The following is a 72,089-nucleotide window of genomic DNA, read 5'->3' on the forward strand; positions in this document are numbered from 1 at the left end:
ATCGTGGAGGTTTTTCATCCTAAGTGGTTGGCTAACCTGGTGCTTGTGCTAAATAAAAATGGCACGTGTCTTATGTGTGTGGATTATACGGATCTTAATAAGGCTTGCCCAGCTGATCCCTTTTCCCTCCCATGTATTGACCGAATCTTGATGCAATAGCGGGTTGTGAGAGTCTGTGTTTCCTGGATGCATATTCTGGTTATCATCAAATAAAGATGGTGGTTGAGGACCAGGAAAAAAAAGCTTTTATCACGCCCTTTGGAGTATTCTACTATGTGTCTATGCTTTTTTGGGCTCACAAGTGCTCACGCAACTTACTAGCGTTGTGTGCAGAATTGCCTCCATGGAAAAATTGGGCGCAATGTTCATACTTATGTTGATGACATTGTGTAAAAATAAGGAAGATGGAGACCTTGTTTGAAGATCTGAAGGAAACCTTTGACAATCTATGGGTCTACAAAATGGTTCTTAACCCGGCCAAGTGTGTTTTTGGAGTACCTGCAGGAAAACTACTAGGTTTTCTGGTCTGAGAGAAGGGCACTGAAGCTAAATCAGAGAAGATTAAGGCTATTACTTCCTCATCTAAGCCGACCTGCATCAATGATGTGCAGCGCCTGGTGGGCCGCACTGCAGCTCTGAGCTGGTTTATAAGCCGCGTGGGCGAAAAGGCGATTCCACTTTACCAGATGATGAAAAAGACTAACAACTTCGTCTGGAGTAATGCTGCTGAAAGTGCGTTATATCGACTACAGGGCGGTGAATAGGAGTTTGCACAGTATGCAGGCACGGAGAAAACATATGAGGATTAACTCACGTGAAGTATTTGGGGTTGAGGAATTTCAGACAAAGTCTTCAGCAAATTCTTCAAACAGTGATAGTGAAAATCATCAACACACAATCTGAGGATTATAAAGAGTTGAAGAAATAGAACCCGTTTCACAGTGAAGACACTAGTTGATGACCCAGTTCCAACTGTTGTGACAGTTGTACATCTGGTTTGGAGTGGCTTGGTATTGAAACCAAAGGACACACAGTCTCGGGACACACAGTCCCTACCGTATTCTCCTTGGGCTAAGAACACACAGTCCTCGCCCAATACTCGTGGTAAGTCTTCAGGGCAGACTTCCAAACCCTCACAAACTTGGTCACCTGGCGATCCACAATTGACTGTTGGATTGCTCTAGACTATGACGCCTAACCATCTGGTGGATGCACAGTCCTCAAAGGTAAAAGGCTTCAGTCCCACAGAGGAACAACTTCTTCAGTCATGCTCAATCACTTGGTTTTGGTTTGTGGTTTGGTGTTTGGGGTATTTCCTCACTTATGAATTACTCTCGAAGACTCTGAGGAATTTTGGGTTGCTCTTATGACAAGCGTTAGTTTCTAACGGAGCATCCAACCAGCTAATGGTGTTGGGGGCGGCTATTTATAGCCTGGGAGCATCCCGACATGATTTGACATTAATTCCCTTAACTAATATGACCGTTGATGTGGATAAGACCAATTATGTGGCGCAACTTGCAGTAACGGTCGAGACCCTCAACTGTGAGAGTCCTCATGTCTTTCATATTCCTCACTTGAGGCTTTTGGTAGGATTAGGCTTGGGTTGAGCATCATGAGGAAATTCGTTCCAACGTGTTACTTTATCCCCTTTAACATTATGGTGTTCCTATGACTCAAAAGTGAAGAAAATAAAACAGACAGAATAAATCTTCATGCTTCAAAATCTTCGTATTGTTGTTCTTCAGGACACACTGAATTCCTCATCTTCAATTTCTTCATGAGGAATATCAATTTCATCGCAACTTCTTCGCAATTCAATTCTTCAGCTTCAGACCAATTTCTTGAGCCGAAGATATACATTTTTAGGGGTCGATATTCATCGAATATTTCAAACTCCTCAACGACTTATAGAGCATGTGTACACTTATGAACACATTAGATACTTCACCTATAAGTCTTCAAACTACCAAAATCACTAAGGGGCACTAGATGCACTTACAATCTCCCCCTTTTTGGTGGTTGATGACAATTAGGTTAAGTCTTCAACGGGGATAAAAATATGAATTGTAAATACTCATTTGAGGAATTTGAAATCAAGATTCAGAGAGACTCCCCCTGAAGATGTGCATATCTTGAGGATTTTGCTTTTCATAGAAAATGCACATTGATGATTTATATCATGGAGATCTCCCCCTGAGTCTTGGAAATCATGCATACATACGACTTATAGTATGAAGAAATTGAGGATGCATGATGACAAATGGTATCTGATGAATTCCAGCATGCGTGCATTAAAATTTTGAGGAATAAGCATGCGAAGAAAAACATTCAAAAGCGTCATAGTACCATCGGGCTTAAGTTACAACTCATTACATATAACACTTCAGAAGAGCCAAGAGTTTGTAACTTAAATGAAGTTCATAAGCCCCCAAAATAAATCCCGCGTGAAGACTAACTCTCAGATTTCTCCCCCTTTGTCATCAAGTGACAAAAAGGGACAAACTGAGGACTAACGCCCTTGAAAACTTTCACTTCTTGGCAGTTGAGGAAGACGCGTGAGGATTCTTGGGAGCTGATTTCCTCCTTGGACCAGTGGCAGTATCTTGTTGATCTTCATCTGATTCAACAGTGCGGAATGAAGAAAACGAACTGTCCGCAAGGTCTGGAACTGGAACTGGCCTGAATTTCTTCTTTGGTGGCCACGACCAGTCGAAGTCCTGTGCAAACTCCAATTCTTGAAGTTATGCTGGAGTCTTCAAATGAGCCAGTGTGGCCCAGGTGCGATCAATAACCTCATGAATATAATGATGGTTAAGCTGTTGGAAATATGCCCTAGAGGCAATAATAAATGGTTATTGTCATATTTCCTTGTTCATGATAATCGTCTATTGTTCATGCTATAATTGTATTAACAGGAAACAGTAATACATGTGTGAACAAATAGATCACAAAGTGTCCCTAGCAAGCCTCTAGTTGGCTAGCTCGTTAGTTAACACATGATCATGGTTTCCTGATCATGGGCATTAGTTCTCATTGATAACGGGATCACATCATTGGGAGAATGATGTGATGGACAAGACCCAATCCTAAGCATAGCACTAGATCGTATTGTTCGTATGCTAAAGCTTTTCTAATGTCAAGTATCTTTTCCTTCGACCGTGAGATTGTGCAACTCCCGGATACCGTTCGAGTGCTTTGGGTGTATCAAACGTCACAACGTAACTGGTGACTATAAAGGTGCGCTACGGGTACCTCTGAAAGTGTCTGTTGGGTTGGTACGAATCGAGATCGGGATTTGTCACTCCGTGTGACGGAGACGTATCTCTGGGCCCACTCGGTAGAACATCATCATGAGCTCAATGTGACTAAGGAGTTAGTCACACGATGACATGCTACGGAACGAGTAAAGAGACTTACCGGTAACGAGATTGAACAAGGTATAGGTATACCGACGATCGAATCTCGGGCAAGTTCTATACCGACAGACAAAGGGAATTGTATACGGGATTGATTGAATCCTTGACATCGTGGTTCATCCGATGAGATCATCGTGGAGCAAGTGGGAGCCACCATGGGTATCCAGACCCTGATGATGGTTATTGACCAGAGAGGTGTCTCGGTCATGTCTGCATGTCTCCCGAACCCGTAGGGTCTACACACTTAAGGTTCGATGACGCTAGGGTTATAGGGAATTGTTATATGAGGTTACCGAAAGTTATTCGGAGTCCCGGATGAGATCCCGGACGTCACGAGGAGCTCCGGAATGGTCCGGAGGTAAAGATTGATAAATAGGACGGATGGTTTCGGACACCGGAAGTGTTTCGGGCATCACCCGTAACATACTGGGACCACCGGAACCACCGGAGATGGCCCCGGGGGTCCACCGAAGGGGGGCAACGACCCCGGGAGGTAAGGTGGTCCAAGTGGGGGAGGGAACCAGCCCCTAGGTGGGCTGGTGCGCCTCCCCACTCATCCCAATGCGCACGGGAGAGGGAAGGGGGGCAAACCCTAGGCACGGGTGGGCCTTAGACCCACCAGGTGGTGCGCCACCCGCTCCCACCCTAGCCTCCACCTCCTTTCCCATCTGCTGGCTGCCGCACCACCTAGGGAGGGAAACCTAGGGGTGGCGCAGCCCCTCCCCCTCCTCCTATAAATAGAGAGGGGTTTTGGCCCTTGGGAGACAGACTTCTCCCTCTCCCTCGGCGCAGCCCTGCCCTTCTTTCTCCTCCTCTCTGTCGGTGCTTGGCAAAGCCCTGCCAGGAGACCTCGTCTCTCCATCGACACCACGCCGTCGTGCTGCTGAAGTTGTTCCCCAACCTCTCCCTCCTCCTTGTTGGATCAAGGTGCGGGAGACGTCACCGGGCTGCACGTGTGTTGAACGCGGAGGTGCCGTAGTTCGGCACTAGATCGGAATCGCTGCGAGTACGACTCCATCAACCGCGTTCTAGCAACGCTTCTGCTTAGCGATCTTCAAAGGTATGAAGATGCTCTTACCCCTCTCTCGTTGCTGGTCTCTCCATGGGAAGATCTGAATATGCGTAGGAAAATTTTGAATTTATGCTACGTTACCCAACAGTGGCATCCGAGCCAGGTTTTCTATGTGTAGATTCTACGTACGAGTAGAACACAAAAGTTGTGGGCGATGATTTGTCAATTTGCTTGCCGCTACTTGTCTTATTCTTTTCCGGCGGTATTGTGGGATGAAGCGGCCCGGACCGACTTTACATGTACGCTTATGTGAGACTGGTTCCACCGACAGACATGCACACCGTGCATAAAGGTGGCTAGCGGGTGTCTATCTCTCCTACTCTAGTCGGATTGGATTTGATGAAAAGGGTCCTTACGAAGGGTAAATAGCTTTGGCATATCATCATTGTGGCTGTCACGTAGGTAAGAAGGCATTCTTGCTAGAAACCCAAATCAGCCACGTAAAACTTGCAACAACAATTAGAGGACGTCTAACTTGTTTCTGCAGGGTTTGACATGTGATGTGATATGGCCAATGTTGTGATGTTGCATGTATGATGTATGAGATGATCATGTTATTGTAATAGGTTTCACGACTTGCATGTCGATGAGTATGACAACCGGCAGGAGCCATAGGAGTTGTCTTAATTTATTGTACGAGATGCAACGCCATGTGCTTACTACTTTTACTTCATTGCTAACGGTTAGCTATAGTAGTAGTGATAGTAGTAGTTGGCGTGACGACTTCACGGAGACACGATGATGGAGATCATGGAGTCACGCCGGTGACGATGATGATCATGCGATGCCTGAAGATGGAGATCCAAAAGGCAAAGATGATAATGGCCATATCATGTCACTATATGATTGCATTGTGATGTTTATCATGTTTTTCATCTTATTGCTTAGAAAGACGGTAGCATAATAAGATGATCCCTCTTAAAATTTCGAGAACGTATTCCCCTATGTGTGCACCGTTGCGAAGGTTCGTTGTCTCGAAGCACCACGTGATGATCGGGTGTGATAGATTCTAACGTTCGCATACAACGGGTGTAAGCCAGATTTACACACGCGAAACACCTAGGTTGACTAGACGAGCTTAGCATGTACAGACATGACCTCGAATACAAGAGACAGAAAGGTCGAACATGAGTCGTATGGTTGAATACGATCAGCATGAAGTTGCTCACCATGGTGACTAGTCCGTCTCACGTGATGATCGGACACGGGTTAGTCAACATGGATCATGTATCACTTAGATGACTAGAGCGATGTCGATTTAAGTGGGAGTTCATACTTAATTTGATTAAATGAACTTAATTGTCATGAACTTAGTTTAAAAGTTGTCTTTAAATATTGTAGATGGCCAACGCCAACCTCAATTTCAACGCATTCCTAGAGAAAAACAAGTTGAAAGATGATGGTAGAAACTATGCAGACTGGGTTCGCAACTTGAAGCTCATCCTTGAAGCAGCTAAAAAGGCTTATGTCCTTGATGCACCGCTAGGTGACCCTCCCGCTCCCACAGCAGCCCAGGACATTCTGAACGTCTGGCAAATGCGGAGTGATGACTACTCTCTGGTTAGGTGTGGCATGTTATACAGTTTAGAAACGGGGCTCCAAAGGCGTTTTGAGCAACACGGAGCATATGAGATGTTCCAGGAGCTGAAGCTAGTTTTTCAAGCTCATGCCCGTGTCGAGAGATATGAAGTCTCCGACAAGTTCGTTAGCTGTAAGATGGAGGAGAACAGTTCTGTCAGTGAGCACATACTCAAAATGTCTGGGTTACATGGTCGTCTGACTTCACTTGGAGTCGAACTTCCGGATGATGCTATAATTGACAGAATCCTCCAGTCTCTCCCAGCAAGCTACAAAGGCTTTGTGCTTAACTACAACATGCAAGGGATGGAGAAGACCATTCCCGAGTTGTACTCGATGCTCAAGTCTGCAGAAGTAGAAATCAAGAAAGAGCATCAAGTGTTGATGGTCAACAAGACCACTAGTTTCAAGAAAGGCAAGGGTAAGAAGAACTTCAAGAAATACGGCAAAGTTGTTGCCGCGCCCGGTAAGCCACATGCCGGGAAGAAGAAAAAGAATGGACCCAAGCCTGAGACTGAGTGCTTCTATTGCAAGGGAAAGGGTCACTGGAAGCGGAACTGCCCCAAATACTTAGCGGACAAGAAGGCCGGCAACGTCAAAGGTATATGTGATATACATGTTATTGATGTGTACCTTACCAGCGCTCGTAGTAGCTCCTGGGTATTTGATACCGGTGCTGTTGCTCACATTTGCAACTCAAAGCAGGAACTGCGGAATAAGCGGAGACTGGCCAAGGACGAGGTGACGATGCGCGTCGGGAATGGTTCAAAGGTCGATGTGATCGCCGTCGGCACGCTACCTCTACATCTACCATCGGGATTAGTTTTAAACCTTAAGAATTGTTATCTAGTACCAGCTTTAAGCATGAACATTGTATCAGTGTCTTGCTTAATGCGAGACGGCTACTCATTTAAGTCACAGAATAATGGTTGTTCTATTTATATGAGTGATATGTTTTATGGTCATGCTCCGCTGGTGAATGGTTTATTCTTGATGAATCTCGATCGTGATATTACACATATTCATAGTGTGAGTACCAAAAGATGTAAAGTTGATAATGATAGTCCCACATACCTGTGGCACTGCCGCCTTGGTCATATTGGCGTTAAGCGCATGAAGAAGCTCCATACTGATGGACTATTAGAGTCTCTTGACTTTGAATCATTTGACACATGCGAACCGTGCCTCATGGGCAAGATGACTAAGACTCCATTCTCAGGAATAATGGAGAGAGCAACCGACTTATTGGAAATAACACATACTGATGTGTGTGGTCCAATGAACGTTGAAGCTTGCGGTGGCTATCGTTATGTTCTCACTCTCACCGATGATTTGAGTAGGTATGGGTATATCTACTTGATGAACCACAAATCTGAGACTTTTGAAAAGTTCAAGGAATTTCAGAGTGAAGTCGAGAATCAACGTGATAGAAAAATTAAGTGTCTACGATCTGATCGTGGAGGAGAATATTTGAGTCACGAGTTTGGCACACACCTAAGGAAGTGTGGAATCGTTTCACAACTGACGCCGCCTGGCACACCGCAACGCAACGGAGTGTCTGAACGTCGTAATCGCACTTTATTAGATATGGTACGATCTATGATGTCTCTTACCGACTTACCGCTATCATTTTGGGGATACGCATTAGAAACTGCAGCATTCACTTTAAATAGGGCACCGTCTAAATCCGTTGAGACGACACCGTATGAACTATGGTTTGACAAGAAACCTAAGTTGTCGTTTCTTAAAGTTTGGGGCTGCGATGCTTATGTGAAGAAACTTCAACCAGAAAAGCTCGAACCCAAAGCGGAGAAATGCGTATTCATAGGGTACCCTAAGGAAACTATTGGGTATACCTTCTATCTTAGATCCGAAGGTAAAACCTTTGTTGCCAAGAATGGATCCTTTCTAGAGAAAGAGTTTCTCTCGAAAGAAGTAAGTGGGAGGAAAGTAGAACTTGATGAGGTAATTACACCCCCTCTCGAACAGGATAGTAGCGTAGCGCGGGAAGGTGTTCATGTGGCGCCTACACCAACTAAAGAGGAAGTTAATGATGATGATCATGAAGCTTCGGATCAAGTTACTACTGAACCACGAAGGTCCACAAGGGCACGCTCCGCACCAGAGTGGTACGGCAACCCTGTGATGGAAATCATGTTGTTAGACAACGGTGAACCTTCGAACTATAAGAAGCGATGGCGGGACCGGATTCCAACAAATGGCTTGAGGCTATGAAATCCAAGATAGGATCCATGTATGAGAACAAAGTATGGACTTTGGTGGACTTGCCCGATGACCGGCGAGCCATAGAAAATAAATCGATCTTCAAGAAGAAGACTGATCCAAACGGTAATGTAACCGTTTATAAAGCTCGACTTGTCGCAAAGGGTTTTTGAAAAATTCAAGGAGTTGACTACAAAGAGACTTTCTCTCCTGTAGCGAAGCTGAAATCAGTCTGAATCATCTTAGAAATTGCCGCCTTTTATGATTATGAAATTTGGCAAATGGACGTCAAAACAGTGTTCCTTAACGGGAACCTTAAGGAAGAGTTGTATATGATGCAACCAGAAGGTTTTGTCGACCCTAAGGGTGCTAACAAAGTGTGCAAGCTCCAGCGCTCCATCTATGGGTTGGTGCAAGCATCTCGGAGTTGGAACATTCGCTTTAATGAGGTGATTAAAGCGTTTGGGTTCATATAGGTTTACGGAGAAGCCTGTCTGTACAAGAAAGTGAGTGGGAGCTCTGTAGCCTTCCTCATACTGTATGTGGATGACATATTATTGATGGGGAATAATATAGAGATGTTGGAGAGCATAAAGGCCTATTTGAACAAAAGTTTTTCAATGAAGGACCCTGGAGAAGCTGCATACATATTAGGCATCAAGATCTATAGAGATAGATCAAGATGCCTCATAGGTCTTTCGCAAAGTACATATCTTGACAAGATATTGAAGAAGTTCAATATGGAAAACTCAAAGAAAGGGTTCTTGCCAGTTTTGCAAGGTATGAGATTGAGTAAGACTCAGTCGCCGACCATGGCAGCAGATAGAGAGAAGATGAGTTTTGTCCACTACGCTTCAGCCGTGGGCTCTCTAATGTATGCCATGTTGTGTACCAGACCTGATATAAACCTTGCCATAAGTTTGGTAGGGAGGTACCAAAGTGATCCCGGTATGGAACACTGGACAACGGTCAAGAATATCCTTAAGTACCTGAAAAGGACTAAGGAAATGTTTCTCGTTTATGGAGGTGACGAAGAGCTCGTCGTAAAGGGTTACGTCGATGCTAGCTTCGACACAGATCCGGATGACTCTAAGTCACAGACCGGATATGCATATGTGATGAATGGTGGGGCAGTGAGCTGGTGCAGCAGCAAGCAAGAAGTCGTGGCAGCATCTACATGTGAAGCGAAGTACATAGCTGCTTGAGAAGCGGCTCATGAAGGAATTTGGATGAAGGAGCTCATCACCGACCTTGGAGTGGTTCCAAGCGCGTCGGGTCCAATGACACTCTTCTGTGATAACACTGGGGCCATTGCCATAGCCGAGGATCCCAGGTTTCACCGGAAGACGAAGCACATCAAATGCCGCTACAACTCCATCCAGGACCATGTCCAGAGTGGAGAGATAGATATTTGTAAAGTACACACGGATCTGAATATTGCAGACCCGTTGACTAAACCTCTTCCACGAGCAAAACATGATCAACACCACAATGCTATGGGTGTTCGATACATCACAATGTAACTAGATTATTGGCTCTAGTGTAAGTGGGAGACTGTTGGAAATATGCCCTAGAGGCAATAATAAAATGGTTATTATCATATTTCCTTGTTCATGATAATCGTCTATTGTTCATGCTATAATTGTATTAACAGGAAACAGTAATACATGTGTGAATAAATAGATCACAAAGTGTCCCTAGCAAGCCTCTAGTTGGCTAGCTCGTTAGTCAATAGATGATCATGGTTTCCTTATCATGGGCATTAGTTGTCATTGATAACGGGATCACATCATTGGGAGAATGATGTGATGGACAAGACCCAATCCTAAGCATAGCACTAGATCGTATTGTTCGTATGCTAAAGCTTTTCTAATGTCAAGTATCTTTTCCTTCGAACGTGAGATTGTGCAACTCCCGGATACCGTTGGAGTGCTTTGGGTGTATCAAACGTCACAACGTAACTGGTGACTATAAAGGTGCGCTACGGGTACCTCCGAAAGTGTCTGTTGGGTTGGTACGAATCGAGATCGGGATTTGTCACTCTGTGTGACAGAGAGGTATCTCTGGGCCCACTCGGTAGAACATCATCATGAGCTCAATGTGACTAAGGAGTTAGTCACACGATGATGTGCTACGGAGCGAGTAAAGAGACTTACCGGTAACGAGATTGAACAAGGTATAGGTATACCGACGATCGAATCTCGGGCAAGTTCTATACCGACAGAAAAAGGGAATTGTATACGGGATTGATTGAATCCTTGACATCGTGGTTCATCCGATGAGATCATCGTGGAGCAAGTGGGAGCCACCATGGGTATCCAGACCCTGATGATGGTTATTGACCAGAGAGGTGTCTCGGTCATGTCTGCATGTCTCCCGAACCCGTAGGGTCTACACACTTAAGGTTCGATGACGCTAGGGTTATAGGGAATTGTTATATGAGGTTACCGAAAGTTATTCGGAGTCCCGGATGAGATCCCGGACGTCACGAGGAGCTCCGGAATGGTCCGGAGGTAAAGATTGATAAATAGGACGGATGGTTTCGGACACCGGAAGTGTTTCGGGCATCACCCGTAACGTACTGGGACCACCGGAACCACCGGAGATGGCCCCGGGGGTCCACCGAAGGGGGGCAATGACCCCGGGAGGTAAGGTGGTCCAAGTGGGGGAGGGAACCAGCCCCTAGGTGGGCTGGTGCGCCTCCCCACTCATCCCAATGCGCACGGGAGAGGGAAGGGGGGCAAACCCTAGGCACGGGTGGGCCTTAGACCCACCAGGTGGTGCGCCACCCGCTCCCACCCTAGCCGCCACCTCCTTTCCCATCTGCTGGCTGCCGCACCACCTAGGGAGGGAAACCTAGGGGTGGCGCAGCCCCTCCCCCTCCTCCTATAAATAGAGAGGGGTTTTGGCCCTTGGGAGACAGACTTCTCCCTCTCCCTCGGCGCAGCCCTGCCCTTCTTTCTCCTCCTCTCTGTCGGTGCTTGGCAAAGCCCTGCCGGGAGACCTCGTCTCTCCATCGACACCACGCCGTCGTGCTGGTGAAGTTCTTCCCCAACCTCTCCCTCCTCCTTGCTGGATCAAGGTGCGGGAGACGTCACCGGGCTGCACGTGTGTTGAACGCGGAGGTTCCGTAGTTCGGCACTAGATCGGAATCGCTGCGAGTACGACTCCATCAACCGCGTTCTAGCAACGCTTCCGCTTAGCGATCTTCAAAGGTATGAAGATGCTCTTACCCCTCTCTCGTTGCTGGTCTCTCCATGGGAAGATCTGAATATGCGTAGGAAAATTTTGAATTTATGCTACGTTACCCAACATAAGCTTCACAGCATTCTGCATTTCATTGAGGGTTTTCACAATGGCACCGAACTGGCGTTTGACCCACTTGTGATTCCGATCAACCTTTTGGTGAAGACTTAGAAGAAGCTCTCTGGTATTCATCACCCTTGGAGGAACAGGACTTGGAGGATGGGTTTCAGTGTCATCCCATGAGGAATATGCATCTGGCTCTCTGAACTGGCCATCAAGTGGCCGACTGCCTTCATCAATAACAGACTTGCCTTTTCCTTCAATAGGCTCGAAAGTCTTCTTGTTGACCCTTAGGGGAGGCTTATAACCTTCATGATTGTTGAAATCAGCGTGATAGTTGATGTCTGACCTGCGTATGATGAATCTCATGATCCATGGAGCGTAAATCTTCAGGTCAAAAGGGGACATAGCATTTTCCGCCAGAGTCCTCAAGAAGAAATCATGGATGTTGATGGGAATTCCATGGATGATGTTGAAGAGGATATTCTTCATGATGCCTACGACATCTTCTTCATCATCATGACCCTTGATAGGCGCAAGAACACTGCAGAGGATTCTGCAAACCGTCTTGGGTTTGTACTTCAGCTCATGGACCAGGAAGTTTGTTCTTGGTGGTTGCCCCTTGGCCAAAGGCTTCATGAGGACTTCCATCAGCTTGTAGCCAGCTCCCGTTCATCATACAACTTTACTGCCTGCTCTCAGGGAATTGACACGGGAAGTTCTTGCAGCAGCTCATTGGCAGGAGCCTTGAAGTGTGTGTGTTGCATTGGATGTCTGTTGGATCTCCAGAGATGTGCAGTGTTGCATAGAATTGAAGAACAATATCGATGTTCCAATTGCAGATATCAGAGCACATTGGGAGCAGTGCTGCTTCATGAAGAACGTTGAGGATTGGAGCAAAGCAAGGAATTTCTTCAACCTCAACATGAGGAATATGCATGTGCTGGAAAATCTTGTTTCTTCCACACAGCACATATGCATAGTAGTTGAGTTGTGTCCTGGTCCAAAACTTCAGATGCCTGATGCGAGGCTTGTCATAGGGATTTTCTCCGATGAAGTACATGTGTTCTTCAAAGAAGGATTCCTTTTGAAAATTTGGTCGCTTGGTGAACGGCTGACGCTGCATCGGCTAAAGATTTTGCTTCTTGCCTTGAGGAGAGACAATCATCACAGTTTCTGGATTGATGACAACAAGAGCATTCTCTGGACCTGGTGCATTTTCCTCGGCATGTTCCTCAGGATGAGGAATTTCATCTGCTTGTGCTTCAGGCTGAGGAGCTTGCTCTGGTTGAGGAATGTCATCAACGGGAGCTTCTGGTTGAGGATTTTGCTCTCGAGGAGGAATTGGTTCACCCTGAGCCTCAGGTTGAGGATTTTGCTCAGGAGGAGGAATTGGGTCATCCTAAGCCTCGGGTTGAGGATTTTGCTCAGGATTTTGAATTTCGTCAGGCTGAGGATTTTCGCTTTGTTTTCCTCACCTTGAGGAGCTTGCTTGGTGGAGGAGCCAGATTCATCAGCTGGTGCAGCTAATCCTTGAGCAGTTTGTTTAGGAGGAATGAAGGTCTGAGGACTGTCCTCAATTCGAATTTCCTCATCAGTGTGTTCTTCAGACGCAACATTCTTCATTTCCTCATCGGCCAAGTGCTCTTTGTCTTCGATGTCGAAGGGAGTCATCTCATAAGATGGAGCAACGTTGAGAGGCACAGGGTCCATAGGTGCATTTTCATCAAGAGATTTGAGGCGCTTGGCCTCAGTTGATTCTTCTGCACATAAAGCTTTTCTCTTCTTGGCTTCCTTTTCAGCAGCTCTGGTCTTCTTCACATATGATGCAGGCGGAGTCATTTTCTTCACCTTTGAAGCTTTTGGTGAAGGCGTTTTCTCAGCTGAAGCACTTTCATCAGCTGGAGCAGAGTCATCAGCTGGCTTAGAAGCATCAGCTAGAGCAGTTTCATCAGTTCTAGCACAGTCATCACGTGGAGTTTCCTTGGTAATTTCCTCAATAGCCGGTTCATCAGCACGGCTTTCTTGAGGGATTTCCTCAACATGAGCAGTTTCATCAGCTGGTTCCTCAATCAGAGTTGAGGTGTTGTTGCTGGAGGGGCAGCCTTCTTGTTGTAATCATCAACTGCGTCAGTGGCAAATTTGATGAAATTGTTTTTGAGACTTTGACGATCAGAGAGCTTAGTGTACTTGTCAGTCAAAGTCTTCAATTCAGCCTGTGTGGACACAAGTGCATCAGGCGTCAGGTTGAGGAGATTCTGTCTAAGGAATTTCTATTTTTGAGCTTTGCAACCTTAGCTTGTTTGGCTTGCTGCTCTTTCCACTTGGCCTCGTTGATGAATGTGGCCACCATGTGGCTGATGCCTGGGGGAAGCTTCAAATCATCGATTGGAGTGTTGGGGTCCTCATACCAGATGTTGATGTAATCCAGGAGGACTTTTGGGTCCATGGCCAGAGGAATGGAGCTGCCTGAAGCTTGTGCTACCCTCTCCTGCTTGTTTCTGATGATGGCTTGCAGAGTCTCATCATCATATTCATTACTACCTTCTGATGCAGAAGGGACTTTGATGATTTTGCTTGGGCTTGGTCTGGTTCCTCTCCCAGCAGTCACCTTAGTCTTCAGTGGAGTTGGTGAAGACTTTGTCTCGGAGCTTGTTGCAGATGGAACAGAGGAGCTGGAGACATTAGGCAGTTGCTTCACAATCTGCTTCTGTTCAGGCTTTGAAGCCTTTGGTGGTGCTGAGAGTTTTGGTGCTCATGCTGGTGCAGCTTTCTGAGCCATTTTATCCTGAGGCTTTGAAGCCTTTTGTTTTGGTGGCATAGACTTTATTTGAGGAATGGCCGTACAAGAAGTTTCAGCTGCAGAGGAGGTGGCGGCAGTTGCAGTACCAGCAGATTCTTCATTGAATTTCCTCACACAGGCTTCTACTTGCTTTTGAAGCTTTGACAAATGTTTTGACTTTTCTTCAAGATATTTATCAATTGTCTTGAGGCTTGAGGGGTGTGCATCCTGATAATCCTCAAGAGGAGGCTGTTTTCCAGGACGCTTCAGAGCGAATTTCTTCGCATACTTGGGAGTGACGAATCTGTATGATTTCCACTCCTTAGCCCATCAGCGTTCTATCTTTTGAAGCCTTATCTTTCTCTTGGGCATAGTCTCTTGCTCATCAGGAGTGCAGTATTCCAAGTATATATCCTCAGGGATATCTATGGCAGTGTTCTGCTCGAGCTTCTTGCCACCCTTTTGCTTCCTTTCATCTTCCATTTTCTTCAGCTGAGGCTTTTGCTGAGGAAATTGAACTCTTGAGAATTCTGATGAAACTTGCAGATTTTCTTCAAGAAACGCTGCAAATGAGTTAAGTTGATGAGAACCTAGAGACTCATCCACTGACCTTTTTGTACCTGTGAACAGAGTATAGTTGCGAGGAATTTGGAGAGGTCATATGCGTTCTCAAATTTGATGAAATGAAAAAATTTAAAGTTGATGAATTTTACCAGTGGATGAGGAATTCATCTAAGCACACTGTTCTTCGGTTCCAGAGTTGTACAAATTCGAAAATTTGCACAATTAAGGAATCTCGTGAAGATTTTAGATGCTTAGTGAAGTTCATCAATAGTTTAGGAATAAGCAGTGTATGAGGAAAAGAAAGTGTTGGATACTTGAGGAAAAACAGATTTCACATCTCTAAGGTAAAATAGTAGATCAAAAGAGCTGTAAAAATAGGGTTTTTATTTACCCTAGATAGCGCGCACGAAGAACACAGAAGGAAGTAGCAGTAGATGCTCTTCAGTGCGAGTCCACTGTGCCCTAACTCGGCAACAGAGGACAGCTACGGCGGTGGCGGACGAAGATGGTCTGGTTCTGGCGTGGTTTTGGCAATGGAGAGGTCGAGGTAGTCAAGCTTTTCCTTGCCGGCGTCGAGACTTCTAGTAGTGGCGCTAGGGCTTTTGAGCTTTGCTGTAGCGGGAGGGCGATAGGACGAAGAAGATTTTACCGAAGGGAGATGGGGACATATTTATTGCCAGGTGGTAACCGTTGGCGCGAAAGTATCGGACCAAATAGCCCATGTCTCTACGTCTCTGCAAGACACGTGTAGCCCACGACCTAAGCGGTGCAGATCGTGGTTATCCGAACGGAGAAAGTGGGGTTCAGTTACTATGTAACAGCAAAAAAAAATTGAAGATTTGAGGATTTTGTTACAAAATCATCAGCTGACAAGGACGCAGTGAGGATTTTGAACAAAGCTTCAAGTAGAATGCATATGAAGAATTGAATAGACTGGGTGAGAGTAGCATAGAGGGAAAGTAGGGTCCGATCACATTCACTTAGATGAAATATCAAATTGAAGAAATAGCTATAAGTGAATGTTGTTGAGGACTTTGAAATCACAGTCTATCGAGGTAAACGAAAATCATCAGGTGTTTTTTGAAGATTTTTTATTAACTTGAGGATTTTGTGACAATGCGTCATGATGATGAATTTCAGTTTTGAAGAAAAACAAATTTGAAGAACAACTGTTTTGAAGAAAATCAACTTTTGAAGAAATTTAGCTTTGAAGAAATTCAACTTGAGAAATTTCAAGTTGGGTGGTGGCCTGACCCACCATATAAGAATGTTGATTTCAGACGCCGCGTACAATTGTCGTAGGGCCCTGACAATCAATTTCTTTGTTAATTTCCTCACACTGAGAGTGATATTCTTCATTGTTTGAAGAAAATCGATTCATCGTGTGTTGCACATCTAAGTCACCAATTTTTCATAAGTGTTAGGATGTGTGCATGTTTTACAAAACATTTGAAGATTCTAAGATATTTAGCTCACACCGCAACTTGCAAAACCTTTTCTCATCCAAGGGCTTAGTGAAGATATCTGCCAGTTGATCATCAGTCTTCACATGGTCGATGAGGATATTGCCCTTGAGGACATGGTCGCAGTAGAGAGGCACATTCTTCATGTTGATGCCGTAGTCCATGAGGGTTTGCTTCATCCATAGCAATTGAGCATAGCATGAACCAGCAGCAATGTACTCAGCTTCGGCAGTGGAGAGTGAAACACAGTTCTGCTTCTTTGAGGACCAGCAGACTAATGATCTTCTGAGGAAATGACATGTGCCATAGGTTGACTTGCGATCCACACAGTCACCAGCATAGTCAGAATTAGAATATCCCAGAAGATGAAGATTTGAGCCCTTGGGGTACCATAATCCTAGTGTTGGTGTGTGAGCTAAGTATCGAAGAATATGCTTCACAGCCTTATGGTGTGATTCTTTCGGTTTTGCTTGAAAACGTGCACACGTGCAAACAATAAGCATTATATCTGGCCTAGATGCACAAAAGTACACTAAAGAGCCAATCATGGGGAGATATACCTGCTGATCGAATTCTTTACCATTTTCGTCAGTGCAGAGGTAGCCGTTGGTAGGCATTGGAGTCTTGGCACCTTTGCATTCATGCATGTCGAATTTCCTCAAAACATCCTTGAGGTATTTCTCCTGTGATATGAAGATTCCATTACGTTGTTCACGAATTTGAAGACCTAAGAAGAATTTCAGCTCCCCCATCATAGACATCTGATATTCTTCACTCATCATGTAAGCAAATTCATCACCGTAACGTTTGTCAGTACAGCCAAATATGATATCATCGACATATATCTGGCACACAAATAGTTCATTATCATAGGATTTAGTGAAAAGAGTTGGATCGAGTGAACCAGGTTTGAAGCCTTTCTTCATGAGGAATTCCTTCAATGTATCATACCATGCCCGAGGGGCTTGCTTGAGACCATAGAGCGCCTTTTTGAGTCTGAAGACTTTGTCTGGATTCTTTGGATCCTCAAAACCTGGGGGCTGAGCAACATATACTTCTTCCTCAAGCTTACCATTGAGGAATGCACTTTTCACATCCATTTGATTTAATATGATGTTATGATGATTAGCATAAGCAAGAAGTATTCGAATAGCTTCAAGTCTAGCAACAGGTGCAAAAGTTTCATCGAAATCTATTCCTTCAACCTATGTGTAGCCTTGGGCTACAAGTCGTGCCTTATTCCTCACCACTTGACCATCCTCATCTTGCTTGTTTCGGAAAATCCACTTGGTGCCGATGATATTGTGCTTGCGAGGATCTGGTCGTTTGACGAGCTCCCATACGTCAGTCAGCTTGAACTGAAAAAGTTCGTCTTGCATGGCTTGGATCCACTCCGGTTCCAAGAAAGCCTCAGCAACTTTTCAAGGTTCTGTGATAGACACAAAGGAGAAATGCCCACAAAAGTTAACTAAGTGTGAAGCTTTTGAGCGAGTGAGAGGACCTGGCGCGTTGACGTCATTGAGGATTTTGTCAAGTTCCACTTCATTTGCAATCCTCGGATGAGTTGGTTGAGGATTTTGTCTTTGTTGAGGAATTGGTTCTGGAGCAATTTCCTCAAGAGCATCTTCTTGATTTTCATCAGTGTTGGGAATGATTTCTTCATCAATTTCCTCAGTGGGAACAATTTCTTCAGTAGCTTTGAGCTTTATTGCTTCCTCGGGAGACAGCTTTTCTGGATCAGGAGGCAATTGCTCTCTTTGCGAGCCATTAGTTTCATCGAACCACACATCTACAGTCTCAACAACCTTGTTGTGATAGTTGTTGAAGAATCTGTAGGTGTGCGAGTCCTTTCCATAACCGAGCATAAAACCCTCATGTGCCTTAGGTGGAAACTTTGAGCTATGGTGAGGATCTCTAATCCAGCATTTTGCACCGAAGACTTTGAAATAACTTACATTGGGTTTCTTGTCTGTGAGGAGTTCATATGAGGTTTTCTTGAGGAATTTGTGAAGATATACCATGTTGATGATATGGCATGCAGTGTTGATTGCTTCAGGCCACGAGGAGTGTGATATTCTTCAATCATGGTTCTTGCCATCTCAGCCAGAGTCTTGTTCTTCCTTTCAACGACACCATTCTGTTGAGGAGTATAAGTAGCAGACAATTCGTGAGTAATACCAAGTTCATCAAGATAATTATCAAGACCAATGTTTTTGAACTCTGTTCCATTATCACTCCTGATGTGTTTGATCTTGACACCAAAGTTCGTCGAGGCCCTTGAGGAAAATCGTTTGAAGACTTCCTGCACTTCAGTTTTATATAAAATGATATGCACCCATGAGTATCTGGAATAATCATCAACTATGACAAAGCCATATAAAGATGATGCATTTGTTAGTGTGGCATAATGAGTAGGTCCAAATAGATCCATGTGAAGCAATTCAAATGGATGAATAGTAGTCATGATGGTCTTCGAGGGGTGCTTGCATCTGGTCATCTTCCTAGACTCACAAGCACCGCAGAGGTGGTCCTTGAGGAATTTCACTGATTCGATGCCGATGACATGCTTCTTATTTGCGAGCGTGTGCAAATTCCTCATACCTGCATGACCAAGTCTTCGATGCCATAGCCATCCTTCTGAGGTTTTTGCTAGTAGGAAAGTGGCTGGTTGACGACCTGTAGAGAAATCAACAATGTACAAATCCCCTCTTCTAACACCTTCGAAGACTTTGGATCTGTCAGATTCCATGATGACAACACATCTATATCTTCCAAAGATAACAATCATATCAAGATCACAAAGCATTGAGACTGACATGAGGTTAAATCCAAGATATTCAGCAAGCAATACTTTGTCCATGTGCCTATCCTTGGAAATAGCCACTTTGCCAAGTCCCAATACCTTGCTTTTACCTTTGTCAGCATATGTGATTTGCTTCACGGGTGATGGAGTTAGTGGCATATTCATCAGCAAGCTTTTGTCACCAGTCATGTGGTGTGTGCAGCCACTATCAAGAACCCACTCAGTACTCTTGGGTTTGTCATCCTGCAGAAGAATTAGTACAGCTTACCATCTCATATGCTTCAGACTTGAAGAATATGATATCAATTTCATCAGATAGGAATTTCATCATAAACAGAATTATAAGGACGTGTGAAATATTTCTATTTCATCAATATTAGCTTGCGTCCCATCAAGCATTTTCCTTAGGTCTCCAGCAAATTCTTCAGATGATGATTTTCATCTGGAGACCTGACCTACAGAAGTGATTAGTTCAATATCTTCACCACCCACATCTGAAGGGGTGGTAAAGCATTCATCCTCCTGCGAGCACCATATGGGAAGGGGGCATTGAAGCTAATGCACTTCTTTTAACAGTAGGGGGATTAAAGTACTCAAATGAATATGCACAGAACTTATTTGAGGATTTATGAACATAATGATTTGAAGAATAACGCTCATATTCATATTCCTTGTAATCTCCCTTCATGTTAGAAGCATTAGCACGGGTACGAGCATAGTTTTGACCAGTTGAGGATTTTGATCCTCTTGAAGACTTTGGTCCTCCTGAGGAATTTGATCTGGGATTCAAATTCTTCATAGGTGGTGTCATGAGGACATTCACCTGAAGATTTTCAAGGCAACTTTTGGGAACCCAGATTTTCCTCAGGGGAGGCCCATTCCTGCTGTTAGTTCCAACATATCGAGCAAATACTTCACGAGATTGATTTTTGAATAGTTTATAGTTGGAGTCAAATGAATCATCTGAGGAATAGGATAATTCACATAAAAAGCCTGTTATATTGGATGGATCAAAATGAGGCCCAGTAGCAGCAACCCATGAGGTTTTGGGATACTGCTCACATTTCCAATAAGATCCATCAGCATTCAATTTCCTCTCAAAGGCAATTCCTTCTTTCCTCGGGTTCCTATTCAAGATCTGCTTTTTGAATACATCACAAAGGGTTTGGTGTCCTTTGAGACTTTTTTATATGCCTCTCACATACAATTCCTTCAGCCCTGCATTTTCATCAGTGACATTTGTGTTTTCGTCAAGTGAGGAATTTGACACTACAGGAGCAGTTGAAGAATTTGTAGCAATAGAAGCATTTGATGATTCTGGTGAAGACTTAGCAGTTTCACGTTCGATGCATTTAAGACATGGATGAATGAATTCAGCTTGAGCGGTACTGATCTGTTGAGCTAGTAATGAACCATTTTCCATATGAAGATCATCATGAGAAATCCTCAGCTTCTCAAGATCAAGCTTCCTTTGAAGAAATTCGTAGGAAAGTTTCTCATGATCAGCGAGGAGTGTAACATGACTATCTTGAAGATTATCAAATCTGGACTGAAGACTTTTCATATCTTCAGTGAGGATCGATTTGGGTAAGATTCATTTCATCATTCAACATATCATCACTTCTATCTAGCAGTTTTTTAAGATTTTCCAGGGCAGTTTGTTGTTTAGTGGCAATGATAGCAAGTTTACTGTAACTTGGATTTTTATAATCATCAGGTTCACAGTCACTTGAATCAGAGGAGGAAGCATCATTCCGTACCTTTGAACCTTTTGCCATGAAGCAATAGGTTGGAGCGAAGTCATCAGCATAGTCATCAGTGTGGATGGTGTTATCATTTTCTTCAAGGTTGAAGATAGACTTGCTGACGAATGTGGTTGCAAGTGCAAGGCTAGCCTGTCCAGATTCTGAGTCTTCATCAGAACCCTCCTCTTCATCACATTCCTCGGATTCTGCCTCGGAATCCATTTCCTTGCCAATAAGTGCCCGAGCCTTTCTGAAACTAGTCTTCTTGTGCGATGAGGATTTTGAAGATTTCTTCTTTTTCTTCGAGTCATCAGAACTTTCATCCTTGTATTTCTTCTTCTTTGATTCCTTTCCCCAACGAGGACAATCAGCAATGTAGTGACCTGATTTCTTGCATTTGTGGCAGGTTCTTTTCTTGTAGTCCTCAGATGAAGATTCTGATTTCCTCATATCTCTTCTTGAAGATTTACCAAACTGGCCACGTCGTGTAAACTTCTGGAATTTCCTCACGAGTATTGCAAGCTCTTGTTCAAATTCTTCAGGATCACCAATGCTACCATCCGAGTCTTCTTCTTCAGATGAGGAAATTGTTTTGGCCTTCAGTGCACGTGGTCTAGAATAGCTTGGTCCATAAAGATCTCTCTTTTCTTCTTGTTGGAATTCATGAGTATTGAGTCTTTCGAGTATATCAGCTGGATCGAGCATCTTGTAGTCTGGTCTTTCTTGAATCATCAGAACTAAAGTATCAAATGAAGAATCCAAAGATCTTAGCAGTTTCTTCACAACTTCGTGATCGGTAATGTCTCGAGCTCCCAGTGCTTGCAGTTCGTTTGATATGTCAGTGAGGCGATCAAAGGTATCTTGGCATCTTTCATTATCAAGCCTCTTGAAGCGATTGAAGAGATTGCAAAGAACATCAACACGAGAATCACGTTGGGTTGATACTCCTTCATTAATTATGGACAGCCTTTCCCAGATAAGTTTGGATGAGCTCAAAGCACTCACTCTGCCATACTGACCTTTGCTCAGATGGCCACAGATGATATTCTTCGCTTGAGAGTCAAGTTGCTTGAATTTCTTCACATCAGCAGCAGAGACAGTAGCAGTGATGATAGGGACGCCATGTTCCACAATATACCAGAGATCGTTGTCAATAGCTTGTAGATGCATCTGCATCTTGGTCTTCTAGAAGGGAAAGTCCTTTCCTTCGAAAGTAGGACATGTTGCAGTAACCTTGATCATGCCTGCAGTCGACATAACTAAAACTCATGGTGGTTAAACCAAAATCACACAGAACAAGGGAGTACCTAGCTCTGATACCAATTGAAAGTGTGTTATATCGACTAGAGGGGGTGAATAGGAGATTTTTGGAATTTCATGACTGAGGAAATTCATTTTGAGGAAATTCCTCACTGATGACTAACTTGTTGTGGAAACAGCAAAGGATCAGGAGTGCAAAGTATCACTACAGCAGTTTTTCAGGATGAAGAATATGAAAAACAGTATCTAGGCATGGAGAAAACAGATGAGGATTAACTCGCCTGAAGAATATGGGGTTGAGGAATTTCAGAGAAAGTCTTCAACAAATTCTTCAAACAGTGACAGCGAAAATCATCAACACACAATCTGAGGAATATAAAGAGTTGAAGAAATAGAACCCGTTTCACTGTGAAGATGGTGGTTGATGACCCAGTTCCAACTGTTGTGACAGTTGTACATGTGGTTTGGAGCGGCTTGGTATTGAAACCAAAGGACACACAGTCCCGGGACACACAGTCCCTACCGTATTCTCCTTGGGCTAAGAACACACAGTCCTCGCACAACACTCTTGGTAAGTCTTTAGGGCAGACTTCCAAACCCTCACAAACTTGGTCACCCGGCGATCCACAATTGACTGCTGGATTGCTCTAGACCATGACGCCTAACCGTCTGGAGGATGCACAGTCTTCAAAGGTAAAAGGATTCAGTCCCACACAGGAACAACTTCTTCAGTGATGCTCAATCACTTGGTTTTGGATTGTGGTTTGGTCTTTGGGGTATTTCCCCACTGATGAATTACTCTCGAAGACTCTGAGGAATTTTGGGTTGCTCTTATGACAAGTGATAGTTTCTAACGGAGCAGCCAACCAGCTAATGGTTGTGGGGGCGGCTATTTATAGACTCGGAGCCTCCCGGCATGATTTGAGATTAATGCCCTTAACTAATATGACCGTTGGTGTGGATAAGACCAATGATGTGGCGCGACTTGCGGTAACGGTCGGGACCCTCAACTGTGAGAGTCCTCATGTCTCTCATATTCCTCACTTGAGGCTTTTGGTAGAATTAGGCTTGGGTTGAGCATCATGAGGAAATTCATTCCAACGTGTTACTTTGACCCCCTTTAACAGTACGGTGTTCCTATGACTCAAAATGAAGAAAATAAAACAGACAGAATAAATCATCATGCTTCAAAATCTTTAGATTGTTTTTCTTCAGGACACACCGAATTCCTCATCTTCAATTTCTTCATGAGGAATATCAATTTCATCGCAACTTCTTCGCGATTCAATTCTTCAGCTTCAAACCAATTTCTTCAGCCAAAGATATACATTTTTAGGGGTTGATATTCATCGAATATTTCAAACTCCTCAGCGACTTATAGATCATGTGTACACTTATGAACACATTAGATACTTAACCTATAAGTCTTCGAACCACCAAAATCACTAAGGGGCACTAGATGCACTACAGCTGCTAATGAGGCTTTCAAAGAGCTTAAGAGGTAGTTGGATGAGCTACTGATCTTGGTGGCTCCAACCAACAAAGAGCCTATGCTCCTGTACGTGATGCCTAATAATTGGGTCGTCAGCATGCAAGTTGTCGTGGAATGCAAGGAGGTGGGAAAGGAGCATCCAAACAAATGGCCAGTTTATTACGTGAGCGAAGTTTCATCCCAGTCAAGCAAAGGTGCCCACATTGGCAGAAATTAGTGTTTGGAGTGTTCATTGCTAGTCGCAAGTTGAAACAATACTTCCTTGGGCATCCAATCATGGTGGTCAGTTCGGCTCCTCTGGGTGATATCATCCGGAACAGAGAAGCTACACGCGAGATTGCTAAGTGGGCAATTGAGCTTGAGCCTCATCATTCGAAACATGTGCCTCGGGCTGCTATCAAATCTCAAGCATTCGTTGATTTCATCAATGACTGGATAGAGTTACAAGCAACTGAAGAGAGACCAGATAATACATATTGTACAATACACTTTGATGGATCCAGGCAATTGGAAGGCTCGGGGGCTGGGGTTATTTTATCTTCCCCATGAGGTGACACATTTTTCTATGTCCTATGGCTTATGTTTCCTTGTACTAACAATCCATCTGAGTATGAGAATTTATTACATGGGCTCCGCATGGCTAAGGAAATGAACTTAAGCCGAGTCAGATGTCTGGGTGACTCAGACCTTGTTGCACGGCAAGTTTAGGGGACGTGGCATTCTAAAGACCTGCTCATGGCGGCTTATCAACAAGCGGTGACTAATATTGCTCGTCACTTTAAAGGATATCAAGTGGATCACATTGACCAGTGGCTTAATGAGGCGGCGGGCACATTGTCCCGGCTATGTTCACATCGTAAGCCGGTTCCTCCCAGTGTGTTCCTCGATGTGTTGCATCATCCTACTGTCGAGATTCCTTCAGAAGAGGATCTAGCTATCCCAAATCCAGAATGGCAGTTGGTGATGGCTCTATGAGCAACTCCAGATTGGACATTGCCTGATCTGGCATATTTAACCCCGGGTGAGCTCCCACAGGAAGAGCTACTGGCCCGACAGATCATTCGGCAGTCTAAATCCATGACTATCATCAATGGCGAGTTAAATCGGTGCAATGTAAATGTTGTGTTTCAATGCTATGTTTCCCATGACGAGGGTAGGGATATTTTGCATGAAATTCATGCAGGAGATTGTGGTCATCATGTTGGGTCAAGATCTTTGGTGGCCAAGGCTTTTCGACATGGTTTCTACTGGTTGTTGGCTCATTGTTCGCAAGTGCGGGTTGTCAGAAATTTGCACGACAAGCTCATGTGTCGGCTCAAGAGTTATGGATGATTCCAATAACTTGGCAGTTTGTGGTCTGGTGGCTTGATATGGTTGGGTTGTTCTAGAGGTCCAAAGATAAAAAGACTCACCTTCTGGTAGCAGTTGATAAATTTACCAAGTGGGTTAAGGTAGAACCAGTAAGCAACTGTGAGGCGGCAACAACGGTTCAGTTTGTGAAAAATATGATCTTTCGTTTTGGTTATCCTCATAGTATTATCACTGATAATGACACAAATCTGTCTAAAGGTGGTATGAAGAAGTTCTATCAACAGGAGCATATCCGGCTTGATGTATCAGCAGTAGCTCATCCATAGTCTAATGGCTAGGATGAGTGTGCTAAATAGGAAATATTGTGAGGGATAAAACCTCGGCTCATGGTTCCTTTGGCTCGTACTTTGGGTTGCTGGGCTGAAGAGCTCCCTGACATCCTATGGAGGATAGGGACTACCCCTAAGAGGTCAATAGGCTATACGCTGTTCTCCATGGTGTATGGTGCAGATGCAGTTCTTCCAAGTGACATCCATCATGACTCGCCACGAGTGGTAGCTTACGTTTAGACGGACAATGAGACGGCTCGACAAAATTCAATTGATGCCTTGGAGGAGGAACATGCTCTAGCGGCGGCTCGGTTTGCAATTTATCAGCAAGATCTTTGTTGTTATCACAGTCGAAGAATTCGTAGCCGCGGTTTCCAAGAGGGTGACTTAGTGCTTCGTTTGATTCAAGACCAGACATGCATGCATAAGCTCTCACCTCCTTGGGAAGGGGCCTTTGTGGTATGCAAGAATCTCCATAATGGGTCATATTATCTGATCGACATACCTGAACATCGCAAATCACGTACCTCTGAGGTGGAGATCAGCACATCTTGGGTCATTGCTCATCTTCAGCCATACTACGCTTAAAAGCCATTGGCTTCACTCATTGTACATACCTACAGCATGTGCCTTTTATGATCAAGCAATAATAAAGTTGGCATCCCCGCAACTCGGTGCCTCTGTCGTTTCATTTCAGAAATTGTACATTGAGTTCTACTTTTATTGATCATGGGTCACTTGAGGGCTTCCAGATCATTGAGCCTACCTTTCCTACCCTCTTGACTCAGTGCAATGACATAATACATTGGTCACTTCGGGGCTTCCAGCTCATTGAGCTTAGCTTTCTTACCCTCTTGACCCAGCTCAATGCCATACTACATTGGTCACTTGGGGGCTTACAGCTCATTGAGCTTAGCTTTTTACCCTCTTGACTCGGCGCAATGCCACAATACATTGGTCACTTGGGGACTTCTAGCTCATTGAGCTTAGCTTTCTTACCCTCTTGACCCGGTGCAATGCCCCAAATACATGGTTCACGTGGTGATACGTCCCAAACGTATCTATAATTTCTGCTTCTTCCATGATCTTTTGGGTGACATTGTTACATGTTTTGCTACACTTTTATATCATTTTACACATATTTGGACTAACCTACTAACTCGGTACACCCAGTGCCAGTTTCTGTCTGTTGATGTCTTTATTGCACGGGCTTTTACCCAATTTTCCGAAGCCCGAAAAAATCCAGAAAAATATATAAAAAACAGCAAAACAGATGCTTCGGGATCACCAAAGGAGGGCCAGAGGGGGGCCAGGGGCCTCCCAGGCGGCCTACTCGCGCGGGCAGGGCCCAGGCCGCGCCAGGAGGTCGCCTGGATTGGCCCCACCTCCTCTGGTGCCCTCCTTTGGCCTATATTTAGTGTTCTGTGAGGAAACCCTCGCAGACTTTCTGGAATCGCGAATTTCTCCATCGTTCCGCCGCCACAGCGCTTCCAAGATCGGGAGCGTCAGGAGACCTCTTCCCGGCACCTTGCCGGAGGGAGGATTGACCTCCGAGAGCTTCTCCACTGCCATGGACCCTTCCCGGATGTGCTATGAGTAGTCCTCCTTGGACCATGAGTCCATGACTAGTAGTTGTGTGATGTCTTCTCTCCAATCTTGTGCTTCAATGGTTAGTCCTTGTGAGCTGCCCTACATGATCAAGGCATCTATGTAATTCTCTTGCTATTGCTATGCTCGGCTTGTTGGGATCCGATGGATTATTAGATTATGTTCAGATTGTTATGAGTTATATATTTGATTATCCTTTTATATTATGTTCCCTAGTGATTCTTGCATGTTCACCGTTGCTTTTTATTTCTTTGGCCAAGTAGTAGATCGTAACTCCAAGAGGGAGTGTTATGCATGATTGTGGGTTTGGTCCCCTCGATGTCTACCTTGAGTGACAGAAACATGAGGCTAGGGGATGTGCTTGTTGCCACCAGGGAGAAAACAATGGTGCTTGTGACCACGGTTGCAAGAATTGTTTACCTTATGCATAGTTCATTAATGCAGTTGTCCGTTGCTTTGAGTTTACACTTTGTATGGGGCTCGCAACTTAATACCGGAGAGATGTTCTACATAGATATCTCAAGGTGGATGATTAGTAAGTAGATGCTGATGGGTCTGCTTGTCTTGGCGTATTGCCCATTACTATTGAACCTCATACTATCAAGGAGCATAATTAGCATTGCGGTGCGATCATAATTCTGTCAATTGCCCAACTGTGATTTGTTTACCCTAGCATAGTTGTTTATCGTCTTTTGGGAGAGAGACATCACTAGTGAACATCATGTGACTCCGGTCCATACCACCATCATTGCTTACACCTCCATTATTATCACTTTCTTTACTTTTCCATTGCAATCAGTATTACCTTCCCGCTTGTGTTTTGATCCTTTGCAAACTACAATGCCGGAGAGATTGACAACCTCTTTGTACTCGTTGGGAGCAAAGTTATTTGTTGTGTGTGCAGGTCCACATCTTCTGCTAGTGCCAGGGTGGAAGACACCTACTTGTTGAGCCTAGGAGTCCTCCTGTTTTGATAAAACTTACAGTGTCCATGTAAGGGAAATTTGTTGTTGACTACATCTCCACCTTCCACTTGGGGTCCAACGAGGGGCGAGAAGTATATACATCAACTCGTCATCACGTGGGGGCTTCAAACTCATCGAGTTCAGCTTTCCTACCCTCTTTACCCGACGCAATGCCACAAATACATGGTTCACTTGGGGGCTTCCGACTCATCAAGTTTAGCTTGCTTACCCTCTTGAGCCGGTGGAGTGCCACATTTATGGTTAAACCTGCGTGTTTGCAAGATGCTTCTCCAAAAAGGTGATCCCGTGTACTCTGGATAAGTCAATCATTTGGGACCCTCACCTTATCACGTTAAAACACGTATGTCTCACGTGTGAGCCACCAAAACAGAAAGCGGGGATACTCCATGGCCTTATGAGCCGCCTTCTTCAAAACTTGGTTAAACCTGCATGTTCGCAAGCTACTACTCCGACCTCGTGTACTCTCGATAAGTTGCATCCGAACTTATCAGGTTAAAACATCAATTGGGTCATGTGACGGTCGACTTAGACAAAGCGAGGATAAACCAGTGGCTATCATGCAAGTTTCATCGAACTAATATTTGAGCTTCACAAAAGCCGACTTATAATTCATTCCATATGGAGATATTGTTTATTTACAAAAATTCTCTAATTTGTAGTCACGGGGTCAAGGAACTTTCTGGGTTATCCTTGCTCATCCTTGAGACTTTTCGACTACGAGTCACCATATTATCTAAGAAATATCATAAATGACTATAAGTCGCCGGTCAATGACTCGTGGGATCTTTGCACTTCAAAGATTTCTTGAGCGGAATTTGTCTTGCAGGTATGCTATTTTTGGCTTTAATAGTGCTACCAGGTGGTTTATCAAACACACGTACAAGCAACAGGTTTCACAAATTCTAATTCAAAAACAAAAGCAAGTTGAGATTGATCAAAAGATATAACGTGCACGAGAGCACAACACAAGCAGCCATGCGAGATCGACAGAAGAGGTGTCTAGAGGGGGGTCAATAGACTACTTGCATAAATTAAATTCCTAGCCTTTTCCCAATTTAATGGTTGGCAGATTTTAGGGATTCTAACAAGTCTTGCACCCTACACATGCTAGTCAACAAATATGGCAGTGGACAGTAAAGACTTTGCACATGTAGAAAGGAGTAGAGTTTTGGAACATCAAATGCTAAGAAGTTGACACAACGATTTTTGGCATGGTTTTGATAGGTGGCGCTATCGTACGTCTATGTTAGTGGAGACTTCAACCCACGGAGGGTAACGGTTGCAACAGTTCATGAAGGACTCCACCCACAAGGGGTCCACAAAGAAACGGCCTTCTCTATCCGGCCACGGCTTCCATCCACAAAGGACTAGCCTCACTCACAGTAGATCTTCACGAAGTAGGCAATCTCCTTACCAGTACAAACTTCTTGATTCAACTCCACAACACGAAGTAGGAGGCTCCCAAGCGACACCTAACCAATCTAGGAGGCACCACCCTCCAAAAGGTAATATATGTGGTAGAGCGATGAACTCCTTGCTCTTGTGGTTCTGAAGATAGTCTCCTCAACACTCAATCACTCCCTCTCAGATTTGGTAGGGGTAGGACAGTTTGATCTTATGGAAAGCAACTTGGGGAGGCTAGAAATCAAGGTGCAAATGGTTGGAATGGAATCTCTTGGTCTCAACACATGATTAGGTGGCTCTCTCTTAGAAAAATGGATCTGGCAAGTGTAACTGTGTTATGAGTGCTTCCTCTACGTATGAAAGGTAAGTGGAGGGGTATATATAGGCATCTCCCAAAATCCAACTATTACAACATTGTTTCCCAACTCGATGACACCGAAATGAATCTTGGTGGTACCGACTTGCACTAAATGTGGCAACTTTTGAATTCTCGGTGAGACCGATATAGTAATCTCGGTAGTACCGATACGATGACCTAGACCAATTTCTAAATATCAGTGAGACCTATTTCAAACTCGGAAATTCCATTCTTGGAATCTTGTCAACAAAAAGTTGGTCACTGAATCTCGGTGGTACCGAGATGGTAGCATTTGGCATAAGATATGTCAAGTGTAAAACCGGTAGGGCCGAATGTAAATAGTTGGTAGAAGCGATTTTGCAGGTTCGGGTGTGGAAAGTGATATTTTGTGCGAGAATGGCTGAGTATTTTTGGTGGCTACATGTGAGTACTTGAGCAACCAATTCATCATAATACCTCACTCCCTTTTAATAGTATTGGCTTACCTATGGACTCAAAGTGATTTCTCACAAACGTAAAATGTAGATTCTTCTTGCTTGAAGCTTGAGAAAATCCAATTCCTTTGCATGCATCAAGGGGCATCTCCTCACAATCCTATAGACAAGGCTCTCTATGGACTATACGTGAAATATAATAGGTAAAAGTGTCATTCCAAGAGACAATGTATGTTGTCATGAATTATCAAAATCACCAAGGGAGCATATGTGCAATCAAAGCTTCAAATAAATATAAGCATTAGAATATGACAACTTTGAAAGATACACAACTTGTACAAGCTCCCCCTAAATGTGTGCAATCCCTTTTAAAGCATTGGTTTGATACGAATAATGGCAATCGTTCCAGTATGTTAAGGATACAGATGTATCCAGTTGCTTTGGACTGCATGTGTACACACATGGTAGAAGGACAAGACAAGTAATATAAATCTTAGCCATAGGCATCAAACATATGTGAATGAATAACTTCCTTTTTCAAAGCTCACTTTTGCAAACAATATGTGCAAGAGACAAGAGATCATCATGAACAAGGATATGATGCATATACTTACCTTGAGGTTCTTGAGCATCTTAGCTGTAGAAGTACACTTGGGAAAACAAATGTTATATAACACAATAGTACTCTATTGTAAAGATGCAAAGAGCTTCAAAAGTACCAAGATGTGGAGAACATATTGAAAATAGGATTTTATGATAGATATGTATCCAAGAGAATTTAGAACTTTCTCCCCTAAGGAAAAATATGTAAGAATTTACTCTCTCCGTGAAGCATAGCATGTAGATATTGGGAGTAGGTACGATGAGACAAGTTCAATCGAAAGATAGTGAAAAACAAATATATCGGAAACAATTTTATCTCTCTCCCCCTTAATTGTATTACTCCCCTGAGTGTATAAGATTTGATATGTCTCCCCTTAGGTGGATCTCCCCTTAGGTAGACCTTCCTTTACGAACATGTATCTCCCCTCCTTATGTAAGCTTATTAGTGATATTTATCCCCCTTTATGTAGCCTTCTTGGAAGCTTTGATATTTCTCCCCCTATGGCATTAATCTCCAAAAAGGTCAGAGGGTAAGGGTTCATTGAGAGAAAGGGATCCTTGATTCTTCTCTCTTTGATAAGGGTTCCTTGAATTTGTCTTTTCTCCCCCTTAAGAGTAGATAAGAGTTCCTTGAACTATCTCCTCCTATGTTAGGGATCCTGGATGTCTCTCCCTCTTATATTGTATGGGATCACTGAGGATTTCTTCCCCTAGAGAAGATTTCTGCCCCTCAAATTTTTTGCTAAAACTAATTTTGTCTCCCAAAATATTCTGCCCCTCGCATGGGGAGTTATTCAAGGCCAATATGTTGATTCAATGAGGAATATTTCCAAGCATTAGGGGAAGAATTCAAGTACCATGGAGAATGCCAGGAAATTAGTGGAATGTTAAACACATTTCTGCCTCAAATCCACGTTCTCAAAGATCTAAACCATGTGTTTAAAAGATTAGCAACACATTGCCAATAACCTGCGAGATGCATTTACTTAGTATAAGGGTGTCACACAATCCTACATCCTGCAAAAAAATGCGTGGAAGAGTAAGTGTACCAACAAAAACCACTCCACTCCCCGTTCGATACAACAGGGGGGATATACGAAAAAAGTGCATCGGGATTTAGCTTCTTGCAAGCAAGAGTATCAAGGCCTATGAATCAGTAAATGCAAGTCAACTTCATGTTGACATACACCTAATGGGTAGTATAAACCCAGTGAATGGGCAACCTCCACCAACCCAGGTCATAGTGCACACAATGACCGGGACATCGAAATACCCGACTCGACCGCATTGGGAAATCGCGAGCAGTGACCATGGGTAATGATATTTCTATCAACTCTATATTAACATATAGATTCTGGAGAAACATATAACAAGAAGTCTACAATTGTCGACACATATTTCTCAACTAGATTGCAAAATCCTTTCAAATGATTCAGATCCAAATATCATGGCCATGGCATAGTGTGAACAATACTCGGACTGAACTCAAGCAAAGGTTATAATCTAGGTAGAAATAATATTGCTCAATAATGGAAAAGTATTCATAATAAATACCTAAACCAGTTTCTTATGGAAACAGAATTGAGAACAACGAGGTTGTGAAACAAAGAGCAAGTATTTTAGCACAAAGGTTCGCGCAGATACCCAACTATTCTCTAGAGGTGGAATCTCTTTCCGATAACTTATATCATTGGCAGTATAAAATCATCTATCTCTGAAGTTGATAGATGTAGTGACTACATATCCATGCGGACCACTAAATTCAGGCATATATGGTTCCCATTGGAAACTCGCTTCTGAATTGAAATGCAAAATGCAACATACATTGTGTAAAATCAATAAGTCACCATACGACTTACTATTATCATCGGTACATTTGGTACAACCGACGTAGTGAGTTCCTTATGCACAAGGATTACTCCTATAATGATGATTATCCATGTTTGTGTGTCTGCAATGATGACACATGTTATCATCTTAATGACGGAGTTTAAAATGAAGGATTTGGGTAAACCAAAATATCGCTCATTATTACAACTTGAGAACCTTCATTCATACATTATGGTATACAATGCTGGCTATATCCAAAATATATTGGAGAAATTCATTGTGGACAAATCTTATCCATCCATAACTCTCATGGTAGTTCATTCACTAGACGTAGAGAAAGATCTATTTAGACCAAGAGATGATGGAAACGAGATATTGGGACTCTACGTTCCATAATGTCATTGGATCCACCAAACATAATTGGTTGGGACTCAAGAATATCTATCGATATCGGCAAAGGCGTCAACCATATTATCCTGGTTTTTTAAGTTTCGGAAAATCTGAAAACCAATACCATTGGATACATTGATCAGATCCCCACAATGTCAGATCATAGAAAATCTTAGTGTTCCTATTAGGTGTGGTGGCCCTCTCATGAAGAGTCTTCGAAACAGATCTCATGGCTACATCCACCAACCATTATCTCAATGATAATGTTTCTTGTGTTGCTCGGATGCAAATAGGTTATGCAATAAGCAACATCGTTATATGGATATCTTGCAAATCAAATCGCGTGACTGATTTTCTCATGAACTGCCTACCAACTTCTACATTCCATGAATATGTTCATGGAATTGATATGTGAAGGCTTAAAAATTTGCAAGAATTGGGGGGAATATCGTCCTGGATTATTCATGTTCAATGCATCATATTATACTATTTTTTCTTTCATGAGTTTACTATACAGGTTCTCACAAAAGTTTTTTAATGAGGTAATATCAACACAAGATCATATGTCCTACTTTCTGTTTTGCCCACCGGGGTTTTTAAGAAAGTATATATGACATATTTATTGTCCTCTAAACTCTATGGTTCTCACATATTTAGTTAAGGGAGACAACAACTATTATATGTTCAGCATTTTCTCCTTATTTTCCACTGGGTTTGAAGGAGTTTTGAAAACATATCAAATATTATACTACTCACATTTTCCCACAGGGGTTTGGAGGACCTTTTAAGATGATAATGTCTACAAGGATAGCGTAGATTAGGGGATTAGGGGGAGTGTTGAGATTTAATTAACCCATGTGTTAATTAAGGAGAATCTCCACTATCCCTAACCGCCATGCATGAGGGACGCGATTGTTCGCTCATGTCTCTCCGGACGATCGCGTATGTTGGACGCATCCCTTCGGGACTATATATACTTGTACTCAATCATCAATACAGAGAATGATTCACTTTACATCTCTTTGCCTCGTCTCTCGTTCTACTTCAAACAGGGGTATTTACATTTCGTTTGGTACAGTATTCCTAAAAGGCTAAAAACATGAAGAAAATGACAACTGACACTTGGCAGTCAGTTAATAGGTTAGTGCTCAAAAATAATATGAAACATCAAATAAATGTGTAGAAAGTATCCTAGACTGATAATATAACAACATGAAATGATCAAAAATTGTAATACGTTGGAGACGTATCAGTCCACACCTCTCATATGTCCGTCGGGCAGGTACCATCCGCACTGACGGTAGTCACCATGTCGGGGAAGCATTTAGTGAAATGCTCGTGCTAAATTTCTTGCCTCTTCTTTGGAGAATGGATCCATACATGGGATACATATATGAGCACCAAGTTGAGTCATTCGATAAGGACTACACGGATCAAACGATGGCGATATAGGTTGTAACGCCCAAGATGCAACCATATCCTTATTTTGGCACGAGGGCCTCAACAAATATAAAAGCGCATCACGCTACCAGCCTAGAACCCATTCTAGATCGATGAAGAAGAAGAAGAAGAAGAAAACTCCAAATAGCACAATCATCACGCTCACGTCAAAGTATCACTTTACCTGTACGTGCAACTATTGTTATAATAAACTGTGAGCCACACGAACTGAGCAATCTCATTTAGAAACGTATCAAGACTAGCAAAGCTTAACGGGTGAGGTATGGTTAAGAGGTGAGGCTGCAGCAAGCAACTAAGCATTTATTTGAGTGGTTAACTTACGAGTACAAGAAAAAGAGGGGGGGTTATCTACGCATAATGGACGTGAACCAATGATGATCGAATGAATGATCCTGAACACCTACTTACGTCAAACATAGCCCCACTGTGTCCTCTTCCGGGTGCAGAACTCTTATGTACACAGTTGGCATATTTTAATTAAATTTACTTCAAGTTATCTATAACGGGATGTTAAACAAAGTTTCCAAGTTGCCACATAACCACGGGCACAGCTCTTAGAAAGATTTAACCCTGCAGGGATGCTCCAACTAGTCCATCACAAACTACCACACGTTGTGTCAGAAACCTCGACCGTGGAAAACCCATGATCTCCTCGGATTCCTGGTGGAAAACCTCAACTTTAGGATATCCCAAAGTATTCTCGGAATCCCTCGCACAAGACGTTCAAGAAAGGTAAAACAAATCCAGCAAGGCCGCCCGACGTGTCGACGATCCCGGTAGGAGCCACTTATCTCGTTTCAGGACACAACGAATAAGCTAGTGTACAGTGGCCTAATAGAAATCACACAAGTTGCCCTTTGTTGGCCCGCAAAGTGCTATGTTTGACCAACACTCATCAGGAGCACTAGCCCGGGGGTTGGTTAATTATCCACGGGTTAATTACTCCCTATGTTGTTCATTAGATATTAGGCAAATGTAGTACCAATGTTGGGCCTTGTCAAAACAGTTTTATTCCAAAACGAAATTCAAGGGGGTCCCCATAACAACCCCAAGCATGTTACGAGCGCTCAATATGGAACTTAACACCGGCAGCCTAAACTAAGGCGGCAAAGATGGAACAAAACACCGGGCCAAAAGGCCAAGCCTTCCACATTTTACCAAATATATAGGTACATTAAATTAATTAGCAATAATATGATGATGTAACAAGGAACCCATGTTGTCACATGAAAAGCAACTGCACCTGCAACTAGCAACGCTATAAGAAGGGCTGAGCAAGCGGTAACATAGCCAAACAAGGGTTTGCTGGGTAGTGGAAGGGTTAGAGGCTTTTCATGGCAATGTTGGGAGGCTTATTAAGCAGGTGGTAGGCAGCAATACATAGCGAAGAAATGAGACAACTAGCATGGCAATGATAGTGATGGTATCTAGGGAAATAGTCATCTTTCCTGTGATCCCTCTTGGAAGAAGAACGAATCCGTGAAGCAGACGAACCAACGTAGTTGAACGAATCCTCGCATTCTGACACGCTTGTGGAACTCTATCATTAAGAAGCAATACGGAAACAAGAATCAACACACAATTTTCACCATAACATATGCATGACATGATGCACAAACACATATGATGCATGTCCGATTTAATTATGCAAGGCATGGCACATCACAAAAATCGAATACTACACATTAAGTGAAGCTCAATATGCAACGAGTTGCATATTGACAAAACTCCACGTTCATATATTTAGCTCACTCCCGTTTAGGGACTAATCAATATTAAATGTTTTTAAACATGGCAAGAGGTGAAGCATAAATAAACTACACTATATAGGCATTTTAAATGAGGTCGGAAACAACATATAGCATTTCTGAAATGACCCCATGTGTTAATTTTGAAATTGGTACAGATCTGTCCTAAATACATTTTATATTTATTAAACAGCAAAATAAAGTGGACCATGTGATTCTACCCGTCATTCTAGTCGATTTACATATATAGATCATTTGAAACGGAGCTACGGTCTAAAAGATATGGCCAACACACATAATATGTCATGAATGCAAAATGTATGCAAATGACAACTATAAGCGTGTTAAAACATGGATGCACAAGATATCATGAAGCTACATGAAAATCTAGGCAAGTTTAAATGAGGCCGGAACAACGAATAACAATTTCATAAATTCCCCATATGCAAATTAAGATTCGGTATTGTTCTACCTATACACAATTTTAGAGTTGTTAAATAGCAAAACAAATGCTACCATGTTATTCTACGTATTTTTCTAGCCAAGTTACATATGTGGATCCTTTTAACCGGAGCTACGGTTAATTAGTGTAACACCCAAGATGTGATCCTTCTTGCATTGTATCACATCCGGCAACACATAAAAGTGTATCTCGTCGTTTTGCAAGAGCGTCGAGTGTAACACATTCGTCAACACATAACTAGAGATCTCGGAAACTCATCTACTTCAGACCCTTGTAATCACAATGATACCAAGTATGGCAGTACATTCGGACGCTCTCCACCATTACATGGGATGCCAGACTCCTCCCGCCACTACTAGTATTCAAGCAATTTCGAACATCCTCCGTCCTGAGATACTAAGAAACCTGGATGATAACGATGAGCTCAAGAATCCCCTCGAGCTCTATCCCCGGAAGAAATCAAGTCAGATGGGAGGCACCAAGACAGAACTCCAACACATCGACATCATATAGATTCCAAAATACCCGTGTGATCCTAAAAAATTGAGTGAGTAGAGGAGTAGAATTAAAATTCCTACATCAAGATTCCTCACCAGAACATAGAAGAGGAGAAAAAGAATCCTACTCTCCGATATATAACTAGACTCAAAGCAGTTTTCACTAGACTCAAATCGGCCAAGTTCGATTAATGAAGGGGGCTCCTAGGTCGGTACTACTCTAATACCAACTTGTAACGCCCAAGATGCGATCATATCCTTATTTTGGCACGAGGGTCTCAACAGGGATAGAAGTGCATCTCATCGTTTTGCAAGAATGGATATCGTTACAAGTACATGTACAGGAGAGATGAGTATATGGAATGGGCTTGCACTCGCCACAAGGTACATCATGAACAACACATGCAACATATATATTGAATCACCATGAAGAAGAGCAGGGTATGACTACGGACGAAAACAAATGATAGAAGAACAACATCCATCCTTGCTATCCCAGGCTGCCGGCCTGGAACCCATCCTAGCTCGATGAAGAAGAAGAAGAAGAAACTCCAAACAGAACAATCGTCGCGCTCACGTCAAAGTAACTCTTTACCTGTACCTGCAACTTTTGTTGTAGTAATCTGTGAGCCACAAGGACTCACCAGCTCATTGCCAAAGGTATCAAGACTAGCAAAGCTTAATGGGTGAGGTATGGTTAAGTGGTGAGGCTGCAGCAAGCAACTAAGCATTTATTTGAGTGGCTAACTTACGAGTACAAGAAATAGAGGGGGTGATCTACGCATAAATGGACGTCAAGTAGAATTCTCAATGAATAGTCCTGAACACCTACTTACGTAAGACATAACCCCACTGTGTCCTCTTCCGGATACATAACTCACGAGAAGATACAGTCACGGTTACGCACACAGTTGGCAAATTTTAATTAAGTTTACTTCAAGTTATGTAGAACCAGATGTTAAACAAAGTTTGCAAGTTTGCCACATAACATAGGGCACGGCTTTCCGAAAGATTTAACCATGCAAGGGTGCTCTAACTAGTCCATCACAAATTGCCACATGCTGCGCCGGACTGACCTCAACCACGGAAAATACGTGATCTCCTCGGGTTCCTGTTGGAAAACCTCAACCTCGAGAAATCCCAAAGTATCCTCGGAATCCCTTGCACAAGATATTTTATAAAAGGTAAAACAAATCCAGCAAGGTCGCCCGGTGTGTCGACGATCCTAATAGGAGTCGTGTATCTCTTTCTCATGACACAACGGATTGTCCAAACTTCCGGTAGGCCAATCACAGAGTTGCCCCTGGTAGGCACTGGCGGTTGACAGGTTGGCCCAACACTCATGAGGAGCACTGGCCCGGGGGTGATTAATTATCCACGGGATAATTACTCCCTATGCATTTCATTAGTTATTAGGCAAATGTAGTACCAATGTTGGGCCTTGCCACACCAGTTTAAAACTAAGAAGAATTATCAAGGGGTCCCCATAACAAGCCCATCATGTTAGGAGCGCTCAATTATGGAACATAACTCCGGTAGCTGAAACTAAGGCGACAAAGGTGGAACAAAACACCAGGCTAGAAGGCCAGGCCTTTCACCTTTTACCAAGTATATAGGTGCATTAAATTAAATAACATTAAGATGGTGATATAACAAGGAGCTCATGTTTTCCCATGGAAACAACTGCACCTCCAACTAGCAACGCTATCAAAAGGTTGAGAAAGCGGTAATGAAAGCACAATTGCTCCCTAGGGTGGTTTTGATAATTGATCACAACATATGCATCATTGGACTAATATGTTTATCCAAGTATATTTTAGGAAAATTCAGAAGATGCATTGTCTAAAGGCTTATGTGGAGATGCCCCTGATGCAAGAAAGGAATAATATTAGCCCAAGCTTCAAACTAGAAGACTCTTCATTTATATTTGTGAGAAATCACTTTTGAGTCCATAGGAAAGCCAATACTATTAAAAGGGGGTGAGGTATTAAAATCAATTGGTATCTCAAGTGCTCAGAGATAGCCACCAAAAATACTCAACCTTTTCCCACATAACCATTTTGTCCAAAGCCTCGTACACAAAATCGGTGCCACCAAGTTTCTCAATTCGGCCCTACCGATTTTCATCCGAGACAGAACCCTAGCCAAATCCACCAAATTGGTGCAACCGAAACCGTGTCGGTGCTACAAAGTTAAGGTGACCAACTTTATGTTGCCTCGGTACACAAAATCGGAATTTCTGAGTTTGAGTATCGGTGTCACCGAGTTGTGTCATCTCACCATTAGCCAGCTTTTCTGTGTCACCGAGTTGTGCATATCGGTTCCCCCGAGATTCAAAAGTTGTTGCCTTTAGTGCAAGTCAGAAGAACCGAGTTCATGACTTCGGTGTCGCCGAGTTGATCACTTTAGGTGTAACGGTTGGATTTTGGGGGCTGCCTTTATATACCCCTCCACCCATCTCTCATTCGAGGGAGAAGCACTCAGAACACACACTTCAGTGCCAGATCCATTTTCCTCAGAGAGAGCCACCTACTCATGTGTTGACACCAAGATATTCCAATCCAATCATTTGAAACTTGATCACTAGCCTCCCAAGTTGCTTTCCACCAAATCAATCTCTCATACCCATGCATATTCTGTGAGAGAGTGATTGTGTGTTGAGCAGGCTATCTTTAGAAGCACAAGAGCAAAGAGTTCATCATTCTACCACATCTATTACCTTTTCGAGGGTGGTGCCTCCTAGACCGGTTAGGTGTCGCTTGGGAGCCTCCTACTTCATGTTGTGGAGTTGAACCAAGATGTTTGTTAGGGCAAGGAGATCGCCTACTTCATGAAGATCTACCGTGAGTGAGGCTAGTCCTTCGTGGACGGAAGCCGTGGTGGAATAGACAAGGCCGCTTCTTCGTGGACCCTTTGTGGGTGGAGCCCTGCGTGGACTCTCGGAGCCATTACCCTTCGTGGGTTGAAGTCTCCAATAACATGGACGTACGATAGCGCCACCTATCGGAACCATGCCAAAAATCGTTGTGTCAACCTCATGTGTTTGATCTCCCTACCTTACTCATTTACTTTACACTTGCATGTTTTACATTCCACTGCTATACTCTTAGAACTGCATGTGTAGGGTGTACTTGACTTTCCATAATTGCTAAAACTGGCGGACAACTAAAATCGGGAAAAGGATAAGTTTTGATCTTGTCAAGTAGTGTAATCACCCCCCCCCCTCTAGACATACTTTTGATCCTACAAGTGGTATCAGAGCTTCGGTCTCCATTGCATTGGTTTCACAACCTAGGAGAATATGGCGTCTAATGAGGGAAATTATCACCGCAGAGGTGCATACTTCGATGGCACTAATTTCGCTAGTTCGAAGCATAAGATGAAAATCCATATTCTTGGTTTTAATCCTTTTGTATGGGTTGTTATTCGTGTTGGTGTGCAAGGTGATTTCTTCAGAGAAGGGCGTGAACCGGATCATGATGCGACAGCGGATGAACTGAATATGTTGCAACTCAATGCACAAGTCTGCGACATCATCTTCAACTGTCTATGCCTCCAAGAATTCAACAAAATTAGCCTCCTTGAGAATGCAAAAGAAATTTGGGACACTTTCATCGATATGCACGAAGGTACTGATTCTGTCAGAGAATCTAAGTTGGATGTGCTCCAAAGTCAGCTTGACAAGTTCAAGATGAAGGATGGTGAAGGTGTCGCTGAAACGTACTCTAGGCTAGCTCTCATCACAAATGAGATTGCCAGCTTAGGAAGCAAAGAGATGACCGACAAATTCATCATCAAGAAGATACTTAGAGCTCTTGACGGAAACTATGACACCATGTGCGCATTGATCCAAAGGATGCCAAACTACAAAGATCTCAAGCCAACTGAAGTCATTGGTAGGATTGTTGCTCATGAGATGTCACTCAAGGACAAAGATGAGCTGCACAACAAGTCAAGCGGTGCTTACAAAGCTTCAAGCGATGCTACTGCTACTTCAACGGACAATCTTGTCACTGATGAAGAGATAAGCCTCGTGGTCAAAAAAATTCAACAAGTTCTACAAGAGTAGAGGCAAAGAGAGAAGCTCAAGCTCAAGACATATTGAGAAGCGTTCGTCCAGTCCTGACCGAAACTGCTACAACTGTGGGAAGCCTGGACACTACTTCAATGTGTGCTTGGCTCCTTACAAACAAAGAGAAGAGTCACCTCGAAGAAGAAGCTCAAGGGATGAGTCACCTCGCGGAGAAAGAAGGAGTAGAGAAGATCGTTATGAATGAAGACACTCACGGAGAGGCAAGGAATCATAAAAGAAGGACAAATACACCAAGAGCAGCTCTAGAAGAATACATCAAGTGCATGTTGGTGAATGGGTTTCTCGCTCCGAGTCTCACAACCAATCCGAGAGAAGCTATCACTCCAACTCCGACTATAGTCAATATGAAGGTGTTGCCGAATTGCACTCGTTTCCTCAAACTCATATGACTTATTTGATTCACCAAATGAGGGGTTCGGAAACTGCTTCATGGCTAAAGTCCCTAAGGTATCACACCCCTAGTATCTTGATTTTAAAAGTGATGAGGATGACTTGCTAGGAGAAGATGACTTGCTCTTTGATAAAACTAGTGATTGCACTGAAAATGAACTTGCTAATTATCATGCTAGTCAAGAGAAGTCGAGTGATGATGATAAGAAAGAGATAGAATGACTAACTAAAGAATTGAACACTCTTAAGTTAGCTCATGAAACTACTCTAGAAGATCATAGAGAGCTTGCAAGAACTTATGAGAGGCTACACTTCGAGAAGCTCAATTCAGAGCAACAGCATGAGTTCCTAAAACAATCAATGATGATCTTCAAAAGAAGAGTTCTTCTTATCTAGCCAAACGATTACTCTTTTCTACTTTTGTTCCACAAGTTAAACCTAAGAACACTAGTAACAAAGGCAAGAAAGTTTCTTCATCTAGTAACAACAACACTAAAGCTAAATCTAATGATGTTGTTGCTAGTAGCTCGCTTGATTCCACTAATGATTCTATTATCCAAGTTACACTTGAGCAAGAAAATGGTGTATTGAAATGGATGATAGAGAGAGGTGTCTTCAAGAGTCTTGCCGAAATTAAGCAATTTGAGGAAATTGTGCGCAAGCAAGGAGGACATCGAAAGAAACAATGTATTGGCTACTTAAACATCAACGGAGATGTTTGGAAAGAAGGTCCATATCCCTCTTAGGGGGATGTCATATCAAGGGGGAGCTTTACTCTAAAACTTTGAGTAAAAGCATCTCCTAAAGATATGAACACATTAATGCTTTATGTCAAAGTGGTAACCCCACTTGTGCTTAAACGTTGAGTATGACCTATGATCAAGTATTCTTACTTGGATCCTAAGTGAGTATACTCATATATAGATGACTTTGTCATCGCCAAAGTGCTTGATAGATGCTAGAATGTTTGAGCATCTTTACCATGTTTTATCCATCATCTTATTGTGTGAGCATGTTGGTCTGCATATTTTTGCTCAGTCGACGACATCCAATTGTTGTTATTTGGCTCTTGAGTTATATTTTGCCAATTGGATGGACAAGAATGCATAGGACCCTCCTATAGCTATTTATACTTTCTCATCTCAAGTTCTATTCATGCTTCATCACAAAATTTGAACAGGCACTTCTCGATCCCTCTGTGTGAAGGAGCACTCAGATTTCTGTATCGTGAAAGGTTGCCTTCCAAAACCCCTTTGTGAATCTTGGTGAAACCAATCCCACAAAATTGGTTCCACCAAATTACAAAGCTGATCAGAATGTTCCATCTCGGTACCACCGAAATCACTAACTCGGGAACACCGAGTTTCCCTGTTAGCTCACAGCAGAGGAACTCGATGACACCGATTTTGTCATCTCGGTGACACCGAGAGTGACGGGTATATAACCTGGCCGGCAGGGGTTTTTTAAACACTTCCTCAAAACCCTTTGTCCCCAAACTCTAATCTGCCTCCAAGGAACCCTGGTCATCGCCTTTGCATCCCTGATCTCGTCCACCGCTGGGATTCGCCGCCGTTGACGGAATCTACACTATCGTTGCCACCGTAGTAGGACCGCCGCCATGTTAGGGTACGGATCCGCTCTTCTTTTGTGCTCCCTTATCCAACCCATGCATAATAGTTGCTTTTATCTAAAATCCACCATGTGCAAGTACTTCTATCCACCAGAAAATTGTCGTAGAATAGAGTTTGACAAAATTCTTGATCTGATTTCCCGTAGCATGCATCTCGGTGACACCGAGTTTGTGAAATCGGTTCCAACGATTTCGTGTTTAGGGTTTCTGAGAACCATCTCGGTGAGACCAAGTAGCTCTTTTTGGTGACACCGAAAAGACTGCCAAGTTTCTGTTACTCAAGTGGACAATCTCGGTGACTCCGAAACAATAAACCCGGTTCCATCGAATTGCATTATGTAGTAAATCACAACCAGAGTTTCTGAAATCAAACTTTGAAAAATCAGTTGTGTTTTGTGATGCTCAACCCTTCCGCTCTTCTATATCTATTTCATAGGGTTGCTGTTTGCTGGTTTGCTGGTGAGTTCTTGATTGTCTGCCCATATTTATGATTTAGAGGACAGCCAGAAGAACTTCAGGGAAGATAGTCCTGAGATGGACTCGGGCACAAGTTCTGAGAAGACAGACTCTGACCCTAGTTCTTACAGCTCTCATGGCTTGCCCAAGGCAGCCACCATGCAGAGAAAGAAGCTTAACTCAGATGAAGAGGACTCAGATTTTGTGCCAGAGGAAACTTCAGCACCTCAGAAGCTGAAAGAGAAAGCTCATGTCAAGAAGACTATCAGGAAAGAGTATGCAAAGCCTGCTGATTTTAGATCCCCTGAATCTGCAAGACAATGAATGACACTTTCCCTTGACAATACTCCTAAGAAGGTTGGTGTGAAGGGAGCCAGGAAGAGGGTGATCCATGTCACAGCAAGACCCACTTCCATGTATGAGGACCCAGAAGATGTTGCTGGAGAAGAAGAGATCCCAGCCAATGCTCCTAAGAAGAAGAAGAAGAAGAAGAAGCTCATGGTTGATGCCATGCCAAGGAAATCTGCTCCTAAGCCTGCTTCTAAGGCTAAAAATGTTGTAGCTTCCAAAAGGACTATAAAGAATATTCCTGCAGCTGCCAAGAAGAAAGCCTGTGCTTCTAGTACATTTGCTGCAGAGGACGAAGTAGAGAATGCACCCATTCTCGCAAAGCTCAGACATAATCTGCTACTGCACAATGTTGCTCATCCAGTAGTTGAAGATATGAAGAAGAGGAAAGATCCAGGATTGAGGAAATGGAGAGTTGCAGATCTATGTGCCATAAGGAGAAGAACTGATGTTTATCCAAGGTTCCACACCAAGGAACAATAAGACTTCTGTGAGACTGTTCTTTATGACAAAAGTCCAGCTGTTAGTGATATGAGATATGTCGACTGGGCTTACATCAAAGCCAATGAAAATTTCCTTCCCCATGTGCAAGATAATCTCAAGTCTGTGGACTTTGAAGAGTTTGTTGGGAGAGAGATGACCCCATGGAATGATGAATTGATTATGCAATTCTATTCAATTGTTCATTTCTATGGTGATGGCTCTATTGTCTGGATGACTGATGGTCACAAGTATGAATCCACTGTTGATGAGCGGGTCACTATCATTGGTGCCCGGAAGGATAAATAAGGTGATGTGGATGTATACTCTCAACTGAAGATGACTCACAACTCCATGGCCAACATGTACAAGTCAATTCCTCACAAGTTCTTGGAAACTCACAAGTTTGGCTTAGTGTACTTCTTGCAAGTAGAGATACCTACAACCAATACCATTCTGAGATACACCTTGATGCCTAAATGAGGTGATGAGAAAATGATTAGAGGTCACTCCATCACCTTGTTGCACCATTTGGACACTCACACTAAATTCAAAGTGATGGACTTGATAGTAGAGACTATCAGAAGGATTGCTGCTCATCAAAAAAGATCTTGTGGATATGCCTCATACATTCAGATGCTTATCAATGCCAAGCTAGGCAAGCATGCTTATCTAATTGATCGTCCCCATTTACCCCTTCAGCCAGAATATGAAGACAATGAAGTGGTGATGGATGACAATGATCCCGACTAATCTACAGCTAGAATGGCAGCTGAGGCAGCAGAAACTGAGGCTGCTAGAAATGTGCCACCACCAGTTCCACAACTCAGAACTCAAGCTGAGCAAATGGCTTTTCTATTAAGCCATGTCCAAGGAATGGAGAAGAACATATCGGAGATTCTGCAAAATCAGAAGAGTTTGGAGAGAATGTGGAAACAAAGTTCCATGCTTTGGATGTCAAAGTCACTGAGATATCTGCTAGTGTTGATCAGCTCAAGTATGAAGTTGATGTTGTGAGGGCACCCAGTTCAACTAGTGATGATGAAGAGTCGCCTCCTCGCACTACCACTCAGTTCAGTACCAAGCCTAGGTCAGCAGTTGTGCGAGTGTAGAAAGAAAGACCAACTTCATCAGCTCAGGCATTTGCACCTTCAGCTTCAGCCCCAGCTCCAGCACCTCTAGTATCCACTCCTCCAGCTACAGGACATTCATCAAAAGCCTTCGTGGATGCTCTTCTATCCACTCCTTCATCATCTGCCCAGAGAGATGATTAGCTCTGTACTTTTGAACTTTTTGGTAACTTGTTCCCAAAGGGGGAGAAATGTATAAATCATAGGGCTTCGAGAGAGAGAGAGCTTTTGACTATATTTGCTCTCATTTTGGTTTTACAAAACTTTGGTCTTTTGGATGACCTTATACTTATTCCTATGTTTGATCATACGCTTTGCTTGTTTGATGCTACATTATTATCTTTTAGCTATCTATGTGATGATCATTCACTTATCTTTTTGGTATCTTGTTCATTACTATTCATTCTTATTATGTATGTGCACCACCAAGATGTATGTGACATGGAAGAGTAACCCGTGATCCTAATTGATTGTGCATTTGCATTCAAACGCAAATTATAAATAATGCACAAATTTAGGAGGAGCTCTTGCTTTTCACATGCTTCCCAAACCGTCAATGCTAATCATTGATTATATCTTTTGTCGAAGCTTTGATCTATATGTTGTCATCAATTACCAAAAGGGGGAGATTGAAAGCACAGTTGCTCGCTAGGGTGGTTTTGGTATTGATCACACCATATGCATCATTGAACTAATATGTTTATCCAAGTATATTTCAGAAAAGTTCAAAAGATGCATTGGTTAAAGGCTTATGTGGAGATGCCCCTTGATGCAAGAAAGGAATAAGATTTTCCCGAGCTTCAAACTAGAAGACTCTTCCTTTTATATTTGTGAGAAATCACTTTTGAGTCCATAGGAAAGTCAATACTATTAAAAGGGGTGAGGTATTAAAATGAACTTGTTGCTCAAGTGCTCAGAGATAGCCACCAAAAATACTCAGTCATTTCCCACATAACCATTATGTCCAAAGCCTCATACACAAAATTGGTGCCACCAAGTTTCTCAATTCGGCCCTACCAATTTTCATCACAGACAAAACCCTAGCCAAAGCCACCAAATTGGTGCAACCGAAACCGTGTCGGTGCTTCCGAGTTGAGATGACCAACTTTCTGTTGCCTCAGTACACAAAATCGGAATTTTCAAGTTTTGTTATCGGTGTCACCGAGTTGGTCAGCTGACCATTAGCCACCTTTTCAGTGTCACCTAGTTGTGTATATCGGTTCCGGCAAGATTCAAAAGTTGTTGCCTTTACTGCAAGTGGGTACCACCGAGTTCATGACTTCGGTGTCACCGAGTTGGTCACTTTAGGTGTAACGGTTGGATTTTGGGGGCTGCCTATATATAGCCCTCCACCCATTTCTCATTCGAGGGAGAAGCACTCAGAACACACACTTCATTGCCAGATCCATTTTTCTGAGAGAGAGCCACCTACTCATGCGTTGAGACCAAGATATTCCAATCCAATCATTTGAAACTTGATCTCTAGCCTCCCCAAGTTGCTTTCCACCAAATCAATCTCTCATATCCATGCCTATTATGAGAGAGTGATTGTGTGTTGAGGAGACTATCTTTAAAAGCACAAGAGCAAGGAGTTCATCGTTCTACCACATATATTACCTTTTGGAGGGTGATGCCTCCTAGATTGGTTAGGTGTTGCTTGGGAGCCTCCTACTTCGTATTGCGGAGTTGAACCAAGATGTTTGTAAGGGCAAGGAGATCGCCTACTTCGTGAAGATCTACCATGAGTGAGGCTAGTCCTTCGTGGACGAAAGCCGTGGTGAAATAGACAAGGCCGCTTCTTTGTGGACCCTTTGTGGGTGGAGCCCTTTGTGGACTCTCGCATCCGTTACCCTCTGTGGGTTGAAGTCTCCACTAACATGGACGTACGATAGCGCCACCTATCGGAACCATGCCAAAAACCGCCGTGTCAACCTCATGTGTTTGATCTCCGTACCTTACTCCTTTACTTTACACTTGCATGTTTTACATTCCGCTGCTATACTCTTGGAACTTCATGTGTAGGGTGTATTTGACTTGCCATAATTGCTAAAACTCGCCCACAACTAAAATTGGAAAAATGCTAAGTTTTTATCTTGTCAAGTAGTCTCATCCCCCCCCCCCTAAACATACTTTCGATCCTACACGTAACATAGCCAAACAGTGGTTTGCTGGGTTGTGGAAAGGTTAGAGGGTTTTTATGGCAATGTTGGGAGGCTTATTAATCAGGTGGTAGGCAGCGAGACATAGAAAACAAACGATACAACTAGCATGGCAATGATAGTAATGGTATCTAGGGAAATGATCATCTTGCATGTGATCCCGCTTGGAAGAAGAACGAATTCGTGAAGTAGACGAGCCACGTTGTCGAACGGATCCTCACACTCCGAAGTGGTTCGGAACTCTATCGAGAAGAAACAATCTGAAACAACAATCAACACACAATAAACACCATAACACATTCACCACATGATGTGCAAGCAATATGATGCATGTCCGGTTTAATTATGCAAGGCACGACATGGCAATTCTCAACAATCAAACACTACACATTAAGTGAAGCTCAATATGCAACGAGTTGCATATTGGTGAAACTCCACACTTGAATTACTTAGTTCACTCCCGTTTAGGTACACGGCAATATTAAATGTTATTAAACATGGCAAGAGGTGAAGCAAAAATAAACTACCTATCTAGAAATTTTAAATGACGTCGGAAACATCATATAGTATTTCCGAAACGACCCCATATGTTAATTTTAAAATTGGTCCAGACCTGAACTAAAATATTTTTATAGTTGTTAAACAGGAAAATAAATGTTACCATGTTATTCTACACATTCATTTAGCCAAGTTACATATGTGGAATATTTTAATCGGGGCTATAGTTAATTAGTTATGAAATAAATCATTTTTAACATCGCCTAATGCAAATTAATTAAACAGCACATTTAAATATATTTTTACATGCATGAGAATGGCATATTATTAATCTACACAAAATTCTAAACATGTTATATATGTACATTATTTTCATACTATGTGCGGATAAATAGTTATTAGCAATGCAAAAGTATGACCTAATGTGTAATATGCATGCATTGAATAAATGCCAAATCGTAGCAAACAGAGAGAAAAAAACATAGATGGGCCGGGGGAGTGTGCAGCAGCAGCACTGCAACTGCCGAGGGAAGGATTAGGCCCAAGTGGTGTGTGTGCATAATAAAAGGAAAAACATAGGAACAAGTATTTTTAACATGCATGAGAATGGCATATTATTAATCTACATAAAATTCTAGACATATTACATATGTACATTATTTTCATACAATGCACGGATAAATAGTTATTAGCAATGCAAAAAGTATGGCCTAATGTGTAATATGCATGCATTGAATAAATGCCAAATCGTAACAAACAGAGAGAAAAAACATAGATGGGGGAGTGTGCAGCAGCAGCACTGCAACTACCCACGGAAGAATTTGGCATTGAATAAAGGGAAACGTTTCCACCCGGCGCGCCGGTCGAATCGTTCGTTTGGCCGGTCGCGCGCCTCGCTGGCAGATGCTTGCAGCATTTTTTGTCAAATTTGTTGCAACCGTTTATTTTTTGATAGAAACGTTTTCCATGCAACTTTTTTTCTCGTGTAAATTTGTTACATTTGTCCAGTAAAAAGTTGCATATACGTTTGGTTGCAACTCCAGTTCGTCGAATTTTTCGTTACAATCGATGTTTTTACTTTTACTACAACCGTGTTAATTTTTGCTACAACCGGCATCATTTTTTGTTGCAACCGTTCACTAAAAAAGTTGCATACACGTTTACGTAGATATTTGTTACAACCGGCGTTTGACTTTTGCTACCACGCACCATCAGATTCGGTTTTTTTTCTACGATCACGTAGATACTTTTTTGCTACAAATTTTGTTTTTTTTTTTTGCAACGTTGAAAAAATTGCTACATCGCGATGAATTTTGCTGCATCGGAAGAAAAAATGTTGCATGGAGATCCAACGGTGCAGACGCGCGGGGTTGGTGGATTGGGCAAACAGAGAAAAAAAACATAAATGGGGGAGTGTGCAGCAGCAGCAGTGTAACTGACCAGGGAAGGATTAGGTCCAAGTGGTGTGTGTGTGGGTAATAAAAGGAAATAACCTGGGAACAATGCCCAGGGAAGGATTAGGTCCGAGTGGTGTGTGTGTATAATAAAAGGAATAGGTCCAAGTGGTGTGTGTGCATAATAAAAGGAAAAACATGGGAACAATGCCCAGGGAAGGATTAGGTCCAAGTGGTGTGTGTATAATAAAAGGAATAGGTCCAAGTGGTGTGTGTGCACAATAAAAGGAAAAACATGGGACAAAGTTGGATTCCTGGGATGGAACACAAGACCTCTGTGTTGCGAACGAGAGCACTAACCACCAGGTTCGAATCGGTCTGCGATGTTGCAAAGGATTTAGCCTAGTACATGACACATATAGCGGGGCAGTGTGGCTGTGTAAAATAAAAGAAGATACAACAAAAAATGGAGGCGCTCTGGGAATCAAAACCAGTGACCTGCAGGGTCGATCTTACTCTCTTCAACCACTGCGCTATAGCAGATCGTTGAACTATAGGTGGGCGCTCCCCCTAATGAAACAAGAAGGACTCGCCTCCTGCTCGAACACGGAGGTGCTCGGAGATGTTGCCGGCGAGCAAATGCAGCGGCAAGCGCGGCTACAGAGCACCGGCGGGCGTGCGGAAATGGATGCTGGTCCCTACCATGGACGCGTGCTTGCATGCGCGCATGCATGTGCGGGTGTGTGTGGGTAGGAGCTCGCCTAGCTTGCTGCCATAACGACGCGCACGGCGAGGCAAGGGCTACAGCAGCAAACGGAGTGTGTGTTCCTGCACAAGATGTAGCGTGCGTGCGTGCAGATGTGGAGGCGACGGTGCGGCAAGGGATGGCATGAGTGCAGTAGAGAGGGCGCCGTTAGGTTGATCTCTCCGTGGACCAACACGTCCACTACCCTTATCTATTCGTCCTGATCGGGGATGCTCAATCCATTATGATTGGTGGGCCCCCGTGACCCGGGCTATATTAATAGAGGTGGGGCCGGGGCACGAGCAACGAGGTTGACCGCCGTCGTTTTTCTACCTACACGCCTTACCAATCTAGAATTAGCGCGGTGCTCACGGAAAGCACTACCGCCACCACATCTCTCTGTGTCGCCGCCGTCGTCACCACCTCACCGATGGACGCCGGCGGGAGCTCCTCAAGTGGAGGACAAGGTAATCCCACCATCTATACTGCCGGAATCCTAGCCTACACGATCTACCGATCCTATCAATGGTATCAGCCCAGGTAGGTGTATTGGATTTCCGGTAGCAAAAGAAAGAACCTCCAATCATCAAAGAACCCTAGAGGGGCAAAGAAAACCGGAGAGGGCCTCGGGCCTCGCCGGCAAAGAGTGCCGCCGCAAGGCCGCGCCAACCCTCTCGATCTCGACGCGCATCGGCAATCCAAGGCGTCGGAAGAAGGTACAACCCCTCATGGGGCACAGAAAAGTTCACCGGACACGTCGGGCAAGGGGGACAGATCGGATCGAATTCGAAAACACAAACAAAAAAGCAGAAGAAGAAAGACCGCCCCTCCGGAGGCGAAGAACGTCACCTGCAAAGGCAAAGGGCACCGCAGCCACGCCGTTCGACGGCGGCACGCTTCCACTCAGGGAAACGCGCCACCAACGAAGGGGAGGCAACGGTGCCACAACTCAGCCACCGGCGAAGGCCGACAGAGCACATGAGGGTGTGTATCTCTCTCTGTGTGTAACAGAAAAGGGCCAAAAGGTCACCCCACCGCACCACTTGATGGCGGCAAGCTCTCCCTCGTGAGCTCGCGCGCACCGGCAAGGGGGCAGAGAGGGCCGCTGCTTCACGTAGTCGGTGACACAGAAAGGAACGACACGATGGCTGGTGAAAGTGAGGAAGAAAGAAAATGGAAAAGAGAAGAGGGTGGCGCGCGCATCGCGGTGGCCCTTGGTCGCCGTTGCCGGCGGCCAGCCCTAGAGCTCGTCGGCGGGGCAGATCGGCCGCCGCTGCGGAGAGCAACCAGGACGAGAGCGACGCGCAGGTGGAGGAATGACCGAGGGTCTCCCAGCCTCAGCCTCGGCAGATTGGTTTTGACCCAGCTAGGTGTGTGGCCGGCCGGCCGATTTGATGGACGACCAGGATGGACTGGGAAGGAAACCATAGCCCCGTCCGGGCCAGTTGGGCCGAAAGTAGCTGCCCACAGGCCGCATCGGGCTAAAGGGGAAGGAGGGCCGGCCCAGGCCCCGGGCAGGGAGCTGCGCTGGCCAGCTACTCGGACCAGTTTCGTTTTTGGCCCAGAGAGGCCCTCGCCGATTTTTTTTTATTAAAGCTTGATTTTGTCTAAAGAAAAATAGGCAAATTTCAAACAGTTTTATTTTTTACTCTTGTATGCAACTTTTCCAACGAAAAATTGTTTAGAAAGTAGAAAAGTAAATGGAAATTTTTCTGCAAAGAAAAATAAAAGTTTCTGAAAATAAAAATAGAGATTTTTTCACAAAAAGAAAAGTTCATAAAGAGGATAATAAATTTCATGAATTTTTATTTAGTAATAGAAAAAAATTTGTAAAGTAAAAAAAGTACATGAATTTTATATTCACATTTTCTGCTGCAAAGTAATTTTTTAGTGCTCCTTTCACAAAGAAAATAACATATTAAAAGGAGCATATTAGCGTGTCTATTAAAAGAGAATATGATTTTGTTATTTTCTGAACAACGTTGTTAATAACATAATCATGTTTTATCACTATTAGAACTAAAGGTGCATTTATTTCTATTTTTTGCCCAACGGTAATATAGTTTTAATTGCATAGACAGTTGTATGTTTAATTTGACCAACGTTAGATTAATGCATGTGATTGTTATACTGATCTCACTTCAATTGTGATTTCAAGAGGCTTCTCCTTGATGAGTTGCCTAAAAGATGTTCCGACACTCAGAGGTGACAACTACACTAAGTGGAGGAAGAAAGTTGACATGGCATTTGTCTGTGCTGAGGAGGACTGGGTTCTGGAGGAACCACACCCCGCTAAACCTACAGAACCAGTCAGAGATGAAAAAGACGATGATGTTGCATGGGAGAAAAAGCAGAAGGGTCATGCTCGAGTGGAGATGTCCTACACCCTCAGCAATCAAAAGTGGATCAACGCCAACAAAAAGTGTCTGGCATTTATAAAGAATACAATTGAGAACGTCATTGTGGGCTCAATTGCAGAGTGCAGTTCCGCACGGGAGATGCTTACAAAGATAAAGAACCAGTTCACTGGTTCTTCAGAGACATGTGTTACCCAGTTGATAAAACAACTGGTTACACGGAACTACACTCGCGGTGTCCATGGCATTAGAGAGCTCATCCTTCGGATGAGCAATATGGCAGCAAAGCTCAAGCTAATGGACGCAGATATGGAAATCAAACCAGCACTCCTCGTCCACTTGGTCATGGCTTCACTGCCAAAGGAGTTTGAAACTTTTTTTGTAAACTATAACATGTCACGTGAAACATGGGACATTGAAAAGACAATTGCAATGTGTGTTCAAGAAGAGGACATGCTGAAAGCCTCACATGGTGGTTCACTCAACTATGTGAAGGACAATAAGAAAAAAGAATTTCAGTTACAACAGCAAAGGTTCTCCTTCAAAGCCACATGGTAAAGGCCCCTCGCAATTTAAGCATCAGCAAAAGCATCTTCCAGTGGACAGAGACACTTGTCTCTACTGCAAGAAGACAGGGCACTGCAAAAAGGATTGCCCCAACTGGCTAAAGACCATCATGGCAAAGAGACGTAACGACATCATTTCCTTTGTTAATGAATCCATGTATTCATAGTTTTCAAAATCTACTTGGTGGATTGACTCAGGTCCAACTATTCATGTTGCAAACTCATTACACGGATTCCATTCGATGAGGACTATGCAAAGAAGAGAAATAAGTATTGAAGTCGCAAATGGCGTCCAAGCAGAAGTTGAAGCTGTCGGCAACATCTCCTTGGAGTTGGCTGAAGGATTCAATCTTTTGCTTAGAGACATCTTATTTGTTCCTTCATGTCATAGAAATTTAATAAGTGTTTCTTGCTTAGATAAAGACAATTACGAATGTTATTTTGGACATGGCAAATGTTCCATATGGTATAATAATGCTTATGTTGGTGTTGCATTACTTCACAATGAGCTTTATTTATTATCACTTCGTGAAAAAGTGCATCACGTGTGTAATGTGAATGAGCAAGATTCCTCGTCGAACAAAGAACAAAAGAAAAGAAAGAAAACTCACGACTCATCGAAGTTATGGCACTTTCGTTTGGGCCATATTTCGAAAGGGGGGATAGAAAGACTAATTAAAAGCGAGATACTTCCTCCACTAGAGTTCTCAGATTTAGAACACTGCATTGATTGCGTTAATGGAAAGTATGTAAAACAAATTAAATAGGGTGCAAACCGAAGCACCGGAACACTAGAAATCATCCACACTAACATTTGTGGACCATTTCCTATGAAAAGCGTGGATGGCTATGACTCGTTCATAACATTCACAGATGATTAGTCTCGTTTCGTTTATATTTATCCAATCAAAGAAAGAAATGAAAATTGGATAAATTCAAAATTTTCAAAGCTGAAGTTGAAAATTAGCTTGACAAAAGAATAAAGATAGTAAGATCTGACCGTGGGGGAGTACTACGGCCGACACACTCCATATGGCCAAGTCCGTGGACCTTTTGAAAAGTTATTGCAGGAGACTGGCATAGTAGCCCAGTATTTAATGTCGGGCGAGCCTCAGAAAAATGGGGTAGCTGAAGGTGTAACCGTACCCTTATGGATATGGTGCACAACATGATGAGTTACTCCAACCTGCCATTGGGATTATGGATGGAGGCGCTTAAAACCGCCATTCACATTCTCAATAGAGTTCCAAGCAAGTCGGTGCCCAAAACACCGTACGAGGTGTGGACAGGAAAAGTACCATCCTTGCAACACTTCAGAGTGTGGGGGTTCCCAGCTGAAGCCAAGATGTTTAATCCAAATATTGCAAAGTAGATCCCAAAACAGCGAGTTGCCACTTCATTGGGTATCCTGATAGATCAAAGGGTTTTCGTGTCTATTGTCCAGAAAGATACACAAAGTTTGTAGAAACAAGACATGCGGTCTTCTTAGCGGACGAAATGATGAGGGGGCATGGTAGCTCGGAAATTGATCTTGATGAGAAGAGGGTGCATGCACCTAATCCGATGATTCAAGAGCCATTTTTCTCACTACCCGTTGTAACTCCAACCATGACAACTATGGGAGAAGATCCGGAACATGTCCTTTAGGATCCGACTGAACCTGTTGTTGAACATGAAAGGGAACTACAACACCCAATTTTAGAGGATGTGCCAGAGAATGAGGCACTTAGAAGGTCTAACAGAACTAGAAGATCAGCTATTTCTGCTGATTATAAAGTTTATAACACAGAATTGGTTCATATGGAAGGTGATCCCGCTTCATATGAAGAAGCCATGAGAAGCCCTCACTCATCGAAGTGTGTTAGAACATATATCTCCATATGTGGTTTTGGTAATTGATGACAATTCCTATGGACTAATGGTTGCCTTAAGTTATATTTATAGGATTTGTCCATAGGCACTTCTTGAAGTCCATCTGTTGGGTTCAAGGAGTTTATATGATGACCAAGATAGTATTCAAGGTATTATCCAAAGAATGGTCATAGAGACACTAGTTTGATCAAGATCTTAGACAAAGAGTAAATCAAGATGATCAACACACAAAGCGTATAAGATGTACCGAGAGGGATCAAGTGATCCCATGGTATGGTAAGCATTGTCCATTACGTGTTTGTGTACTAACCCATGGTCTTTGTGAGAGTCCTATGTGGGGGTTAGGTGTGCTTCCATGGGCTTGCGTCAAAAGGAAGATCTCATACAACCCATGAAGGATGACGTCAAGTGGCGATCGTCATCAAGATTGTGATGTGCAAGTTCAAGTGGATCAGCACGAATATATCATTGAAACTATTGTTAATGATCATGTGTTGATAAGGACAAGGTCATGTGCTAACAAGGACAAGATCAAGATAAGCATTCCTGAGCACTACATGCTTGATTCTTGTGGATGTTCACATGGTGGACAAATGAAGATGAATACATAAGCTAGGCTTTCCACATTGTGTATGGGAGAGCTACTTGAAGACTTCATCATGTCTTGCTTTCAACTTGAGCCAAGAAGGAACAACAACATCAAGCTCAAGTGAAAGGGCTAACTCAAAGGTATCAGTTCCTTTGACGTTAGTTGTGCGGAGTGATGATCAGCGAATAAAAGTATACACTCAAGTATGGATCATCAGTACCCCTTTTTATGATTCTTGAGTCTTTAGGGATACCGCACTATTAAGAGGGGATCACAGGTTTTGCGATGAACTTGCTCAAACTACATCTCCACTGTTCTGCTCAGACCACATCTCCACTGCTCAGCTGTTATCTGAAAACAGAACCAGTGCCTTGGACATCCGGCTTCCTCCGGATGTCCGAGGGCCGGACGACCAACTGCTTCGGAAATCCGGAATCCTATACCAGAGAAACTTGAGCCATATAACTCGGACTTCCGGCTCCCTCCGGACGTCCAAGGGCCGGTCAAGGGTCTGGCGACCGACCAGCTTCGGAAATCCGGAGCCCTGCACCAGAAGAACATGAGCTCTATAACTCGGATTTCCGGCTCCCTCCGGACGTCCGAGGGCCGGACGTCCGTCCCCTTTCGGAAATCCGGAACCTCCCACCAGAAGAAGTTGAGTCGAATAATTCGGATTTCCGGCATTCTCCGGACGTCCGGTCGCTGTTCAATTCACAGTATTTTCAGTGATATCTACAGGCCTCGGACGACCGACCCTTGTCGGACGTCCGACCCCTCGCGGACGCCCGGACTTCCGGCAACTTTCGGACGTCCAGACCCTGTGTGACTTAAAGTGTCCCCAACGGCTGTTTTTCTCTCCCCACTATAAATACCCCCCTCCCACTTCGTGAGAGGGTTGCCCAACACAGCCTTATCCTCATAAGAACACACTTCTACCTCACACACATTTGCTCACACCAAATCTTAGATCCCAAGAGCATTTGTGAGCCCCTTTGAGAGTTGTTCCAATCAAAAGATAGATCGTCTCCCTCTCCTCCTCTCAACCCAAGCTATTTGAGATTTGAGCAAGTTTTGAGCTTTCCCCGTGATCTTGTTACTCTTGGAGTTTGGAGACTCCTAGGCGGTAGGAGTTCTTCGGAGAGGAATCAATCCGTGTGATTACCCCCCGGAAAAGTTTGTGAGGGTTTGGAAGCCACCTCAAAGGCTTACCACTAGTGGTTGAGAAACGCCTTCGTGGTGTTATCTCAAAGGGAGAATATGGTGAGCCTTCGTGGCGTTGGTGTGCCTTCGTGGTAACATCCACCTCTCTAACGGTGACTAGCTTCCCTCCAAGGAAGTGAACATCGGGATACATCTTCGTCTCAGTGACCTTGGTTATCCTTAACCCTAACTCCTTACTTGTGGTTTACTTGTGTTACTTGAGCATACATACATTGCATATTGTTTGTGCTCATTATATTGTGTTGGCTATTTCTTGTACAAGATTAATCATTCAAGCATACCCTCTATATCCACACGTTCATACTTGCAGCCCTTGATATATCGTGTGATATAGTGTGATCTAGTATCGTGTGTTGTTCACCTACTTGTCGTGTGATATAGCTCAAGTAAGTTTGTGTAACTTACTTGTGCTTGTTAGTAACTTTTGTGTCCATCTTTGTAGATCGTGTTGTTGATACACGTTGCAGTGCCTAGTGCATTTAGGATTTGTGCTTGACAAGTACCCTCTTAGTTTATTTCCACATTAGGTTCAAGCCAAATCTGAAGTAGTTTTTAAATAGCCTATTCACCCCCCCCCCCCTCTAGGCGTCATCGAGGTCTTTTCAAAGTGGCTGGAGGCAATGGAAGACGAGATGAACTCGATGAGTTCCAACGATGTTTGGGACTTAGAAATTATTCCTAAAGGAGCCAAAACAGTAGGCTGTAAATGGGTCTTCAAAACAAAGTATGACTCTAATGGGAATATAGAAAAGCATCAACCACGACTCGTGGCAAAAAGATTTACACAAAGAGAAGGGATAGACTACAATGAGACTTTTTCCCCAGTCTCATGTAAGGATTCCTTCAGAATCATAATGGCATTAGTTGCACATTTTGATTTAGAGTTGCATCAAACGGATGTAAAGACAACATTTCTAAATGGAGGTTTAGAAGAGAATGTCTACATGAAACAACCCAAGGGTTTTATCATGGAAGACAAGGAAGATATGGGATGGCGCCTAAAGAAATCTATTTATGGACTAAGGCAAGCCTCTAGACAGCGGTATCTAAAGTTTAACGATACAATTAAAAGATTTGGATTTAAAGAAAATGTTAAGGATAAATGTGTTTATGCAAAGTTCAAAAATGGGAAATACATTTTCTTAATCTTGTATGTGGATGATATCTTGCTTGCAAGCAATGATGTGAGTCTACTGCAAGAAACAAAGAAGTTTTCATCCTCAAATTTTGATATGAAATATCTTGGTGATGCTTATATGTTTTGGGCATTGAAATTCACCGAGATAGGAAAAATGGAGCCTTAGGACTATCGCAGAAAGCATATTTAGAGAAGGTTCTAAAAAGGTACAATATGCATGTGAGTAAGGCCACACCTGCTCCTGTAGTCAAGGGCGACATTTTTGGGAAATTACAATGTCGAAAGAACCAGTACGAGCTCGATGAGATGAAAGCAGTGCCATATACTTCGGCTGTTGGAAGTTTATAGTATGCACAAGTGTGCACCCGCCCTGACTTAGCTTTTATCACCGGGGTGCTCGGTAGATATCAAGAGAATCCAGGCCTAGAGCACTAGAAGATGGTAAATAAAGCATTGCGCTATGCACGAGGCACAAAGGATATCATGCTAACATACAGGAGATCTGATTCCCTAGAGATAAAAGGGTATTCAGACGCAGATTTTGTGGGAGATAGAGATGATAGAAAATCCACATTAGGATACGTGTTCACTCTCGCTAGAGGGGCTATTTCATGGAAAAGCTCCAAACAGACCGTAGTTGCACCGTCCACGATGCAAGAAGAGTTTATAGCATGTTTTGAAGCCACCGGGCAGGTGATATGGCTAAAGAAATTTATACCCGACTTGAAAGTGGTAGATTGTATTCACAAACCACTAAAGATGTATTGTGACAACCAGCCCACAGTATTTTATGCTCACAACAACAAGTCGAGTAATGCTACCAAGACGATAGATATAAAGTATTATGTTGTGAAAGGTAAAATCCAGGATCACACTATAAGTCTCGAGCATATAAGGACAAAGGATATGTTTGCGGATCCGCTAACGAAAGGCATACCACCCAATGTGTTCAAGGAACACTTAGCCGGCATGGTTTTAAGGGAAAGCCTATGATTCCTGGATCATAAGAGGCCCAAAAGAAACAAATTTTGTTTCTAAACAGAACGTATGTTGTAGCTGTATGATTCTATCGGCAATTAAGCTGTGACGATGAGACATGCTCTATGTACCAATATGTGACGAAATGAATAAACTAGAAAGTATAAAATTAAAGTAAAAGTTGAGATCAAGGGGGAGAATGTTAGGTTGATCTCTCCCGCGTGGGCCCAACGGCCCACCGGACCCTTGATCCATGCGCCCTGATCGGGGGCGCACAACCCATTATGGTTGGTGGGCCCCTGTGACCCGCGCTATATTAACAGGGGTGGGGGCCGGGGCACGAGCCACAAGGTTGACCGCCGCCACTTTCCCCACCTACACGCCCTACCGATCTAGGGTTAGCGCGGTGCTCATGGGAAGCACTACCGCCACCACATCTCTCTCTGTCGCCGTCGCCGTCACCACCTCACCGATGGACGCTGACGGGAGCTCCTCAAGTGCAGGACAAGGTAATCCCACCATCTACACTACTGGAATCCTAGCCTACACAATCTATCGATCCTGTGAGGCGTGTGCATGCGTACAAGCCGAGCCCGAGCTTGTTCATGGGCTATGGCCGTCGGCCTGGAGACCGGTCAAAGATATGGCTAAAACGGCAGTTCCTCGAGGAAAATATACGGGGGGGATCTTCACCGTCGGGGTGCTGCTAGAGTCATACGACATCGGCGATGATGATCGGAGACTACTGTAGAACGCGCTAAACATGGTGGTGGTGCTCGGATTCGCGATGGCGACGAAGCTAGGAAGAAGGCACCGACGAGGTCGCGCGCGAGATGGGGAAGATGACGATGACGATGCGGACCACGACCGATCCGCGGCCTCCCACACAGGATGGGGATGCCGTCCACCACGGGCCACGGGGGCTGAGCTCAAAGGGCTCCTGTCCAAGGCGTCGGCTATGCTGGAGTGGATCTCACCTTGGCGGCGGCAAAGGCGAGAGAGGGAAGAAATGGAGGGAGGGGGACTAGGGCTAGCTCGAGGGTGGTCTTATAGGGCGAGCAGGGGTTGTCTCAGCCGTGAAATCATCCGAGCTGCCGATGTGGCTACAGCTGATGAGGTGTCATACAACAGGAAGAGGAAGAACAGGGGAAACAAAGGAGTTGGGCTGGCTAGGCTAGAAGGTGACTGCATGTGGGCTTTACTCTCTTATCTGATTTATCTTCCCTTATCTCTTAATTAAATAATCAGATTCGGAAAATAAGAAAGAGAGAGGTAGAGGGGGAAATAGAGTTGGAGAAATATTTACTCGATTTTATATAAACAAATTGGGAGTTTTTACAAGACATAAATTTAAACAAGTTTGAATTTAATTCAAGCTTTCCTGAATTTAAAACCAAACCAAACCAGTGCCAAATGGAGTGAAATTTTGGAGGGTCGCCTACATTATAAATATGATTTATGGATACAAGATGAACATTTATGAAGGAAGTAGAAAACCAAACATAATGAATTAAATTTGTTATATTCGAATTCAAACTCCCTTTTAAATGAACTATGGATGGGAGAATTTGAGAGGGTAGCTCGACATAAAGCACAAGAATTATGGGCAAAGTTTGAAGGCAAGAATTAACATAGAAAAGTATGGAGCTAAATTGCAAGTCTCTTATGATTAGAATATTTTATTATAGCCCCCTAAGTATTGAGAGGATTATAGAGAAATCACCATGTGAATTCCCTTGATTTAAATGGATCAAGGATCCATACCATTTATTTATTTCAGTTGCAAAAAATTTAATGACATGATGGCATGATGACATGATGAATGCAATAAACAAATAAATCATAACTGTGATAACGAAATAAATAGGGAATCTTCTCGAGTTTCGGTTCTTGGTTGTTACAATTAGTTCTAAAATAAATCATTTTAACATGGCATCTACACTAATTAAATACAAACAACAGGTTAAACATTTTAAACATGGATAAAGGTTGGATATTGTGAAACTACACAAAATTCTAAGAATTTTTCATGTATGAAGTTTTTAAATCCAATGCACGATTAGTTAACTATTATCATTTTACAAATATGCAATTTTTGGTAATTAATAAAATCCTCGGCATTTAGGCAAATTCGCTCCGAGTAAAAAAACCATGGGGTGGGCCGAATTTGGAACAGCCCAACATTGGCACATGGCGCAGCATACAATCCATTGCATGGGCACTCGATAGAGGGTTATGTGCTCACATTGGGCTTGGGCATGGCGAGGCCCACATGCGGCTAGATGCGAGGCTGATCCGGCTGGGCCAAAGGGGGTCAAGGTCAGGCCCAACTAGCCCACGCGGGCGCTGTCAGCGATAGGCATCGGGGCCATCCCTCGCCTCGTGCACCTCAGCAATAGGGCGACGGCGGCGCTATAGATCCTGACAAGACGGCAAGTCCGGCGACCACGTGATGGCGAGCGCGACGGATCTCAACGGATCTGAGGGGGATCTGGCCGGATCTGGCACAGTAGAGACGGCGACACGTCGATGAGGAGCTCCCTCCATGGCGGTTCTATGAGAAGGACATGCGGAGAGGGAGAAAACGAGGTGAGAGAGGAGAAACTAGAGGGGGGAAATTGTCACGCCCAAGATGCGACCCTATCCTCAATTTGGCATGAGGCCTCGTCAGGGATAGAAGCGCATCTCGTCGTGTCGCAAGAATGGATATCGTTACAACTACATGTACTGAAAAGAAGAGATATATAGTAGAATTGGCTTACACTCACCACAAGCTACATCACAGACACATCAGTACATTACATAATCATCAAGAGTAAGAACAGGGTCCGACTACGGACGAAAACAAACGAGAAAAGAAGAACAACGTCCACCCTTGCTATCCCAGGTTGTCGGCCTGGAACCCATCCTAGATCGATGAAGAAGAAGACGAAGCAACTCCAAATGAACAATCAACGCGCTTCCGTCAAGTAACCTTTACCTGTACCTGCAACTGGTGTTGTAGTAATCGGTGAGCCATAGGGGACTCAGCAATCTCATTTCCAAAGGTATCAAGACTAGCAAAGCTTAATGGGTGAGGCATGGTTAAGTGGTGAGGTGGCAACTGGCTAAGCATATATTTGGTGGCTATCTTACGAGTACAAGAAATAAGAGGGGGAAGATCTACGCATAACGGACGTGTCTACTGATGATCAAATGAATGATCCTGAACACCTACCTACGTCAGACATAACCCCACCGTGTCCTCGATCGGAGTAAGAACTCGCGAAAGAGACAGTCACGGTTACGCACACAGTTGGCATATTTTAATTAATTAACTTCAAGTTATCTAGAACCAGTGTTAAACAAAGTTTCCACGTTGCCACATAACCGCGGGCACAGCTTTCCCAAAAGATTTAACCCTGCAGGGGTGCTCCAACTGGCCCATCACAAATTACCACAAGCTGCATAGAAATCCTCAATCACGAAGCTCGCGATCTCGTCGGATTCCCTAGTGGAAAACCTCAACTCTGAGATTACCCAAAGCATCACCGGAATCCCAATGCACAAGATATTCCATCAAAGGTAAAACTAATCCAGCAAGGCCGCCCGACGTGTCGACGATCCCGATAGGAGTCGCGTACCTCGTTCTCAGGACTCGGTGGATGGAAAAGCCTACAGGTACCAAACCTCGAGTTGCCCTGTGGTGGCCCCGCAGTCTGTCCATTTTGGACCCACACTCATGAGGAGCACTAGCCCGGGGGTTGATTAAATTATCCTTGGGTTAATTACTCCCTATGCAGTTCATTAGTTGTTAGGCAAATGTAGTACCAAAGTTGGGCCCTGTCAGACCAGCTTTAATCTAAAACGAGTTATCAAGGGGGTCCCCATAAGAACCCCGATCGTGTTAGGAGCGCTCAATTATGGAACATAACACCAGTAGCCGAAAACTAAGGGGCAAAGGTGGAACAAAACACCAGGCTAGAAAGGCCGAGCCTTCCACCTTTTACCAAGTATATAGGTGCATAAAATTAAATAGCATTTAAATAGGGTGATATAACAAGGAACCCATGTTATCACATGGAAGCAACTTCACCTGCAACTAGCAACGCTATCAACAGGGTCAAGCAAGCAGTAACATAGCCAAACACTGGTTTGCTAGGTTGAACAGTTGAAGGTTATCATGGCATTGTTGAGAGGCTCATATATAACAAGTGGTAGGCAACGAGACGTAAACGGTAGAAACGGTAAAACTAGCATGGCAATGATAGTAATGGTATCTGGGGAAATGGTCATCTTACTTGAGATCCCGCTTGGAAGAAGAACAACTCGGTGGAGTCGGCAAACCAACGTAGTCAAACGGGTCCTCACATTCCGACACGCTTGCGGAACTCTCTCGAGACGGAGCAAACCGGAAACAAACATCAACACAGATATTCACCACACGATGCACAACATGATGCACAACCTAATATGATGCATGATCAGTTCAATGATGCAAGGTATGGCATGACAATTCACCTCACGCAAACTCTACACATTAAGTGAAGCTCGATATGCAACGGGTTGCATATCGACGAAACTCCACGATTAATTATTTATTTCACTCCCGATTATTTAACACGCAATATTAAATGTTGTTAACATGGCAAGGGGTGAAGCGATGATTCTACCGGTCATACTAGTCGATAGCACGCGGGACTTAGAACGCAGTTACGGCACAAGAGACATGCAACACACGATAATATGCCATGAATGCGACATGCTTGCAAGTTCAAACACGGGAAAGAAGGGGAAGAAACAGGTGTCGCCATGGCGAGCGACAGGGAAACATGGCGGCAAAACGAAAACGTTGCCACGGCAACGTTCCTATCCCGATAACTCAACGGGGTATCGGAGGCAACGAATAGGGAGCGCGTGCGGGAACGGTAAATAAAGATGGGGTGATCCCGCTACCGGGTTCCCACGTGTCGGGACACAACATAAGAGGGACAACGTGCAACGGACAACATACAGTGCATACATACATACATTCATACATCACTTGTACACAGTACACAACATGTCCCATCGGTATACCTTCGAAGCGTGCGAATCGGAGAGGATCGGTTCGTAGCGGTGAAGGAGATCAACGATCATCGTGGAAGTCGTGGAAGTCGAGGTACTCGGGTCTCGTCGACGGTAGTCGTTCGCTCGGCGTCGTGGTTCACGATCTTCGGCGTCGGTAGTCGAACTCGTTTTCGGGGTTGTCGAGGACGTAGTTGTCGTCGTGGTACTCGGGTCTCGTCGGAACCATGGAGGGAATGGCGCACGCGGCAGCGGCAAGCAGCAGCACAAGCAAGCGACTGAGGCCATGTCTACAAGAGGCAGCAACTAATATCGAGCTACGGCGTCTAGCACTAGTAGCAACACTCGGCACAGCAGCTAGCAAGCAACATCTACTAAAAACCTAGTAGCAAACTACAAGTAGCAGCAACACGCATCAGATAGCTAGCAACATTCAGCAGCAAAATGCATCGCGACATGGGTCAGCAAGCAAAGTAGCAGCAAACGCAAGCAGCAACAAGGCAGCAGCGGCAAGGCAAGCACACGGCAACAGCAGCTACACGCACGCTAACGCAACACCACTCGACAGCAGGAGCAGCAGAACAGCGGCAACAGCATGCACAGTAGGAGGAGGAGGCCGGCATGGGTCGGCGGCACAGCGACGGCAGCAGGGGCGCGCACCGACGAGACGCAGCTCCTCGGCTCCATGGGAAGGAGGAGGACGGCCATGGCAGAGGTAGCTGGATGCAAACCGGTCGGGGAGGCGCGGCCGAGGCCTAGGCGCGGCGAGTTGAGGCCATGGCGAGGTCGGACACGCGGGGCTGGGGACACGGTGCGGCCGAGGGAGGATCGGCGACGGCAGGTCTCCTGCAGCAGACGGCGGCCGGCGGGGCGCTCGGTTCGAGGGAGGAAAGGCAGGGAGGCGACAGCCATGGCACGGTCGCGCGGGGACGAGGAGGTGGTGCGGCTGCTCGGGCGACGGGGCTGTAGCATGGCGGCGACGGCATGGGGCTGGGGTGGCGACCTGGTAAGGGAGGAGGGCACGACGCTGGCAGGAAGAGGGGAATCGAGAGGGAGAGAAGGGGATCGCACGGGAGGAGCCGACGGCGCGAGGGGAGGAGGACGCTGGGGGAGTGCGTGCGCTAGGGCAGGGGAGTCTGGGCCTGCGGCTGGCCTGGGCCTTGGCGAGGTTCTCTCTTCTGTTTTTTTCCCTCTTTAAAAATAGAAAAAAAACACACACAAAATAAAATAAAAGGATTTAACAAATACAAAAAAAATACCCTTTGGCTCCTTTAAAAACCACACCCCAACTATAAGAAATAGTTGGTCACTTTTTTAAACAAATAAAAATAAAACCTTTTTGAAGAATAAAACAAAACCCTTTTTTTACAAAAGAATAAAATACCCCCTTTTATAAATAAAATGGGTCTCTTGTTTTAAAAAATAAACAAAAGGAAAAATAGCGAAAAACATAGGGGTTGCCCCCACATTTAATAAAATGAATTTCTTTAAAAGAAGACGAATCTTTTTTGAAAAGGGTTAAAACGGAAACTTTTACACAACCCTAAAACAAATTCAAAAAGAAGAGAGGAGGGGAGTGGTTCGCGGTGCAACAGGGTTTAGCGGTGGCTCTCATGCACCCTCTCTCAACACTCCAACAAAACAACGCCACTCTCAAGGCACTAACACCCAACAACACGGCAACAAGCAACACCGACAAAACGCAGATGACATGATGCCATGCATAATTCCATGATGCAAACTACATGATGATGCAGCCAACAAAATAAAATAGCCACACGACGGAAACGGAATAAAGGGGGGAATCTTCTGGAGCGTCGGTCTCGGGCTGTCACAACTCTCCTACGCTACAAGAGGATCTCGCCCCGAGATCCAACAATGAAAGGGGGAGAGGATGAGAAAGAACAAGAGGTAAAAACTTAGTCGCTTCTTTGACAAACGAGTGAAACCAACGATCCTTGAAGGTTGCAAAGAGATGAGGACTGATATGAGAAAGAAGCAAGAATTCACGAAAAATTTCGGCAACACTTCGGTAGGAAAATGGGACAAAAAATTCGGTAAGAAGAGAGAATTAGACAATATACATAACAAACAACTAAATAGAACAAGATAATAGACCCAAAGAGCAACACCACAATGCCTCCGGAACAAGAGAATATGAACTAGCTCAAGCGGAAGAAGAGAATGAAGAAAAGAATGACAACTATCATCATAATAGAATTGGACGTAGTAGTTGGAAAACCAACAACGAAAAATAACAAGATAGTAGTGGATTTACGAAAATCATCTCAACATCTATGAGGTGACAACCAACCACTAAAGAAACAAGGATAGATTGGGAGAAACAAGAAAGCAAATCTTCTTACACCAAGAGGATACATTGAGAACTGGGATTAATGACAAGCACCATGATAGCACAATCCATAGGAAAAGCTTTAGGTGAAGTCCAAACCAAGATAGCTCAATGAAGAAATCATGGGTTGAAAATATCTCATGATCATAGAATTGGTGGGTTTAATTATCTCATTCTTGAAAGGAAAACTCTTCGAGGCTCCTACACTAACAAGAATGCTATAATACCACCTCAAAGGATAACGGAAGAACAAATGCACTGGAGATGCAAGAGAAAGGATACTTGAGGTACTCCAAGAGGAATGTTGAAGAACACTTTGAGAAAAATCACATCCTTGAAGAACCACCAAGAAGGACCTCCGTATACGAATGAATGATGCAAAGATATCAAGGTAGAAAAGAATAAGATTATGACCTTGCCAAGACTTAGATGAAGCTTCACAAAGAGACACCTGATAAAACTTGGAACTCCGGGAAGAAAAGATAAGAACACTTGAGAAAAAAAGGAATTGATATCATGAGCCACTCCGGAAGAAAGATTGAAATCACTATGAAACAGGAATAAGAATTATGTTATGCTTATCCTTCATCAAGTTTAATTGATGACAAGCAACGGATTAGCGTACCACTTATTCCTCTTGAAAGAATCTTGAAGAGGCACAGAGATAAGCACCATTTGAGGCAAAATTGAAGGAAGCACCGGTAAGATTCACAAATGAATGGGAACACCACGAATTAATGGAGATACATGAGAATGAAGAGATCATAAGCCACCTGAGAGAAGACAACTTAAACAAGGCACCGGACAATCGAGAGACGAACGAATAGACAACAATTGAGAAGAATTGAGGATGAAAGCTGAAAGCTGAGAATGAATAATCTTCTAAAATGATGGCCTTCGGAGGATCGAGCATGAAAATAACTCAGAAACGCACCGGATAGCGAGAAATGGATTCTCATGATTAGGAACAAATAAGATGACAACACCAAGCTGAAAAGAAATCTTCAAGAGAACGGACCAAGATTCGAGAAAACACTCCTTCAGACTGCAAGCTGAGAATGATGACGAGAACAACACCAAGAATAATGAGACACTCCGGAATAATGAAGAATGCAAGGTTGAACTAATATGAGAATTAATTCAAATTGATCTTGAAGAAGGAGTATGACTGATAAAATTCATACTTATGTCATAGTTGAAAAGATTTAGAGATCTCCGGAAAAAAATTAAAAGAGTCAGGAAAGATCCTGGGAAAACCTGTGGGCCCACTCAAAGAACCACCGTTAGAAAGGATTGCTTAGAAAAGAGATATTGCACCGGTATGAAGAGAACTAGATGAGGTTGAGAACCTCGAAATAATTGAAAATACTGGAAAGAAGAACTACAGAGATAACTTCAACGCTCTGGATCGAAAAGAGAGAAATAAATACCAAGATAGGCTCATAAAAATTTCCAACATGGGAAAGAATTACAAGGATAAATAGGATATGATGAACACGGACAACTGAATTAATTCACCGGAAAAAGATAAACAAGTTGAATAAAGATGAACACGAAGCTCCTAAGAATCTTCACAATGAATCACCGGATAGGACACGGAAGAAAAGATAGTGGAAGCACAACAAAAAGAAAACTCTTGGATGAAAATCAATCAGCGAAGACAAGGGGTGGGAGGGCGGGGAAAAACAAAGACAACTTGAGACAAATGAGATGAACTCCGGTAAGAATTGAGAGAATGATCTTGCAAAATTGGAGAGGATAGAATTACTTAAAGAGAAGCACACCGGTTGGAAAAGAATTAACATGACGACTCCGGTTGTCAAGAATTGATAAGACAATTGATTTGAGCAACAGAATTAATACTCTCATGAAAAATATGAGAACACCACTTAGGAAAGATCTGAAATCACCACTTGACATCGAAGCAACACGAATTTGTTGGAAGATCGTCCTATAAGTAACTACTTGAATTCCCACCTAAGAATTCCCGAAATATCTGGTCATGCAATCTGGTATACGGATACAAGGAGTAATATCACACAACTCCTATACTAACCCGTCACGTGTATCACATCCGTCAACACACAACCAGAATCTCGGACCTTCATCTACAACAGACCCTCGTGATCACAACGATACAAAGTATGGCAGTACTCTCGAACAATCTGCACCAGTACTGGGGACATCGAGGTTATCTCGCCACTACTAGTATTGAAGCAATTACTAACATCCTTCGTTCTGAGATACTAAGAAATATGAATGATAACGATGTGCTCAAGAATCCCCTGGAGCTCAACTCCCCTGAAACTCAAAGCAGATAGGAGGCACCAAGACAGAACTCCGTCACATCGACATCATATAGACCTCAAACATATCCGCGTGATCCTAAAAAAAATTGAGTGAGAAGAGGAGTATAATAAATTATTACGTCAAGATTCCTCACCAGAGCATAGAAGAGGAGAAAAAAGAATCCTACTCTCCGATATATAACTAGCCTCAAGTATTTTTTACTAGACTCGACTCGACCAAGTTCGATCAATCAAGGGGGCTCCTAGGTCGGTACTGCTCTGATACCAACTTGTCACGTCCAAGATGCGATCCTATCCTCAATTTGGCACGAGGGCCTTGTCAGGGATAGAAGCACATCTCGTCGTGTCGCAAGAATGGATATCGTTACAAGTACATGTACTGAAAAGAAGAGATATATAAGAGAATTGGCTTACACTCGCCACAAGCTACATCAGAGACACATTAGTACATTACATAATCATCAAGAGTAAGATCAGGGCCCGACTACGGACGAAAACAAACGAGAAAAGAAGAACGACGTCCATCCTTGCTATCCCAGGCTGCCGGCCTGGAACCCATCCTAGATCGATGAAGAAGAAGAAGAAGAAGCAACTCCAAATGAACAATCAACGCGCTCGCGTCAAGTAACCTTTACCTGTACCTGCAACTGGTGTTGTAGTAATCTATGAGCCACAGGGGACTCAACAATCTCATTTCCAAAGGTATCAAGACTAGCAAAGCTTAATGGGTGAGGCATGGTTAAGTGGTGAGGTTGTAGCAGCGGCTAAGCATATATTTGGTGGCTATCTTACGAGTACAAGAAATAAGAGGGGGAAGATCTACGCATAACGGACGTGTCTACTGATGATCAAATGAATGATCCTGAACACCTACCTACGTCAGACATAACCCCACCGTGTCCTCGATCGGAGTAAGAACTCATGAAAGAGACAGTCACGGTTACACACACAGTTGGCATATTTTAATTAATTAACTTCAAGTTATCTAGAACTAGTGTTAAACAATGTTTCCACGTTGCCACATAACCGCGGGCACGGCTTTCTGAAAAGATTTAACCCTGCAGGGGTGCTCCAACTAGTCCATCACAAATTACCACAAGCCGCATAGAAATCCTCAATCACGAAGCTCGCGATCTCGTCGGATTTCCTAGTGGAAAACCTCAACTCTGAGATTACCCAAAGCATCACCGGAATCCCGATGCACAGGATATTCCGTCAAAGGTAAAACTAATCCAGCAAGGCCGCCCGACGTGTTGACGATCCCGATAGGAGTCCTGTACCTCATTCTCAGGACACGGCGGATGGAAAAGCCTACAGGTACCAAACCTCGAGTTGCCACGTGGTGGCCCCGCGGTCTGTCCATTTTGGACCAACACTCATGAGGAGCACTGGCCCGGGGGTGGATTAAATTATCCTCAGGTTAATTACTCCCTATACAGTTCATTAGTTGTTAGGCAAATGTAGTACCAAAGTTGGGCCCTGCCAGACCAGCTATAATCTAAAACGAATTATCAAGGGGGTCCCCATAAGAACCCCGATCGTGTTAGGAGCGCTCAATTATGGAACATAACACCAGTAGCCGAAAACTAAGGGGCAAAGGTGGAACAAAACACCAGGCTAGAAAGGCCGAGCCTTCCACCTTTTACCAAGTATATAGGTGCATAAAATTAAATAGCATTTAAATAGGGTGATATAACAAGGAACCCATGTTATCACATGGAAGCAACTTCACCTGCAACTAGCAACGCTATCAACAGGGTCAAGCAAGCAGTAACATAGCCAAACAGTGGTTTGCTAGGTTGAACAGTTGAAGGTTATCATGGCATTGTTGAGAGGCTCATATATAACAAGTGGTAGGCAACGAGACGTAAACGGTAGAAACGTAAAACTAGCATGGCAATGATAGTAATGGTATCTGGGGAAATGGTCATCTTGCCTGAGATCCCGCTTGGAAGAAGAACAACTCGATGGAGTCGGCAAACCAACGTAGTCGAACGGGTCCTCACATTCCGACACGCTTGCGGAACTCTATCGAGACGGAGCAAACCGGAAACAAACATCAACACAGATATTCACCACATGATGCACAACATGATGCACAACCTAATATGATGGATGATCAGTTCAATGATGCAAGGGATGGCATGGAAATTCACCTCACGCAAACTCTACACATTAACTGAAGCTCGATATGCAACGGCTTGCATATCGACGAAACTCCACGATTAATTATTTATTTCACTCCCGATTATTTAACACGAAATATTAAATGTTGTTAACATGGCAAGGGGTGAAGCGATGATTCTACCTCTCATACTAGTCGATAGCACGCGGGACTTAGAACGGAGCTACGGCACAAGAGACATGCAACACATGACAATATGCCATGAATGTGACATGCTTGCAAGTTCAAACACGGGCAAGAAGGGGAAGAAACAGGTGTCGCCACGGCGAGCGAGAGGGAAACATGGCGGTAAAACAAAAACAATGCCACGGCAACGTTCCTATCCCGAAAACTCAACGGGGTATCGGAGCGAACGAATAGGGAGCGCGTGCGGGAATGGTAAATAAAGATGGGGTGATCCCGCTACCGGGTTCCCACGTGTCGGGACACAACATAAGAGGGACAACGTGCAACGGACAACATACGGTGCATACATACATACATTCATACATCACTTGTACACGGTACACGACATGTCCCATCGGTATACCTTCGAAGCGTGTGAATCGGAGAGGATCGGTTCGTAGCGGTGAAGGAGATCAACGATCGTCGTGGAAGTCGTGGAAGTCGTTGTACTCGGGTCTCGTCGACGGTAGTCGTTCGCTCGGCGTCGTGGTTCACGGTCTTCGGCGTCGGTAGTCGAACTCGTTTCCGGGGTCGTCGAGGACGTAGTTGTCGTCGTGGTACTCGGGTCTTGTCGGAACCATGAAGGAGGGAATGGCGCACGCGGCGGCGGCAAACAGCAGCATAAGCAAGCGACAGAGGCCATGGCTACAAACGGCAGCAACTAATATCGAGCTACGGCGTCTAGCACTAGTAGCAACACTCGGCACAGCAGCTAGCAAGCAACATCTACTAAAAACCTAGTAGCAAACTACAAGCAGCAGCAACACGCATCAGATAGCTAGCAACATTCGGCAGCAAAATGCATCACGACATGGGTCAGCAAGCAAAGCAGCAATAAACGCAAGCAGCAACAAGGCA

This window comes from Hordeum vulgare, chromosome 4H, assembly GCF_904849725.1.
Source record: "Hordeum vulgare subsp. vulgare chromosome 4H, MorexV3_pseudomolecules_assembly, whole genome shotgun sequence".
Classification (NCBI taxonomy): domain Eukaryota; kingdom Viridiplantae; phylum Streptophyta; class Magnoliopsida; order Poales; family Poaceae; genus Hordeum; species Hordeum vulgare.